Raw genomic sequence first — 72,089 nt, forward strand, 5'->3', positions numbered from 1 at the left:
GCCGAGAGGGTGCGTCGATGTCCTCGTCACTGTCCTCTTGCACCTCAGTGCACATAACATATATGGCAAAGGCGGCATCCCTCTCAATGAGATCCATCGTGACGTGGTCCTGTGATGAGGTGGGCACTGCTCTAGCGCGGAGATGTTGCCCCACATGCACCAGGGCTCGACTTATCACCTTTGCATGGCTGGATCCGACACACAAACTATACAAAAAATCCATGGGAACCCACCTGAGAGTGGAGTCGGGAATAGAGCAAGTGAGAGGGTTCACTGCATCACAAAATGATGCTAGTATACTAGAGTCAGGGTCTACAGCGGAAAGCGAGCTCTCTAGACTCAAGGTCACGCAAAACCTAGGGTATATCTGGTCCCCTATGTGCGCGTAGCATGTGGAACTGATCCATGCGGCGAAGGCGGGAGTGGTAGCCATGGCACACAAAGAGAGAAGGAATGAGAGCACAAGTGTAGGGAAGTGGAGAATGAAAGCGAAAATGAGTTTGGAGTTATAGCTTTTATGTGTCTAGGGTTTTAAATAAAGGTTCTTTATAAAGTTATTAATTCTAAAGTTTCAAATTAAAACTCTTACCTTAGTTTCTTTATTTCAGTACTTTAAAGTCACTGTTAAAATTACTCATACAGACAAACGCTTCGTTCTACATTATTATATCCTCGAATATGTTTGGGTCGCTGAGTATATTCAAGTCTAACGAGAGAAAATATATAATTTTTTAAAGAAAATAAATCTAAAAGGCCTTGAAATTCCCTTTGGATCCAATTTAATATTAAAATGTAATAAACGAGCAGCAGAGATGCGCTACAATATATCATTGTGCAAAGACAATATTCTCTAGATTATAGACCTCTAACCTGCAATTTAATTATGATTTTTAACTGCACGATTGAGTAATTACAGTATGTATTATTGCACGCTTGGATCACAGTAAACTAAAATTTAAAGTACTCAGAAGTTCAAAAAAGGTATGTATTCGCTCTTTATAAAGTTTTTTTACAAGGATTCCACTATCTCAAGGATATGTGGAGAAGCACATTGTTTACATGTCATGGATTGCTCACTACGAGTCCTGACTTTTCTATTATCTAACTTGAAATAGAAGTTGTAGAGGGGCTCACGAGACATTAATTGGATTTCTTGTCTCAGAAAATAAATGGGCCAATGACTCTCTGCACTGACTACGAAAGGATTATGACCACTCCACAAGATTACCACATCTACGAGCGCTGTATGTGTGTCATCTCGGATATCTTGATCCAAGCTGATCCACTCCCCTCGCAAAAGTCGCCATCTTCTATATCGAAAGCGAACGCACAGAGTTTGTCTAGCAATGAAATACCTGTAATAAAAACAAAAATAATGGTAAGTGATCAATGCGACTAACATAACAATTCATCTAAGCGAGACCTATGTCAATTAAATCAAGGTATGCAAAGTAGTAAAAAAGTTTTACCTGAATGTAATATCAGATTGGTTGACCCTGCACTCAATCATCTCATCAAAATGTGTTCTTTTGACTTCCCAAGACTCACCCAATAGCTGACTCATCCATTCCTCGGATGGACACTTGCATTGATAAGTAATCTTTGTTTTCTTCAAAACATCACATGAACCAAACAAATGTGCAAACAATGAGAATGGAATAAACCAATTAAGATGCACATCTTTGGAGCCTGTGGTGGGTTTTATAGCACTATTGATGTCAGATTTTATCTTCGACTTGCAAGCTCCTGACAACTCCAAGCTACCAATGAACCATTCACCACTTGACAATGGCGGCAATGGGACATGCTGCAATCTCTGGCTTTCTACCACATACAATGAATTATAAAAAAAGATATTTTGAGTGGCAAGTTGACTTGTAGAGGTATTATCATAGATCAAAGAACCTATCTCTTCATGCCAAACATGTATCTTGCCGCTTAAACATTCCACATTCTGCCATTCATGCAAAGTCGATGGATATAGAGCTGTCAATCAAACAAGACTGAATTAGAATACTGCAAAGACTTTTAAAAACAACTCTGATACAAAAGAATAATCAATGATAAAATTTAACAACTTACTGTTTTGTTTATAATTTGCAATGTTGTTCTCGTCGTGTACAGAGATTTGTTTATGCGTATAAACATGTTGAATCAACACTTCTGTTACTGCACTTGTGCCATTAAACACTTTTCTGAACTCTAGAATTCTACCTTTCCAATGTTTGCTAGGGTTTGCAACATCCTTGCGCTTGACCTTGAAACTCCCTCGAGTACTTGGGTGCATCAAAATCCAATCCAACTTATAATACTTATCACAAATCCAATTACCGCCATTATCTTTCCTATTGAAGACCTCCACTGCAAGTATGCTACTGATATTTTTCCTCCGTGAAGACATCTGTAACAACCAAATACAAAAGTTACCTATTAACATGTGTATAATTTGCAAATGTTATCTCCAAATGAAATTAAATTTAAATGGATCAATTTAAAAAAGAAACATTGTACCTGTAATTTCTTTCACAAATATCCCTAGATATGTTGAACAATAAGTTGACTTATAGCAAGATCATTGTTCCTTCACTGACAGATTCCTGTAGTACAAAAACAAAAGAAATATTGGGTCAACACATACATATAACTTATATAGGCTTTGTCCAAATGCGTTGAAATTTAACCATGGAACAGTAGTAAAAAATGGCAATATACCTGTGGCTTTCTCTGCAAAAAATCCCAAAGATATTGTAGAAGTTGAGTTCTTAATAAATCATTGTTCTTCACCCTCGGAGATTCTTGGAGTAAAAAAACAAAGAAAAGCTCAGTATGCATGTAACTTGTATACATTTTGTCTAAACGAGATAAAATTTAACAGTGGAGCAACAAAAAAACAAGACAATATACCTGTAACTTTGTTTACAGAGAAACCCTAAGATGTTGAAGAAGAAGTTGAGTGTTCAAAATCCCAAAGATGTTGTAGAAGTTGAGTTCTTAATAAATCATTGTTCTTCACCCTCGGAGATTCTTGGAGTAAAAAAACAAAGGAAAGCTCAGTATGCATGTAACTTGTATACATTTTGTCTAAACGAGATAAAATTTAACAGTGGAGCAACAAAAAAACAAGACAATATACCTGTAACTTTGTTTACAGAGAAACCCTAAGATGTTGAAGAAGAAGTTGAGTGTTCAAAATCCCAAAGATGTTGTAGAAGTTGAGTTCTTAATAAATCATTGTTCTTCACCCTCGGAGATTCTTGGAGTAAAAAAACAAAGGAAATCTCAGTATGCATGTAACTTGTATACATTTTGTCTAAACGAGATAAAATTTAACAGTGGAGCAACAAAAAAACAAGACAATATACCTGTAACTTTGTTTACAGAGAAACCCTAAGATGTTGAAGAAGAAGTTGAGTATTCAAAATGTCACTATTATTGACTGTAAGAGACTCCTAGAGCATCAAAACAAAAGAAATTACATGTCAGAGAATACACATAACTTGCACAGGTTTTCTCCAAACGAGATAAAACTTTACCATAGAACATCTATGGAAGAGAAAAATATACCTGTAGAGTTTTGTGAAGAGAATCTTAGGGCTTTGGTAAAACAAGCTCTGCTCTCATGAAACACATGAATCTCTCTCTGTGCTTGTGCAAAGCAAATGAAATTTTACAGGGTTACAGACATGGCAAGAAACAGTGAGGCTGTAAAATTTCGTCAGGAAAGAAGAAGCGGGGAAAGAGATATGACAAATTTGAGTTCCGCCTAAAAAAGAGGGGGAAACTGAAAAGGGGAGAAAAGAAAAGTCAAACATAAAAAATAAGAAAATGAAAATTCGAGGCACAAACTTCCAAGAAGTGACAGCTTTGTACTCCCCTTTTCCCTTATTTTATTACTGAGGGAAGATTTGGTCCAAGATATGGCTAGAAGATTCATGTTACATGAATCTGGAATCCCAGCTCTCTCATTGGTTAGACCTATATTTGTTTATTCACTCCTTAAGGGGCAAAAAAGAGAGTCCATATTTCTCCTAATGCTTGGAGGAGTGCCATGACTCTGCATGTGGAGGGTACTTTGTAGGATGGTTGACGGTGCAGAAAGCGTTACGAGCTAGATATTGGTGGCTGTCCATCTTCCAAGATTCTTTTGAGTATGTAAAGAAATGTGATACTTGTCAAAGGCATGACAGTAGAGAAAATAGGAAACGCCCACTTACGCCTATCGTGGCTATCCTTCCATTTGAGAAGTGGGGCATTGATTTTGTGGGTCCTATTACCCCGTCGTCTACTACCTAGAAGAGGTATATTATAGTGGCCCCACTGATTATTTTACAAAATGGTCAGAAGCGCGGGCGACGAGGCAAGACAATGCAAAAGATGCAGCAAGTTTCCTGTTAGAGCAGATTATCTACCGCTTTGGTCCACCGAGGGAATTAGTGTCGGACCGTGGAACCCATTTTCTGAACAAAGTGATCAAAAGCTTGACAGAGGCTTGGCAAATCAAGCACAATAAAATGACTCCTTATAATCCGCAAGCAAATGGGCAAGTTGAAAGTACTAATAAATACCTTGTGGGGATCTTGTCCAAGATAGTCTCCGAGAAGAAACGAGACTGGGACAAGAAGCTGTATGTGGCAGTATGGGCGTATAATACCATGGTCAAGCGAGCTACCAGTCATACTCCATTCAAATTGGTTTATGGGCAAGAGTGTGTGTTACCCCTTGAAATTGAATTGCCGACCATACGGTTTGCAATTAACCATTCTTTGGGAGATAAGGATTCCCTTTTTGAATGTTTCACGACCATAGCCCACCTGGATGAGCTAAAGTTGCAGAGCTTATTACACCAGGAGGTAGCCAAGTGTCGGATGAAGCAATTGCATGACCTTAGAGAGAAGAAATATACCTTTTAAAAAGGACCATTAGTCCTCTATTACGATGCGCATAGGGAGCTGTTTCCAGGGAAGCTGGAACCTAAATGGGATGGCCCCTACAAGATTGTCAGGTTAGGGAAAAATAGGTCTACAGCCCTATTAGCTGATCTACAAGGAGTAGAGTTTAAAAATAAGGTTAATCTTAATAAGATTAAACCTTATTATTTCTAAGTATGCTAATATAGAGAAATGCATTGCAGGTCCATGCTGGGAATGATTTGAGACATGCGGAAGAGCTTTAAAGTTGGTTGATGGGTCGGTTAATCCCATATTTGGAGCACCCATATCTGGAGCAAAGATACCATCAGGGGAAACTCATCTGGTGGAGCAAAGGATATAAAGTGGTTGAGCAAGAAGATGAAACTTTTGTGTGGAAGATCAAAGTCTTCTGCCATCACTGCTTACGACTGTTGACGAGTATCCCTGTAGAGTTTAATGAAGGTGGGATGGAGCCATCAATTCATCCTCTCAACATGCTAAATTTTGACTATCATAACTACGAGTAGAGGAGTTCGTGATGGCAGGCTGTGTAAACCCATTGTGGATGTATACATTATATTTTGACGGAGCGTCCAAGGGCCCTAATAAAAAAGGAAGTGTTGGACTAGTAATTTGAGATCCCCGACGTAGAGTTACAATGAAGTTAGCTGCTTATCTCGGGGTAGGATTCACTAACAATATGGCGGAGTACAAAGCCTTGATTATGGGACTGCATATTGCCAAACAAGGTGGTATTTGTTGGTTGTTAGTAAAAGGGGATTCCCAGTTGATCCTGAATCAGCTAGATGGGATGTACACAGTGCGGAATCCCATTCTTTGTATGTATCATCGAACTGCGATGACCTTACTTGAAGAGTTTGAGAGAGTGTCTCTTCAGTTGATTCCACGTTACTGGAATCAGTTTGCAGATTCATTGGCCAATCTTGCTTATGAGGAAGACCTCTTCTTTAATTGTGGTCCTAGTTTGGATATTGTGATCAATGATGAAGCATGACCCGGTCGCTTGTGGGGAATGTTATCAGAACATGCCATATATGGCAGACGATGGTTGATATGGGTGATGCAAAGAGTTGCAAAGACCAATCTACTGTTATTATCCTGGACCCATAGGTTAATTAGACAACATGTTATGCGTATGCCTCTTGATATATATGCAGGAGGGATGGGTCATAACCTTATGCATTTAGTTTAGGGCTACGAGCCTATTTTTCCTCCTTGGAAGGGAGCATATTATTGTATATCTGGATTCTTCCAGGGAAGGATGTGTAGGTGTTATTCTGTTTTATCTCATTAGGCCAAGAGGACCATTTTTGTGAGGTGTTATTACTTTATTTCATTAGGCCAAGATGGCCGATCAAGTTTTGTAGTGAAGTGCTTTATTTCATTAGGCCAAGAGGGCCCATTGTCTGTTTAGTGCAGGTGCGGTTAATGGGTTTTTGTTTGAGTTTTGTGCTAGACAAGTTTGAAGAAGAGCTTGGAAGGAGCCTTTTGTTGCGTGGAAGCTTCTTGTGGCCCTATCCAGGTGATATCCTTCCTTTATGAGTACTGTGGTTTTTGTGCTATATGTGTTTGTGTACTTGTCAAGGGGGGATTTTCGTTTCTTGTTGGGGACTAGCATCCAAGGTATGAAGTCTCGAGGTTTCGGTTTAGTATGTTTGAGGGAGGTCTGAGTAGTCATTGCCTCCTGTAAAGACATTGTCAAGCATCAAAATACATGTTTTAGAAGGGAGTCCTAGTGACCCTGTTCTGCTAGCCTGCTAGGCAGCCATTCTAGGATTTCTTGTTAGTTGTGAGGCCATTAGGGAAGCCTGCAGAAGAAAAATGATAATGATAAGAAGAAGGAAAACCTTGAATATCTTAAAGAAACTAAAAATATACAAAGGTGTGTGAAAAGGGGTTCTAACTCCTATTTTAAAAAAAAAAACAGAAAAGAAAAGGAAAATTTGTATGAGTAGTTGATCATTGCCTTGCGAAGGCCTGGTAGGTTCCTGGGAACGAGTCAGACCCCGGGCCGATGCCTTGTCTTCCTAGGGGTGGCATCTTGCTAGAAAGAAGAAATTAAGGAAGGTTGGAGTGAAAATAAAAGTGAGCATCAGAAAAGGATTAAGTGTCACCTTGCGAGGGCTTGGTAGGTTCTTGGGTACCGGGACAGGACCTGAGGCCGATGCCCTGTTCTCCTTGGGTCACTATGCTCAGCTCCCTCCTTTTTACATGCCCGAGTATGGAAAAATAAAAACCCTAAAAGAAGAAATGTGCTATAAGAAAATACTTTTTGAATCAAGCTATAGGAGTCCTCGCCTAGTAGGAGCTCCTAGTTGTGTTGTCCTTAGTTAGGTAGGTAGTTCAGACCACCACTTAGGGCAACCTCTTTGACAGTTCTTTTTAGGTTGGCCATGTTGAAGCAGTTGGTTAATGACTAGCTTCGGATCTTTTATCAGATTATGCTAGGCCTACTCCTTCTGGATGTCATGCCTTGGTTCTGTCAGGGGGTAGGGTGAGCATTGTGCTGTGTTTAATATGTATCTATTTTGTATCAGCTTGATGCTTCCTTTGGTTGTTTTGTGCAGATCTAGTGTGGGATTCGACGGGCTGAGTTGCCCTATCCCGTGGTTGCCAATGAGACGGAATTTTGATGCCGAGAAATGTTTAAAAATAGCTAAAAATTACGAATATCAAGGGAAAAATATTCAATGTCGAAGGTGGCGGCTCCGATTTTAAGCGGCAAAGTGCTTTAAAGGCGCCCGAGCGACACTTGTTGATTTTTCATAAATTTTCAGACTGTCGTGCAGGTTGACAAGAGTTACCGGCCAATGCGGGATGCTGAGCCGGAAGCTCAGGATTTTTCATAGCTCAATTCGAAGTCCGGACGGGGAAATGGCCACAAAGTGGGGAAGATTTGAAGAGGTGGACATGAGTTGGGCCAAATGGTAAGTGATCTTTGGGGGCTAGGGGGCATTTTATGCAAAACTTTTAGTTAGCATGAAATCGTGGCATCAAAGGAGAAAAAAACGTGATGAAGGAAGGCGACAGGCTGTGCCCGAAATTCACGCCATGTGGGATGATGAGGGTGATGGTTGGCTGCAAGCAACCCACCCAATTGAGCATGGGGCTTGTCTACCTTCTCCTTGCTGACTCTATCGCCGCCTCTCGCCCGTCAAATGGTGGTCTCTATGAAGATCTCTGATTTCAATCTTTCTCTCTCCTCCCTCTCTCTCTCTTCTAAGGGCAGATTCATGTGGTGAAGAAGAAGAAGAAGAAGAATGGATGGCGGATGCTTGTTCAATGAAGACCGGATTGCTCTGTGGTTCAAAAGGAATGATGATTGCTGATTGTGGACTGTCATGAGCATTAATGGCTACTGGAAATCAGTCCCGAGACATGGCAAATAAAAACCCACAATCCGCAAAGAACGGTAATTTCATTTTTACAAAGGAAATTGATGTTTTATGCAATTTGCTTCATGAGTATTTGTTCCCATGGGATGATTATGCATTATGTTGTTGTTTGCTATGAGTTTGATTAGTTTATGCTCAGAAAATCAGAAAATCATAAGTGTTGTGACTGAAATTAATGGTATAAAACTCGTAAAACACGCGAAATATGAAAAAATTAGGTGTTTTTGAGATATAAACGAAAAATATAATAAGACACACCAACTAAATTTGTGTTTTTTCTGCAAATGAACCTAACGGACACAGCCCACAACTAATTTTGAATTTTAAGTCATTTAATATTGCAAAAAATACAAGAAAAATAGAGAAAAATGGGGAAAAATAGGGGAAAAATAGATTTCGAGTGCCGAAAATGAAGGAAAAATAAGAACCATGTTTGTGGATGTATGGGGGGTCTAAAGTATGAGGTCTAGCCTCAATTCAGCCCTACCTTTATGTTTTAGTGAGTTTTTATTACTTTTCATACAATAAAAACATGGAAATGAACCCTAAATCAATCAATAATGCACAACCTAAACGAGTGAGGGGGTAGAGTGTATAAAAGGTGTTTAAATGCTGAATGAAATGATGAAGAGCTCGGCATACCATTTAGGTTGGTCGATGATTAAAAATTAAGGACCTAGTAGCACGAGGGTTTCTCGGTGCTAGGTTTATGCAACGCCGCATACGAGCGATAGTCAAATTCATTGAAAGAATGCTTTTGCACTAAGCACAATGCTGATTTTTCTTTGTTTGAGCACGTGGGCATTCACTACTTGCATAAATCATAAAGAAACTTAAAGGTATCAGACAATACCTCCTGGATGCATAGTACTTGTATTCTCTAGATCGTGACCAACGTTAAGTGAGACAGGATATCCCAAGCTGTAGGCTAGGCGTTGGGTCTAGGGGAAAGTAAAGTGAGGAAAATGGTACATTCCTAGATATGAATAATTGGTACCTTGAGTGGAAATATGTGCGATATTGTGTTATATATGTTTAGCGACGCATCGAGGGGCCAATCCCCAAGATGTAGGAGAGTCGCAGTGAGGTAGCGGCAGTCAGCCATGGGAGGACCTCCTATGTTTGTACTTCGTGCTATTTGCCAATGTGATAGGGACTCCCTCTGAGGAGTGTTGATTGGGTTGGAGTTGGACTACGAGACGTGATACAAACGCAAGATGTTTAGGAAGGCAATGTATGATGTATGTGTCATCCACGCTCCTGGCCGCGAGGCCATGGGGTTGTTGCGCATGATAGAGGTCTAGCTAGTGCATGAGCTAGTGCCGGCCCGTTTTAGGTCCCATCAATTGGCTACATGTGCAAAGTGAGGAATCCATATCAAATAGAACACACATGCACCCAAGAACATACGCACCTCTCTGATACATTCATGCATACATCTTGCATTCTATCAATCCCATCTATTTTTGCTGGTGATGGCCTTTGCCCATAAGGCCCACACATATAGCCAACAATCAAAACCTCTTTAACTCCAAAGACAGACTTTTGTCCAGAAAGAGTTAAATGCACCTCTTCATTCTTTTCATCCACTGCACACCCTTTGATTGGAACATCATCTAAGAAGGGCATAGTTAATTGTGGTATAAAATCCCTGAGTACCCTATTCATAGCATTTGTCATGTGTACCACTGAGTTTGTTGCACCCTGTGGGAGAGTACACATCTGTACTAACCCCAAATGAGTCTTCACGGTTGTGATATCCATGGCCATACTGTCAGTAATATTCAGCCCATAAAAGATGCTTGAAATGCCATCATTTTCAGCTAACAATCCCAACGCTCTTAGATTCTTAGTATCCCTTTTCATAGATATGCATTCAGCCCTACACATAGCTTCCATAGGCTTAAACCAACATGAACTATTTGCTATAAACTGAGAATTACCAAGAGTAAATACATGCTTTATTTTATCAAGAGGCAAATACACCCACTGAATAGCACTACTGTAGCCCCGCATTATAGTAGTGCTTAATGAAAAATCAGGTCTTGAATTCCCTTGCATTTGGAACCAAAGGAGACTCTCGAAGCATATCCCAATTTCTAGGATGATTAACACAAATAGTAAGAAATTGGACTGCTTTTCTCCCATCCTTGCTTCTGACTCTTGCATAAGCAGAACCATCATCAAGAACCTTTGTTTCCATACACACACCTGTAATATAGGGTTGTCCCAAAATCACTGCATATGAGGAATTATCTCGCACAAAGAAGTGTTGCTCTTCTTATACATCACCAATCGTCACTTTTACATTAGGATATGCAGCATAGAGCTCCCTTGAAGAATTATTTGTAGCCCTCATTCGCCAACCATGATCAGTGTCTACAGACCATGCACCATTTTCATATAATCCCTGCTCAATGACATTTATCTCAGACCCATGGTCAAGTAAAGAAACACAAGGAGTTTCACGTTCCCCTATTTTCAATACTGTTTCAGTGGTAGCTCTAGCCCAATGATTTCTTGTGTAGTGACTGCAAGGAATAAATCCTAGAGTATTTTCTCCATATTGTTGCATTTGCCTTACTCCACCATGCATATTGCTGCAAGACAATGCATTTTCAGCCACTTTCTTCTCTTTTCCACATGTTGTCCATTGATTAGTAGCATCCTGCATAGACAATCATGTACAAACAAACTGACACTTCCTTTTAATTATGTCAATGATCTCATCATGCAATTCTCGCTTGGCAATGCCAAGCACCTCTCCCAAGGTAAATTCCACTCGACTGTTTAAGATCCGTTCTTCAAGAACCTTCTTAAGATCTGTGGCTTTCTCAATATCAGATTGCAACTTATATCCTGGCTGCTTGCTCTTCTTTTTGCCCTCTTGTTTGTTATCCTATTTCTCTTCCATAACATGCTTAAGACTGATCTCTTCCATAACATGCTCGGGAGGTGGCTAATTTGCAGCTTTAGACTGATCCACACTTCTTCTTGTCATTGTTTTAGATGTCCCTGCAATATCTTCATCTCTTTTTCATTTTTCTTCCTCAAGTACATCTGTGTTTTGTACCTTTGCTAAATATGCATACACTGAATATGCATCTATCAGTGATTCCCAACCAGTTATCCCACGAATGTCTTGCCCTACATGAGACATTTCACTATCGGTGACCTTTTTCTTTTCAGCTACATGTAAAGCATGTGTCCATATTTCAGCCTTTGGACCTTGGCCATGCATTCTATCCAACTGTAGACCAAAAGTAGAAGCATGCACCACCGCATAAGCATTTGGACAGCCAAGTCTTCCAACAACTTCTGCATACCTCCCTTTCCAAAATTCAAAGCAAGAGAAAATCCCATTTCTTGTGCATGGATCTTGCCATCTTTCCAAAAGATAAGCTATCATGCCAAGGCCTCCTGATAGGCAACACAATCCTTTCTCTCGTGTTGCAAACTGTCACACCACATACATCTTTTTCTAGGCTTAGGGGCTGATGTCTGTCCCCTTTCCTCTTGTCCTTTTTCATCCAATTTTGCAACCTTCAATTGAAGATCTCACATGCCTTTGACCAATTCATCTAAGACATCTTCCCTAATAGAGGGAACAATATAGGTACAACCATAGGGTTAGCCACAGAAGTAGGTAGCTTACTGGATACATCAACTGTCTTGCCCGTAACAATGGGTAAGCTAGAAACATGAAATCTTTCTCTTCTATGCTTCTTCACAAGTGTAGTAACAGCTTCCTTGACATGTCTCCACTCTGTTTTCAAACCTGTCTCTGTAGTCTGATCCTCCAGCAAATCATCAAGCTTCTCTTGAAGCTCAGGATCAGTTGCTTGTAGAAACAATTCAATTTTTTGACTTGCAAGAGCTTGTTGTTCTGCAAGATCCAAGTGCTCAAATCGACTTTTAAAATCTCTTAACAATTCCGTAGCCACAAGACCCTTATTGGGTTGTAAAACCCACTCTTGAAAAGTCTTGCGCGTAATCAAATTGGTGTCCTCAATGTAAAATTCTTCCCTGAGTGTCTTCTTGAAGGCTACCTAATTTGCATCCTGCAAGTATAATTCAGTAATTTGTGCTTTCAGTTCATGAACAGTAACACGTACAAAATACCGGCTTCATGCAGATTGAGCCATCCCAAAGAATTCCATCTTCTGAGCATAGATACATACATATGTAGATATATTCCTACCATTGAATAACTTCACCTTATGCTCAACTGCTTGCAAAGCATTCATCACAACACTTTTTGTTTGAGATGAAGCTTGCATCACCTATTGTTGTTGTACGTGCATAAGCATATTCATATTTTGCACCAACTATTGCAAAACATCACTGGAGAATGTATTCGAAGATTCTCCCATCTTGTCTTTCCTTCTTTTAACGACCTTTCACGTCGGGTTCACCAATGTTGGAGGGGTTTTTGTTGAAAGGTCGAATCCACCGGGGATCAGAAGTAGAAGAAAGTAGAGATAGGAGATGGAAGAGAAGATAGAGAATACCTAAATGGTAAACACTACAAAGACAAATCACAATGAATTGAATCAATATGTATTGAAAGAACCTAGAATCTTGCACTACTTAGAAGCAATCTCCAGGCATTAGATCTCCTGGAGCTTCTTCGAACAAAACGTGCATAAAAATTATAGCTCCTTCTCTATTGTTCGAAACCCAAATCTGATGGCTCTGTTGGCTTTCGAAAGGGGGGTAAAACCCTAGGACACTTGCTCACGGATCTCCTAGATCATTCCTTCTTCTTCTTTCAGTTCAATCTTAGTTTTCAGCTTGTTTACAGCGATCGCGACGTGCGTGATTTCGTCAATCTGTCCCTCTTGTGAAAATCCCCGAATTGGCTGAAAAAGCAACTAGCTTTTTGCATGTCATCCTAATCTAGAAACTTTTTTTCTAACTTTTTCGGATTTTTACAATAAATAATATCAAAAATAGGCTAAAATTATCCAAAAATCTAGTATTTTTTAATAATCCATGCAACTCACACTAGTACTAATGGCTCAGATGACATTGACTCTCTAGATGAATAAAGAAGTAAGATGATGATCCATTTCATACTTTTTCACACGGTATCCTCATAACATCACGACAATGTTGGGAACATTGCTTTCATCATACACTCATGCACTTTGAGATATTGAAGGCACAACATACCACCATCGAGATTGCCAGGGATTTGGATAGAAGATTACATGATTCATATATAAGTGTATTGTAAAGAGTGAATCAATATTTGTGACTATTTTGTATTGTGGAAAAATTAACAAAAATGGTTACGCACTTGTTCATAATGACTTGGCAAGACAAACATGTAGTGCAGATTGTTTGATATTTTCTCAAAACTATCTCCAAAAATTCAAATGGATTTCTAAACTGTTGCTCCAGGTACTTCCAATACCACATTAAATCGTTGTACATCGAATATGATAATCACTACAAGATACAGGCCTCATACCTGACATTCAAAGCAGTGAAAATGTTCACAAAAAATTTGCCCCCATCGTCGCTAAATACGTCGATATTAGCGATGCCATAGAACCGTCGCTATTGGCATCGCCATCCCAAATAGCGACGGTTTGCGATGCAAACTGCAATGCTAATAGTGACGCGTGCAGTAAATTTGTGACACTAATAGTGACAGTTATAGAGAAAAAAAAATTGTGGCAGGGCAGACACTAATAGTGACGCGTGCAATAAATTTGTAACACTAATGGCAATGGTTACAGAGAAAACAAATTGTGGTAGCAGCAAGCTGCCTTGCCACATGTAGCACTACATGTTGTATTTAGGCCATACAAAAGGGTTATAGTAAGGTGTACAATGGTCGTCAAAAGAAAGGCAAAGTGTACTTGAATCCACAAGATTGATACATAAAATAAATACAAGATCGCTTAGTGAAAGCGCTCATGAAATCATGGCAAGATACAAAGGATGATAATAACATAGTGCATAGAAAATGGATATATAAATCACAAGACCAAAAAAGAAGAGGATGTGCACTCCACGGATCCAAGCACAAGCTATAGATTCTCGCCGTCTAAAAGTTCCTCCCACCACAAAGGAGCATCAAATAGACTCTACAAAAAAAGAAATAACTACACATCATCCCACCATACAATAATGCATTTTAATTAAAATTAGTAATTATGGACAAGAAAGATGAGTGACTTACTAAGCTACCATGTGCATACAATCTATCGATCAATGCAATGAGACTATGTCTCTCTGCATATCGAGTCTCTAGGCTGGTGGGATCGCAGTTTGTAATGGAGTGCTGCAAAGGAAAAAAAATACAACAGTTAGAAACACGATTGTCACTACAAGCAATATTGCAAAAAAATAAGTGATAATAACAAAGGAAAAACTTACAAAGTCCTTTAGATAAGTCATGTCGTCGCTACTCCCAATATGATGGACCAGTCCTTCCTCTCGTGTTGCTATTTCCAATGTCCTAGAGAATCTGTAGCCTCATCCCTGAATCGGCACCAGTCATCTACGTCTAGCCACTTGAGCTTTGAGGGCCCAGTCTTAAGTTCCTTGCGTGCATCCCCCATCGTCTATACACGCATGCACTCCATCATCCAACATGTGAAAAACCTATTTGATACGGTGGTATCGGAAACTCCTCATGCAAGGATGCTACTATGTTGTCATTGCTCCCCTCCGATATGTTCTTCCAATGATCCAAGACATTGTGCTGAAAAACTTGTTGGCACAACTCTCTCGTATGAGCGATCACCCTCCTCCCCTCATCATACATGATGATGGCTCTTGTCCTATCATCTACAAGGTATCCATACCCCTCTAGGGTATATCTAAGATATGTGCTCTGCCACCTGCGACCATGCTCATGGGCATATCCAAGAGACCCTATACATTTGGTATATCCACATGGGTGGTATCTCTCGGAGTAGCATCCACGGCTAGGACTGACTGGAGTAGACATTCCCACAGGTGACGCAACTCCAGCAGAATGACAAGACAGAGACACTACATCGGTATCCCCACAACAACCATATGAGCCATCCTCTCTCAAAGCTGCACGAGAGCGAGGAGTAGCACATGTATCTCAAGCCAACCATGGGCTCATCGCATCCACGTCTCCACAGCATCTCCCAAAACCACTCCCTTCATCTAGCCCAAGTTTTGAGCATCGACCTCCTCTACTAGAAACTGAAGCATCAAAATGTGCCAAAGTAGATCTAATGGAATGACCTAATGGTGTCTGAGATAGCTCATGGTCCACCATATCTCTGAATCGAGCCATCTAATGTGGAGACATACGTGTGAAGATCTCATGTAGCTCCTCGTCGCTCATCCCTCGACTCATTGTGCTATTCAAATATCCACAAAGATCACCTGCACAGAAAAAATTTGATATTAGCATAATCAATATAAAGATTCAAGCAAAGTGGAGTAATATAACTCTTTTTTAAAAAAACTTACTTAAAATGCATATTCTAGATTACCCTTATAAGCGATTCATCAACGAATTGAGTAGGTGGATGCTCCAAGTATGACGTAGCCTATGGTCCCATGTCAATCTCGTGTCACAACTCCGCATACACTAGAAGGTTGATAGAAAGGTCACCACACAAAAGGATGAGTCCACCTCGTTCTCAAAGAATTCTTGGCAACCTGTCTTTCCATCACTATTACCTAATTCTACCTCCTCTATATACTTCAAGCTTTGGGCGGCCTCCACCTCTTGCAATATCGACCCCTCTATCTGTATATCGTCTTCATCTATGCTGGGAATATTATCTTCATCATATACTCTTACACTTTGAGGAACTAAAGGTACAACATACCATCATTGAGGTTATTGAGGGTTTGGATAGAAAATTACCTATTCAAAATCATATACAAGAGAGATTTAACATTTGTGATATATACCATGTCGTAATAAAATTTAAAAAAATGAGTTCATGCACCTATTCATGCACCTGTTCACAATGGGCCGGAAATACAAACATAATGCGCAATTTTGTCCATTTTTTTCCAAAATCTATTTCGAGAAATCCAGATGGATCTCATCAAACATTTGCCTCGGCTCCTTCTAGTACCACTTTGAACATGTAGAGGGAGCTCATGCTCAACTGCCAAGACCCACGGACCGATTATTGTTTCAAATGTTTCAAGCAAGCTCTAATGGCTATCTGATGCCAGGAGGCATATTCCACGGAATCCACCGTGGAATATGTAATCACTTAAGCTTAAGTCACTCAATTCTCTGCAAGTCACACAGGGCAGACAAGTCGGCAAACTCCAGGTCCTGCGCTGCAAAAGTCAAGTTCAACAAGTCAAGTGACATTATTTTACGAATGCCATGGAGACACCAGCATAATCCAAATATAGATTATTCCACGCACACAATGAATATTAATTTTCAAGGAAAATCTATTACATTATATGGTATGCATGCATCTCATATTTTTCCACTGCTTTCACATACTCAAGCAAAACGTGCACTACGCAAGAATACTAAATCATATCTCATTTGGGTGAATGAATTGCACGCAAAGGAAAATCATATGCACCCTAGGCATAAGGAATTTCTTGCATATTTTAAGGACTGTTTTGCAGAAGACCTACCACCAGGTTTACCACCATCACGTCCAGAAGACCATAAGATTGATCTAATACCTGGCACACAACCACCTTGCAAAGCACCATATAGGCACAATCAAATAGAGCAAAAAGAAATCCAGAGTCAAGTTGAAGAATTACTAAATAGAGGCTTAATTCGACCTAGCAATTCCCCATTCGGTGCACCTGTACTCTTAGTCAAGAAAAAGAATAATACCTATCGTATGTGTATTGACTACCAAGCATTAAATAAGATCACTGTAAAGAATAGGTATCCTATACCTAGAGTTGATGACCTTATGGATAAACTGCCTGGTGCGCAGATCGGTCGCAGATAGCTCACGTAGTGAATCCCTGAAGGTCCCCAAGAACAATGAACTCTACCTTTTTGCACAAAAAACAATGTAAAAGCTTGAATGACAAGAGACAAGAGACAAATTGGGTTCAATCTCCCCCATGCCTTGTGTGAGCGCTTCACAAAGCATGTATTTATCGTATATTTTAATCTTCATGCTCAATAATAGCCCAATTTACAAAAATATGACAAGCTTTTAGCTTTTGAGTTTGCTTTCTACAAAAATAGGAAATAAAGCTAATGGACGGTGCCCATAGAGTCTGGCACGCCCAATCTCAATGTCCAAATAGAAATAACATATCCAAGCGCATAGGCGCATACAAAATAATAATCAATAATCAATGTCTCAATAGACATAACAAAATATAGGTGTGGCGCCTATCAAAATATAGTCCAAAGGTCGAATACTCCCTAGACTCCAATGCTTTCCTCCGCCACTGCTGCTATCTCTACACATCAACTGAAGCATTCACAATCGTTAGTAAAATAATACAATTAAACCGACAAAAGTGAATACCTAGCAGTCTTCAGCTACATAAATAAATCAACTGGTTAGAAATAAATCCTAACCTTAATTTATTACGAGTGCGCACTCTAAACTCATAAACGTTTATTAATTTAATATGCATTTTGCGGAATCACCCGCTATGGAATCACCCATGTACACACTAAATTAATGAAACGCCCGAAAAGGACAGGCGTCCCCATCAACTTCTCGCACAAAGAATCCTCTTTGTGTATGAGCCCCGGTCATCTAAGTTTACGGAATCCACCGTAAAACCTCACGGAATCCACCGTGGAATATGCCTCCTGGCATCACTCTCTCTCACCTAGTCAATGTGTCATCGATCCTACGAGTGTAGTGAGCTTACATTGATGTCGATATGAGTTGCCTCGTCTCTCGTATATACCAGTAGCTCCATGATCCTAGATGCTAGCTCAAGCATCCTCAAGCCTCCTCCATCTCTAAGCTCCATCCATGATAGCCGCGCGCATGAGAAAAGAGAAGAGAAGATAAGAGAAGAAGAGAAGAGGAGATGGTGAAGAGCTTCACCCTCTTGATCCCTCACTCCCACACACTCACTCTCTCACACTCTCACACTCCCTCTCTCAGCACATATAAGCAAGGAGAAGAGAAGAAGAGAAGAAGAAGAGAACTCTTGTTAGCCACACACCAAACAATGAGCTTCCATTGACTTTTTGAACCTTATATACAAGCCCTAAAATCCCATGGGCACCCATCCCTTTTTTACATGACCGGCCATTGTGGCAAGGTCCTTTCTCTATTTCCTCTTCTAGCCTTATGCCTCTAGTCTACATCCGTCTAATATTTACAATTGGCACATGAGGGAGCCTGATGCTCTTTTACATGAGTTTTTGGAGTTTTTTGAGGCAACACAATATTAGTGAGTTTGGGAATCTCCCAAATCCCATTTTTTGAATATTAAAAAGGTGACACTAGGATAACATACCCATAAGTTTCTCAAAACCATATGATGTGACCTATCATTGAAAAGAACTTGAAAAATGGAATCTAATGAGCTATAGAGCGCTCGATTTGGAGTTATAGTGTTCAAGTTATGACAAATCCAAAGATTTGACCACATGTCCCAAACTTATGGGAAATTCCCATATTCCCCAATATGGTGTTAGGCGCCTTTAATTTTAAATTACGCTTTTGGCCCCAGCTTAGCTTTAGAGGCTGCCTACGTGTCTTTTCTCTTTTTCCATGCTTTTTTCACTTTTTCATTCATTTTTTCACCTTCTTGACTTGGGGTTAACATTACTCCCCTCCGAGACGGGTGCTAGTCCCATGGCACTTTTGGTTGTTGTTGGGGTTTAATAGGCAATTGACAAAGTAGTCATGTGAGGGTAGGGCCACATGTAAACTTAGATGCTTGTGGAAGCTTGGTAATGGTGTTTGTTGGAGAATCCAAATGGATAGCAAGTGGATGACGAGGGCCTCCGAAGTCACTGGTTTGTCACCTTTGTGATGCTTGAAAGGAAAAGGTGCGGTGCTCTATCTAAGGGGGATGTCTACCTTATTGTGTAGTGCATTGTGCTCGTGCTGGTGGAATGGGGAGTTGGGTCTAACCATAGGCTAGCCTGGGTGATGTCCGACACTTGAAGACCCCATTCGTGCAAAGGGAGGTGCGATGCAAGTAGCTTAGGGTGACAGGTCTAACCATAGGTGAGTGTTACCTCCCTACGTATATCCTGCCCTTGATGGGCCCTAAGTATGAAGTGGGGGAGCAAAAATGGCTAGGGGGTTGGGACCCGAGCTAGCCGACCGAAGCCATTGGGCACGCCTAACTTAAGGATCCCTTGGTGTAGTGATCGTGCTTTACTGTGGTGCTAAGTGCTTCTACAAGTGAGTTGTTTTGTCCATTCCATGTGTAGTGTTCTTCTTACTTTTCCTTTCATGCTTTTCTTTTTTTTCTTTCTTTATTTTTTTTAAAAATAATAGTATTATACTAGTAGAATAACAGCCAGTGCCTAATTCTCATTGTCTAAATTAGACGGAGAAGGGGGTCGGATGGATTTGCTCGAAAATTGATAGCTTTGCATGTATCCTTTCAAATTCATGCGTTCATGGAGGGAGGTGGTGGAGAGGAAAGAATGATTGCATCTAGTGAATTGGCTGTCGTTCATGTCTTCCAGAAGAGCTAGGAAAAAAGAGGGGAGGAGGCTATCCCTCATCATCAGATGCGCCATGGCACAGCTGTCGATGGCGTTAGGGTCAAAGAAGAGGGGAGGCAGGCCACGTTCTTGTGGAGTCAGTCCTCCTTAAGTAATAATTTAAGTAACCTAAGATAATTACATGTAGTTATGAAAGATGGATCGGGGCATGAAGAGAAATCCATGAGGAAATGCATCATGGAGTCATCCAAGCTTTCCGAGTTGAAGAGGAGGGCATGTTTGAAGGAGACAACGTTAGAGTTGTAGATGATAGGAAAATCATAATGCCCATGGTAGGTGGCATCAAAATCCACACCTACCCTAAGAGGGTACGCCATGAATGTGGGGTTGTTCCTCTAGTAGGGCAGGGTGTTGCAAAAAGCCATCCAGGCGAGCATGTTGATGTTGCACACCCGCCTCCTCCATAGGGGTTGGCAATTATATTCCTATACGGTATGTGGTACTTCAAACACTTTGTTTTACCAAAACTCAGCTTCTTCATTTTCCCAAAGAGTGGGGGTCTTCTCCATTTCCTCCAGCCACTTTTGTCCTAGTCGTCTACCAGTCGCGATCACCTCCTCCATCACCTTGAGTGGTAAGACCCTTCGCAGGCTGTTGGGCATGAGGAAGATGAAGGTGAATGGGTCTTTTTCTATTTCCTGCTACTCCCAAACTACTAGCTCTGCGTGGAATCCAGCGGGAATGTCATCAGGGCACAGTGGAAGGGGTGCGGACAGCTGTACGACTAGCTTGGCCCTTAGTTGCTTCATGGTTTCTTCGACTAACTTTCTCTGTCTTTCCCTTTCCCTGAGCATGGCTTGTCTCTCCGCAGATGGATCAACCTGTTCTTGCATTGGGATTGCGACGAAGGGGGTTGTGGGATCACCTCTTCTCTGAATCTCCCCATATCAAATTCAAGCTCAGCCTCCTCCCCCTATCGGTCTCCATGTCCTCGATGTTGATAATTTTTGCCTCCAATTCCCCATGTTGCATCAGGAGGAGGTTATACTCTCTCAGCATTTGCACCAATTCCTGATTTTCATCCTCCAGCCGCCGCCGCTACTTATAGCTCTCCTCCATGTCCTCCTTGGCCTTCAATTCCTATTTGAGATCAGAGATCTCTCTTTGCTGCATGGCTATTATGCAGGTCTTTTCGAGCTAGAATGTAGCTATCGACTCCTTTTTTGCCACCAACTCAGCCACAGCTATCTTCTTTTCCTCCTTAGCTTTCTCCAATTGGGAGAGCAGCTCGGCGACGTACTCATCATAATTGGCTAGTGGTGTCATTGTTGTGTGGATTGGAGTGGTTGAGGCCTCCACTTTTTGATGTTTCTGGTCCTGTCTCGACTCAGCATCTATGGTTGGTCTCTTTTTCCCCGTGGCTGTGGTCTCCGTGCTCTTTCCCTAGGCCATTTCTTTATTAATAAAATACTGCATCCATGCCACGAAGTTGGAGACATCTACGTTGGTGGGGATGCTAGGGGTGAGGGTGGTTGGTTCGGTGGGAGGAACCATGAGGGTAGGGATAGGGTGGATAAGGGCCTTGCCTTTGCCTTCAAGGACAGTGGGAGGTGTGATTTCTAGTACTTGCGTGCTAGAACCAGGGCCTTCTTCCCTCAGCGGGCTCAAGGCTCCTAGATCATCGGCCCTGCTCTGTTGCTCGATTGACCGGCGTGTAGCTTTGTCCAAGTCCTCCTCCTTTCTTCTCAGTTCCTCTTCTTTTTCAGCAGCTCTTCTTTGCCTTTCTTATTCAGTTTTCCTGCACTCTTTCTCCAATTTCTCTTTTTCTTCCTTTTCTTTCCTTTCTCTCTCCTTGGCCTCCTGTTTCGACACCTTTTTAGCCTTGTTGACTTCTTCCTTTGCCTTTTCTTCTTCCTATTTCTTCTTCTTCTCCCTCTCCTTGGCCTCCTTGAGGGATTTTCTTTTTGCCATCTCCAAATCCTCTTTCTCCTTCTTGCAGCCTTCATCCTACTTCTTTTTCTTTTGTGCTGTCTTCTTCTTGGGTTTCTTAGCCTGCTTTTGCCTGATTTTTCTTCTTGTTCTTTCCCTTCCTTATCATTCTCCGTCCTATCACTGGACCTCTCTTGGTCCTAGTGAGGGGGTGACCTGTCAGGCATTTCTCCTTCTCCTTCTTCTGCACCTTGTGTCTCCTTCACTGCCTCCTCGATGTGGCAGTCAAAATGCTTCCATAGCCAATGAATGAGGCCTTGGACGAGGCCGTCTTTCTTTTCTATGGCCTTAAAAGCTGGGAACTCCCCACCTATTGGTGTACTTCCTAAAGCTAGTGCTTTAGCCGCTTGGTCAATGGTTTTGCGTACATATCCGTTCCAGTCGACTTCATCCAAGGTGTGAGATGCTACATTCTCTAGCACAGGCATGCTAATTCGATGCATTAAGGAGTTGTAGTGCTGGGGCTGGAGAAGAGCACGTGCACTAGCTTCGTTTGTAGTCTGACCTCCGCATCAAGAATGTCCTAGATGCTGATATCGTCATCAGTTAGAACATCCTCCCTTTTCATTTTCAGCATGGCATATACATCCCTCTTATGATTTTTCTCTATCTTCGGCTCTAATCCCAATTCCTTCTCCACCAAGGCTGGGTTTAAGTGAATCTACACCTGTTTAGCATTTTCTCCCCTTCCCACCATCATAGTGTTGCACTCCTGGTCAGGGTCGTATGTCCTGAGAAACTCCACACACTTTGTGTGGTCAGGCTCTTGCGCAAATTTCTCAATGTACTTGGTGAGGTTGCACTACTCAATGACTCTCTTAGCTGCTTCCTCCTTGGCCACCACACCTTCTATGTTATGAATGGTTCAGAACTTGAGTTAGTTGTAGGCGCGGTTTTCAAGGGTGATGTCGTATTGCGTTCTTTCCTTCTCCATGAACGGAAGTCGGTGGACGCGGTCTTGCTGCGACATCTTTTGTTCCTATCATGATCCCAAGTTTCCATTAGTGCTTTCAAAATAATAATTTGCTGGAAAAGTCATAATTTGCTAGAAAATAAAGACTCTATATGTTTATTGAATCAAAGCATTAAAATCCAATCCAATGTAGAATCTTCCCTTCAGACTTTAACTTTTTTCCATTTATTTCAAAGTTCTCATGCCATTTTTCCTACCTCACTCGTTATTTATGTGTTTATGCGTTTTTCTTGATTTTCCTTGGTTTTAATTTGATTCACCTCAGCCCCCTCCCCTTCCAGCTTGAGAAGAATCCTTCCTAGGATTGAAGGTTAGGAGGTCAAGGGCATTCTACAATGGGTTCGGCATAGGAACCAAGTGTAGAAATCTAGGTTGTACTCTAATTGAGCTTCGCGGTCTAGATCTAAAGGTCGAATGCCCACATGTGTGATGTAAGTGAGAACATATGTTAGAAAGTCATTGGAAGTGACATGGCTAGAAATATGTAACTCTTTCTCAGTCAATAGGCAATCGAGGTAAGGGTGTACTTTGATGTGCTCTTCCATGGGTCGGCAACGAAGAGTGGTTAACACTCTATACGAGGTTGGTGTGGCGTAAGTGGGGTCGTACTCCACTGTTTTGATTGCGTAGTGCTGCGCATCATTTGTCATGACTTGGCACCCTTCAACTTCCCATTACAACCTAAGAGTGTACCAGTGCCTCAAGAACGGGGATTCAGTATCAGCAAGTTTTGATAATTTTGCAATTTCTTGGTCAGTGATGGTAGAAGTGGTTCACTAATCATATGATGTGATGAGGCTCTATTTGAGGGCTTGCTCTTTGGAGATCTCATTGTTGAGCAATTCAGCAGTGGAGTTAGCTGCTTTTGCAAAGGCAAGTTCAAACGTCTCCCAAGAACAAGGCATCGTACAAACTTCGGTTGCAAAGGGTTCGGGCAACAGGCCTTAGTCCAAGCGATCATAGCTTAGAGATAGTTCTCTAAAAGTGGCATCTAGTCATCTAATGCAATCAACCACGTCATCCCCCGTATCTTCAGCTAGATTTGAGGCCAGTGTCAAAAATGATTTTCGTTCATAGGAGGGTTTAAGACATGCTGGTGGTTGGGGTTTGATAGCACTAGAGGCTTTGACAATGAATAGTTGTGGTTGCGGGTGTTCTTGAGATTGCGGTTGGACCTCTTGGATTAGGGCTGGGGAAGTAGCAGTGATGTCCGATGGACTGCTGCCTTGAGAATGGATTAGGGTAGTCAGATTGGCTCTAACAGTTGATGAGTCATGTGACGATGTCTATCGTTTGGGCCGATAGGCTTGTTTCGACTCTCTTGGGCATGTGCATGGATGAGCTTGATGGATGTGGGTCTCGAAAGCGATGCGGCTTATGGTTTTGAGGTTCTACGGGACTTGGGGTGATCAAGCTTGAGGGCGACGTACGAGTGGTGCCTTTGGCCATGTGGGCTTTAGGGATCCATATCCAGCATTTTCCTCATAGTAGCCTTACACATGCAAGAGGGCTTTAGGGACCCATCTTTGCTTGATCATGCGTTGATTTTTGTGACTACACCTTGGTTTCCTAGGTTTAGAGTTTTGGGTCTTATGAGGATGTGTGCATCGACTCCTAGGCGGTAGTTGAAGCTGTTTAGGCTTCCATTGAAACCTAGGCTATTGGGCCTTAGCTTTTGCTGCTATGAGTAGTGGTTCTTGAGAATTGGTGGGTGGTGGCTGAGCACTACCCCCTCCTTAGATTTGGCTACTAATACTTCTACGGGTGGCCTTGCGGATTGTGATGAGGTCGCACAGCCCTTGCTGAAAGTTGTAACAATGCAAACGTTGCCTATGGCGAGGTGGATGCGCTACAACTCATAATCAACATTGCAATGAGTTTACTTTTTGAAGATTTGCCCTAGTAATGGCTCCTGCCTGTGTCTTTGGCATTTGGCAACATGTAGAAGATCATTGGTGCAGACTTAGACTCGATAGAAACGAGGCTCTACACTTACCGAGAAGTGCATATGAGCGGCCCCCATATGGGCTTAATTTGGCATTAGTGAGCTGTAATGGTGGTTTGCCAAGTTGGGTCCAATGATCGTGAGTTAAGACATTGAAGTATGCTCCCTCGTCGATCAAGGCATTGAAGGCGCATGTTCGCTTAGTAGTGACCGTGATGTGCAAGTATGTGGACCCTATGGCTTCCTCATCCTCATCATCGATTTCAGTAATTGTGACTACTTGTTGACAGGCGGTTCCAACATTGGTGGCTCATGCAAAGGATGCATGAGAGGGTAGTACTTCTTGACATGACTGCCATTGAAGAAGCCTATTCCCTCGCCATTTAGAGTCTTGAGCTCAATGTTGCCCGTTCAGCTGATTGCATGAACTTTTAAAGGTCCAAGACCTCTAAACTTCATTTTTTGCTTATGCCCCTTAACTGAGTATAGGAGCACTAAGTTGCCCTATTCAAAGTCATGCTGCTTGACGTGCTTGTCAAACTAGCTCTTGCATCATGCCTTCTCACATATGAGCACATGAGTGGCTATAAGGCAAGTCTCTGAGAGGCGGTCGAGTTCAACTAGGCATTGCATCCATGCGTCCTTTCCTTCCCATCGTTCTTGAAGTGCTATTCTTAGGCTAGGCACGAATAATTCTATAGGGAGAATTGCTTCGGTTCTGTAGGTCAACCTAAAGGGGGTCTGGCCGACAGCCGTTTTATAAGCTGTGCGGTAAGCCCACAAGGCTGCCATCAACTTGTTATCCTAGTCGCTGCGCGAGGCAGAGACTACCTTGGTCAGGACATTGACAAGAATCTTATTCGTGGATTCTGCTTGGCTGTTTGCTTGAGGGTAGTATAGAGAGGATTTCCGATGGATAATTAGGAAGGTGGATAGGAGATGCGCTATCACTTCATTGATAAAGTGTGTGCCCTGTTCATTAACTAGTTGAATAGCGCAGCCGAATTATGAGATTACCTACCCACACAAGAACTTGGAAATCATTTAAGCTCACCTCTTCGTATTTCGTTAGGTAGTTTGTGGCCACAATGATGTATTTGGCCTGCAAATACTATGCAACAGGGCTGATGGGTCCTATGAAGTCGATTCCCCATTTTTTGAAGGCTTGTCATGCAATGATTGGGGTCAACTCCATTTGATCCTTGCTAATCGAGACCTTTGTTTGCTGACACTCATCACAATGCTTAAAAAATCATGTTGCATCACGAAAGAGCGTTGGCCACCATAGTTGAGACTATAGCACCTTGCGGGCCGTCGTGTCTCCATTAAAGTGTCCACCAGTAATTTCGTTGTGTGCCTCTAAGAGTACTTCATGCATCTCATGGTCGCACACGCATCTACGCAGCAGTCCATCTTTCCCTAGGTGATATAGATGGCTGCTCTCAACTGGTAGGGTTGGATCTTGAGAATGAGTCATCTAAGTCTTTCCTTCTCTATCGGTCGCTCAGGTAGTTCGTGCTCAAGTACTTGGACTATGTCATCTGCCCAATATGGCATTAGATCGACCTTGAATAAATCTCTCTCACTGGAAAGGTTAAAGAGATGGGTGTCTGGCAATTCATCGGCAATGCCTTCTCCAGCGGCTTCTCCTGTGGGGATGCGTGACATATGGTCAACCATGTAGTGCTATTTTCCCTTCCGTACAACCAATGAGAAGTCAAACTCAAAAAGAATAAGGAGCCACCGAGCTATGCATCCTGTAGCACAAGGTTTATTCACTAGATATAACAAGGCTTGATGGTCCACGAAAAAGGTAAAGGGTGTAGCAATAGATAATGCCAGAACTTCTTCACAGCAAACACCATGGCCAAGCCCTCTCTTTCTATTGTCGAGTAGTTCATTTCCATCTCAGTGAGTTGTCTGCTAGCAAAGCTCACTGGATAGTCTAGGTTGTGTTCACCAGATTGGCACAACACTGCCCCCACAGCAAATTTAGAAGCATCAATATGCACATGGAAGGTAATGGTCCAATCTGGGGCTCATAGAATTGATGTTCTGGTTAGAGCCTTCTTCAACTCTTCATATGCTCATTGGCATGCTTTAGTCCATTCAAAGACAATCAACAGCTTGTATAAAGGTCTGGCCATCAACGCGTAATTTAGCACAAACTATCGATAGTATCTCGTATGGCCTAAGAAGCATTGGACTCCCTCATAGTTGATTGGGGGTGGAAGGTCAACAATAACCCTAACTTTCGAGAAGTCAGTGTCAATGCTGTTCTTCGACACCACGTGGCCTAGGATGCATCCATGCTTCACCCAAAACTGGCATTTAAAGGGGTTCAAGGAAAGATGATATAGGCGACACCACTCAAAGACTGCTTGGAGTTTGTCTAAGTGTTCCATCCAGGTCGAGTGAACGCAAAGGTCATCAACAAAGACTTCCAACTCTTTGCAAAGCATGTCTTTAAATATGGTGCACATGAGGCGTTGGAAAGTGGCAGGGTCATTAGTCAATCCAAAAGGCATGACTATGTAAGCAAAGACACCCCACTCAGTGGTGAAGGTAGTCTTATGCTTGTCGACAGGATGCACTTGCACCTGATTGTATCCTAAGAATCCATCTAGAAAACTGTAGGCCTTCTTGCCTACCACTCTTTTAAGCATGTGCTCGGTGTATGGCAATGGGTAATTGTCCCTCTTAGTAGCAGTCTTCACCTTCTTGTAATTGACGCACACTCTGATTTTTTTGTTTTTATTCATCACGATGACTATGGGTGATACCCAGTCCGTATGCTCAATTTTGTAAATGAATCCCGCTCTCATCAGCTTATCGATCTCTTCCTTGACAGCATGAGCATGTTTTGGATTCATAGGGTATTGTCGATGCTTCTCCAGCGTTGCGTCTGGTGTCATGGTTATATTATGAGTCACCACACTCGGATCTACCCCTTTGAGATCTTCCAAGGACCAAGCGAATATGTCTACGTACTCTCGCAAGAGAGCAAAAAGATTTGTTTCTTCTTCCTCAGTCAAGTCATCAGCAATGAAGGTTGGTCGGGGTGTCTCCCCTTCCTGGGCTAGGTTCACCTCCTTGACCTTGGCTGATCCCTTGATTGGTTCGCTCATTTGCCCTTGTTGTTTGGCACCCAACAGGATCACTATCCTATCTCCTTTCTTGAATTTCATAAATCTTTTAGGGAGGTCCCACAGTTTTCATTATTCATCTATTCGTGTGTCCCATGATTCTTTCGCCCTTTCCTGCTTCAATCATCTACGCCTCAAGTGGATGGGTAGGTCCCCCTTGGTGCATCGGGTCTTGGGTGGCCTAGGTATTTATGGGTCGCTATCCGAACTTACCTCTAGCTTAGAGTCAAACTCCCCACCTTCGCTAGAAGAGGTGGTCTCCCTTGGTGGTCGCAGTTCAGATGGTAATTCTGTCCTAAGCACTGGTGTCGTTCTCGGTTGGGCTAGGCATGCTTGTATATGGCTCCTACGTGTTCTAACCAGGCATGATCACAATCCATGCACATGACTCCTCGCTCTATCCTGAAGACACTCTTTTTTCGTGGCTTGGAGTATGCCCGTATTTGTTCTATTTCATGTCCCTCAGTGTCGTATTCTACGGTATCTATCTCACCCTCACTTTCGTTCTCACTGAAGGATTGGTACTCTTCGTACTCGTCATTAGAGTCCTCTGTGTCAAATTTATCGTCGTCTCCTAGGGATTGGTATATCTCTTGTCATTAATCAAGGACGAGAGCCTAGTTGTACATGAGGTTTAAGTCATGCACCCTGGTTCATTACCACTTGGATTCATCTAAGAGATCCTGGAGTGGTTTGAAGTTTGCTAAGGGATTGTTAGCTAGCTTGTCCATTAAGTATTCCATAATCTCCTAGAGTTCTCTTTTGTTGTTTGACACTTGGAAGGTGACGGGCTTAGGTCTCCCACAAAGGGTTCCTGCCATCATGCAAACTGGTACGGAGAGCATGCTATTAGACTTGCCCATCATCTTGATGGCTTGCTCATATGCCTCATGATCCAAGAACGGCAAGTCGATTGTAGCAAGGACATGCATCCAATCTCACTCATGCTCTGGGCATGGGATTTACTTGGTCAAGGGCCCATAAGACTTTTTGACTTGAGTGTTACACTTGAGCATTGCGGAGATGGCATCCAAGTCGACTAGTGAGGTCTTCCAAGTGTCCATCTCTACCCTCACAACTTTCATTCTGTTGCCTAGGAAGATCAAGCTGTTACCCCAATCTTCAATAACTCTGGCATTGCACATCCAGGGTCAGCCTAATAGGATATCGTAGTCCACTCCCTTCATGACTATAAAGTCGACAGAGAACTGGACACTTGCGATTTTCACTGGCCAGTTTTTAAGTGCCTCGAATTGCTTCACTCTCATGCCATTTGCTAATGTAATATTAAACCGAGTGGTCTCGACAGGTGGGTTTCCTGAATTCTGAAGTACTACGTGGCTCGGCACACTAACCCCAGCTCTCATGTCTACGATCCCCTTTCTCGTCGTGTAGCCTAAGGCTAGGACCAGTAATACTGCATGCATCTTGGTGCCTTCCCAAAAAACATTAATGTTCAAGGATTTTGGCACAGAGTGCAGCGTTAGACTCGATATTTGTGTTTCTGCATCATGGTCGTGCAAATCATCAGCTTGTTCTCATGACCCCTCAACCGATTGCTTCAGATCTTGCCATAGGGTGGGATGTTGCTTAAGCAGGTCTCCCAGGTTTAATATCACAGGGGTGGTCACTAGCATGGTAAGGAGGTCGTTGGCTGCTCGTCTCTCTCCTAAATCTGATTGTCCTAGCCTATGGCGTGACTGATTTGCGGGCCTACAGCATCAAGGCTTGGCCTAAGCAGTGCTGCTTGTGGTGCATTCGCATCTCCTGACTTTGGTCGAGGGTGTGAAACTGACATGCTTATGCTAGGGAGATCATCGATCTCGTCCTCTAGGATGGGCTTAGCGTCCCTTAAGTGCTCTTGGGCCTCTGACACCCGGTCCTTCACTTTCTCTATGGCCTCTAATTGGCACTTCAGATGCGGGTATTTCCCTACCTTGGCACTTCCCTTTTTGTCCATCGTAGGGGATGAAGTTTTCGCCTCTGCATCTGTGACCTTCTTTTCAATAGGCAAAGTTGTAGCACTCTCAGTTTTCAGTGCAATCTTAGCTTTTGACCTCTTCTTTCTCTGCCTACAGCTCTTCTTCCCTATCAAGGCTGCAACGAGGTTGCTAGGTCCTGGCAGTGATATGCTGGCCTACTTCGTTTGGGCATGGGTCATGACCCACAATGGGATAGGTGTGGCCTCTCCATCAAGGTTCTTGACACCAAACAGCCCCAATGGGACAGATGGTACGTTGGCTAAACTTGAAGAAGGTTTTCACTTTGAGCAATTGACGAAGAGATGGGTGATTCCACACTCAATGCACCTTAGGTCAGCTTTGTCTCTATTCTGGTGATCCCTCTTAGGACAATGTGATGAGACATGACCTGGGTGATCACAAGTCCAATAGATGATTGGATCGTGCATGTGCTCTCCTAGGCCTCTACCTCATCCTCTCCCTAACGCCATCACCGGTACTAGTCAATAGTCCATAAGGACTGCATTTCCCTCATCGTCGTGAGAGATGTTGTCGAAAGGTTTTCGAAAGCAAAGTTGCAACCACAGAGGACCTTGACTAATTTTAGGATAGAATATCAATCAAACAAATGAATGAAGTTGAATCTCTTTTGCAACCCTTTGTGTGATGCTTTCATTTCAAGACGATCTGTGCATTTCGCAACCCAAGGTATCCTTGAACAGCCTCATTAGGAAGTGATCTGATATGCTTGAATATGTCAGCATTTGCAAAGTACAACTTTGTTACAGGATCTTTGTATGGGCTTCAAATCCTGAGACATCACAGTATCTCTTGGCTGGATACAAGGATGGAGGAGCTTCAATATTGAATATTCATATAGTTTGGTTCTTCAGTAGGATAAAGATAGTAGTTCTCAGTTTAAAGCATTTGCTTTAGATGCTTCCAATACCTTCCTCTAACCTGGCCTTTCGGATACTTTTCTAGAAACTGTATTCTCTTGAAGTCAAAACTAGTATGAGGGTGTATTCCAGCATCTTCTAGTTCTTGAGTTGTTACTACTCCATTTGAAGAAAGAACATCCTTTGCAGGAGATCACTTTGAGTACATTTCTGGGGTTTCTGTGTTGCTCCTGCATTTCACACCCACAGACTTCATGCTTCTTTGTCTTGATGAAACATCGTATCTTTGCAATTCAAGGCATGCACGTTGAGGAAAGTTTAAGGTTCAAGGCATGGGATCCTATGAACTCAATCATGTGCGTCAAGAAGTACCCGACTGAAGAATCTTGATGGGGCATTGGTTGAACAGTCGGTTCAATGGTAGCAAACTTCATGTAGTTACAGGCCTCGTGACACAATACGCAAGAGAATCGACGAAGAAGGTCACTGAAAGAGAGAATAGATCAGTGGTGCTAATTCAATAATTGGGTTCCCTCTGCCAAATCCCTGACTGATCCTCTCCTCTTCCTCTCTTCCATTTTTCCAGAGCAGACGCGATTTTTGTGAACGAGTGCAGAAAAATTCCGCTGATTTTTCTTGTTGCTCCCCCACGATTGTGAAAGGCTTCGCCTGTCGAAAAATCTCTAACGGCGTTCCAATTTGTGGCCATAAATAACTCTTGAATCAGCTAATTAGCCTCCCAATTCCGAAATTCCCTGCACCCCCTTCATGATTCTCTTCCCATCTCACATAAAAAAGTCGACATATATCTCTGTCTCCTTTGCTTTTTCTCCTCTGAAATCCCTTTTTTTCCCCACCGTTGCTTGCATCCTCCCCTTTTACCTCTTGTTCGGCAGGTTCCTGCTTTTATGCCTCCATACAGCAGTAAAAGGGCAAACTCTTTCTGAATACGTGCATAGCACTCTGGATTCAAATTCCATTGATGTAACAGTGCACGTCTGTAAGCAGACATTGCCCCATGGTAAAGACCTGCTTGTTTCCAAAGCTCTGGCAGTAACTCCACAGATTACAGACTCATGCAATGCCTTTAAAGCCTATGTCTATAAGCCAGTCCTCTGAGTGTTTAAAGAAGCAATCCTTGCTTGCTTGCCCATGGCAACTCCTAATATGTGATACACAACACATTTTCCAAAATGAAACTCTTCTCTCATATTTGCCAATGTTCTTTTTGCAAGTTTGATCCCATCACCAGCAAAATCTACCTCTTCAGTAGAAAGTTTGGCTGCTAGTAACAGTGCAGAGATGTCATTGAGCTTCTCTAACTGATGCAATGACTTTTCCAATAGATTCAATGCTACCTTTCTTTCACCTGCCCCACTGAGTGATCTTCTCAAACATAAGTACTTTATCAACGACAAGATCCAGCTCATTTTCGGCTGTCTGATGTACTTTTTGCATTTTATCATCTTCAGCATCCTTTTCAGTTTTTATGGTTTGCAGATTGCAATCATACCCTGCAGAGATGATGTACTCCCATTTTTGAATCTGGTTAAGATCCATAGCTGCAGATTCGACAGCTTGCACTCACATTCCTTTTGCATTCGCCTAATCTTCAGTTAGAAGTTCAGAGTCATCGGTTATCTGAAAAGCAGTGCTGCTCACAACTCTTCAGACTACTTCCATAGTGAACCGTGCGAATGGTGTACACATAACTTAAGGTCACCAATCAAGTGTCAGCATTATACAGTAGAAGACTATTTCAACCTGGGAGAAGCATTATACCAAAATGCAGTATGACTTGACTACCATGACATATGCTTAGAGAAACTCTGATGTTTCCAAATGCCCGTATGAGCATACCTATTACATAACCCCAAAATTTTTCTGATGCGATTTTTTGTTTCCTCTTCCTTTGCCTTGGAGGTTATAGCACAACCCTGATTGCAGCATCAAAAATAGCCTTCACATTCTGTTGTGTTTTTGAACTGCATTTAATATAGACAGCAGCTTCTATCTGCTTCTGAAGTTCCTCTCCAAGAGCAGTGCTAATAGGGACAGCACCAGGATGGTCCATAAAGAATTGTTTGTCATCTCTTAGATCAAGTTTGGTTCTGCAACCTGTTATAATCTTCTTGGCCTGTTGTATCCTAGAGTCCAAGGTTGACGGTAAATTCATCAACAATAACATTGGCACTGAAATTGTCAAACAAGAAGGCAGGTCTTGCCTACAGCCCCATCTCCCACAGTCACACACTTAATGAATCTGGGATTGTTCATCATGATGGGTGGACAGAAATGTGAAAGCTTTGATGATGGAAGGGAGCAGCTGGTGTTGTCATTCACATGTCTCTATTGCTGTTGTGCATGCCCAGCTCTCGAAGTGAGAGAACCTGGTATGATGGGTACTGGTCAGCATACACAGGGAGAGAGCCCTACTTGCTTCAAGCTGTAAGAAATCAATGGTTCCTCTTGCTTCAAACCCCTCTTCACTATATTACCCATGTAAAATAAAAGAGCAAACATAACGACTAAGTATGTACAAAGTATCAAATCACACACACAACTTTTGGGTGGTTTTCACACCTCGAATGCACAGCAATACGATATCCACCCCCTCTAATCCTGCACATCCTCCGGATGGGCCAACTACCCATAATCGTTATCATCAAGATCCACAAACAGATCAATCTCTTCATTATGCATTTCTGGTATATCAAGAAGATTATCTGTCATATCATCTATCTCTTCCATTGGAGTTTCTTCTCGTTGCTCTTGTCTTGCAAATTCTTCCAATGCATAATCTTCATCATCTCTTTTCTTGAAAATCTTGATTCTTTTTCCAACAATAGGCACTCTAAGCACTGTCCCATCCAATTCTGTTAACTCATATGTTGCATTATCAAAAACATGTCTGACTATGTACGGCCCAAACCATCTTTTCACCATCTTCCAAAGTGTAGTATGCTGATTTTCAAGGTTGCTATCAAAGACTAATACCCAATCTCCCTCTTCTATTGCTCTAGGCCGCAAGCGATGCCTACTGTCAAACCTGTCCTTATTTCTTAGTCTAGTAACCTTCAACCTGTCAATAGCTAGCTGAATATCCTCTAGTCTTCTCTCCAACTTCCGAATCCGAAGAGCTAAGAGCTCCTCTCTCGTCAAATCCTCCTGCCAAGGTAAAACTGACCAAGTCAAAGCACAAGTCTCAGTCCGCATAACTAGTTTCTGACCATACATCAACTCTGCAGGCATATATCCTGTGGTAACACTGTGAGTTGTACGATCAGCCCACAAAGCAAATGGTAGAAGTCTCAGCCATTCTCCAATCCATCCTCTACATACTTTGGCTAATGCTTTCACTATCGGAAGATGCCCTCTTTCACTCTTCCCATTTCCCTCTAGATTATATGTTGTAGTTAGAGCCAACTTGATTCTTACCTAAGAGAAAAACTCCCTAGCTTCATCTGCATCCAATTCACCGCGATCCGCAGTGATCTTACCCACACAGCCATACCTGCAGAAAATTTCTTCTAATAAGAACTTACACACTACACTAGTGGTCTTCATTCTCAAAGATCTGCCCTCAACACGATTGGTAAGATCCTCTCTAGCCAAAACAATGTATCTTATCTGCCATAGACCCATAGGCATAGTAACCAAATCAACTACCCACTTATAATGAATGCATAGCGGATAGGTCAGATGAAGCTCATCTTGATGACGCACTACCGAATACATCTGGCAGTCTCTGCAAGTCTCAACAAAGTGAGAAACATCTCTATACATGCCTTTCCACCAATATTTCTCCTTGATTTTCTCATAAGTAGCCCACACTCCTCTATGACCAGCCCAAGGACTCTCATGAAACTCCCTCATCACCTGTAACTGTGTCTCTCTATCGCAGACAACCCACAAAGGTAATCCACCTCTTTTCTTCGGATGCTTCCAAAGAAATCCGTCCTTGAGAAAATAACCATAGTCTTTCCTTCTGATCTTCTTGAACTCTTCATCTGTCCATTCATCTCTTTTGCTTAGTGTACTAAGGTACTTGCCAATCTGCAACCAATCTCCAACATAGAGTTCTTCTATGAAAGCCACAATATCATAGACATGGCAAACATGATCAACCATAATGGCTGAAATTTCTACATCATCCTCTTCTGCAAGTAGAGTTTCCTCATCATCATATCTGGCTCTAGACAACATATCTGCCACTGGATTATCCTTCCTTGCTATGTGTTTAAATTCTTGATTTAATGACTTGATGTATGCAATCCATCTCAGCATAGCTATATCCGGAGTAGAGCAACTCGTAATCATACCAATCAATGGCAAGCAATCTGTCTCTACCACAACTGAAGCTCCAATAAAGTACTCCTTGTCACATTTGAGAGCCGTAACAATCCCCAATAAGTCCCTCTTGATTTGCGGATATCTCCTCTATCTCTCATTTAGGACTTTCGCCCCAAACCAAATAGCATACCTATTTCCATCTGCATCATCTTGACCCACAGCCCAACCTATGCCAATTGAACTAGTGTCAACTGTCAATACAATAGGCTTTCCACAATTATAATCCACTTTCCTGAGAGTAGGAGCATTCTACAATAACTTCTTCAATTTCCGCATGGCTCTAGTGTGGTTTCATCCCAATAGAATTTATGCCCCTTTCGAAGCAACTGATATAAACAATCTGCTATGTGTGCAAAATGAGGTATCCAAATCATATAAAACACACAAGCTCCAATGAATCTCCGTACCTCTGAAGTGGTAGAACAATACTCTGCAATCTTGTCTATAGCATCCACCTTATCGGGTGAGGGTTTCCTGCCATAATACCCACACATATGTCCAACAATGACAACCTCATTCACTCCAAAAACACATTTTTTCCCTAATAGTGTCAAGTTCACTTCTTCTAACCTGGCCAAAATCTTCTCACATGTTGAAATATGATCAGCCACAAAGGATCTGCATCCCTGCTCATTTAGACTCTCATTCTTCTCTTCTTCTGCACACCCCTTAATGGGCACATCATCCAAGAAAGGCATAGTAAGCTGAGGTATATAATCACGAAGGACCTTATGCATGGCATTCATCATATGCGCAACAGAATTAGTAGCACCTTGAGGCAAGGTACGCATCCTGACAAGCCCAATGGGAGTTCTCATAGTGGTTATGTCCCTGCTTTCCAAAGCCAGCGAAAACTAATCATATCCTGAATACAAATCACCTAAAGAATAGATGGCACGTCCAGCAAATGCTTCTGCAAACTCATCCACAACTGGACCTATACCAACATTCCTGATAGTAACTCTGTTCACTGGCTGCGTGTCCTGTATAAATCGGAGAGTACCATTCTTCTTTGGAACCGTAAACCACCTGTTTGAGTATGGTGCAGATGAAGGCTCAAGAATTCCCATCCTGATTTTCTCATTCAATAAATCAATCAGCTTTGGCAGGTGTGCTTTAGGCACTGGAATAGGTCGGAGATTCCATGGAATATGAGGAATAGTAAAAATGACCATAGGAGCAACAATATCTGGGTTCACACATCCAATCTCATGCGGGAAAAAAGCAAATCCCCTTCCATGTCGCTCAAGCATCTCTTGAAAGCATTGCTTCTCTGTAGGTAACAAGAAATCACCATTTTCAATTTTCAGTTCAGCAAGAGTCTCTGCTGAAAATTTATGACCAATATGCTCCGGATTCCTCAAAATTGGCTGTTTGGCAGCCCTCTCTATTTGCTGATCACTGTCAGGTGGAAGCGGTACAGCTACCGGCTTCACCTTCTTATCCACAGTTTTGTATTTCGTGTCAACCCTGGCTTCCTTACTCAAATCTTGATGTAAATCAGTAATTCTGCACTCCAATGGTGGCTGAATATCCGTAGCCCTTTGCTCTATGGACTGTATAGAAACAACCCTAAACTTTGGATGCTGAAATATTTCAGCAGTAAACTCTGTTGGCTGAAAGTTTTCAGCCCTCTGTGTCTTTGAAAGCTGATCATAACCAGCTGGAAACTCTGTTTGCTGAATTTCTTCAGCACTCAACACTTTTTGCTGAGCTACCTCAGCCTCTGACTCAATCTATGACACAAAATCTGCAATTTCATGAAACATGTCCAGGCATTGCACTAATACATTACTGTGACAACTCTGCATATCAGTTTTCAGCATATCTTCCATCTCTTCCATCGTATCTGCACAAATCATACTGTCATACATCCCATCTATGTGCTCATCATCCTCTAAAATTCCTGCATTTTTCAAAATTTTCTCCTTCCTACATATGTACTGCCTGGCAGCTCTAGGCAACCTAGAAATCTTCTGATAGCTCATCGAATTGTTTGCTGAAATCCCAACAAAACCGGAGGAGAAAACACTACTGCCAGGAGGTGAGAACTCCAATCTCCTCTGCTCTGTACCACCATCGTCTCGCGAAACGGCAGTACCTAATGAAAACCCGAATCCCTCACAGTGGGCAAAGGTGCATCTCTGAGAGTATCTCTGTTTCTAACATGGTTCACACACACAGTCATAAAATGAACTGCTCTCATACCATATTTACTGCGAATCCGTGCATAAGTAGATCCATCATCCATTACCTTTATTTCCATGTGTATCTCTGTGATGAATGGCTATCCAAGAATTATAGGATAAGAGCATGAATCCTACACAAAGAAATGGAAATCCTCCTCTACATCTCCAATAGAAACCCTGACACTGGGATAGGCAGCATACAAATCACCTGCAGTGTTATTAGTGGCTCTCATACGCCACCCATGCTCTACATCCATAGGCCATCTGTTACTCTCATAAACTCCACGAACTATGAGATTAATCTCTGAACCATGATCCACCAATGCAACATAAGGCACCTGTTTCTCTCCAATCTTTACCATCATCTCTGTAGTTGCCCTAGCCCAATGACTCCGCGAAAAGTGACTACACGGTATCAAGACAGGCTCATCAGTTTCAGCATAATGCATAGGCTGAACCCTCTTCTCTACCTGCGGAAAAACATAAGCATTCTCAACCATAACCTCATCCTCATCCTCATCCAACTCCCCAATCAAAACTCCCTGTGTATCAATGGTAGGAAATGCATGTCTTTTCCTCTTCAAAACCTCCTAAAACTGATCTTGAAACTCTCTTTTCGAGATGCCCAAAACCTCAAAAATAGTGAAAGTCACCTCACTGCTAAGTATCTTGTCATTAAAGATTTTCTTCATGTCTGTAGATGTCTCAATATCGGACATCAATCTAAACCCTGGCTGCTTTCTCTCTCTAGGCTCTTGCCTCTTTTCTCTCTTTTGAGCATCTTCCATCTGTCAATCTAGCCCTGGACTCAAAGGCGGTCCTGCAGTAGGTGGAGTAACAAACTCACCCCCTCTAGTCTTTCTAGCTGCACTTGGATTTTCTTCATCCCTCTTACGCTTCTCCTCAACAAGTACATCTGCTCCTTGAGACTTAGCCAAATAAGCATAAATAGAGTACCTGTCAACAAGCGAATCCCAACCTGTCTCCGATCTGATGGTAGAGCCTGCACTAGTCAAAACAGTTTGCTGAATTTTTCCCTTGTTTGCAGTCTCCATAGCATAAGTCCATAGTTCTGACTGATTCTCAGATCCCTTCTCAATCTGGACTCCATATGTAGAAGCATCTCCTCTAGCTGTCACATAAGAAGTACGCGCAGCCATGTCATCCACTAACTTCTTCATTCCACCTTTACCAAAGTTGGTAGCAAGTGGAGCTCCTATTTCAGTCAACCAAATCTTACCATCTTGTCCCCAAAATACCAAATTCTTCCTCCTTGCATCCTGAAAAGATTCACGATCCCTGCAATGCTGATGGTCCGTACTATCGCACCAAATACATCTCCGATCTCTCCTAGGTGCACTAGGAGCACTCCTAGGTGTGCAGTAGGAGCACTAGAAGAAGTACTAGGCGCAGTCGAAGCAAACTGCTCTTTCAATTTTCCCACCAACTCCGCTTTAACTGACTCCAGTGTCAAATCTGTTATGCCTTTAATTATGTCATCAAGAGAGGTAGGCAGCGATGGAGCGGATGGTTTTGGAGCAGAAGGTGTAGGCATCGGTCGTGGAATAGGAGGAATAGGTGGAGTGGAAATAGTAGGCACTGGCATAGGCCAAGAAACTGGCTGAGGAAGAGAAGAAATAACAGGGATAGAAGCAGGCATAGGAGCAGAAGACGGTATCAGTGTCATAGAACCATTCTGTAGGCGGGTCTTCCATATCCTCCTCTTGGTCAAAGTCGAGACTGCGTCCTGGGCATCCTGCCAATCTGTCTTAAGACCCATAGGCTTCGTGCGATCCTCAAGAAGTTCTCCCAATTCTTCCTGAAGAGCAGGATCTGCGGCTTGCAAGAAAAGCTCAACTTTTTCAACATCCAATGCTCTTTGTTCAATGGCATCAAGCTGACTATACCTCTCTTCAAATTCCCAAATCAACTCTGAAGCAGCTAGGTTTGGCATGTAGACCCACTCTCGGAATGACCGCAGAGTAGCCATACCAAAGTCCTCAAGGAAATATTCTTCTTTCAGAGCCTTCTTAAAATCTTGCCAATGTGTATTTTGAATAAAAAGATCAGTCACTTTTGCCCTCAAGGCGGGTGTGACAAGACGAAGGAAATACTTACTCATAAGTCCAGCTGGAACTCCAAAAAACCCCATCTTGATCTCATATGTCTTCAAATATGTTGAAACATTACGGCCATCAAAATAGCTTCTTCTCATTCTCAACTACTTCAATCGCCTTAGTCATGCTGCTTGCATTCTCCTCCTCCGAATAGAGTTGCCTTTGTTGAGACAACTGCTGTTGATGCAATTGTTGCAGCTGCTGCATATACAATTGTGACTGCTGATTTTGGAGCTGCATATACATGGACATATTCTGCAAAATCTACTTTAGATCATCTGTCGAAGTACTTGACGCAGCAGTCATTGATGGAGCTGAAGTAGAGGACGCAGCTGGAATTGTAGAAGAGGCTGAAATAGAGGCTGAAGTATCTCCCATCCTGAAATTTCTGCGGTGCTTTCACATCGGGTTCACCAAAGATGTCGAAGGGTTTTCGAAAGCAAAGTCGCAACCACGGAGGACCTTGACTAATTTCAGGATAGAAGATCAATCAAACAAATGAATGAAGTTGAATCTCTTTTGCAACCCTTTGTGTGATGCTTTCATTTCAAGACGATCTGTGCATTTCGCAACCCAAGGTATCCTTGAACAGCCTCATTAGGAAGTGATCTGATATGCTTGAATATGTCAGCATTTGCAAAGTGCAACTTTGTTACAGGATCTTTGTATGGGCTTCAAATCCTGAGACATCATAGTATCTCTTGGCTGGATACAAGGATGGAGGAGCTTCAATATTGAATATTCATATAGTTTGGTTCTTCAGCAGGATAAAGATAGTAGTTCTCAATTTAAAGCATTTGCTTTAGATGCTTCCAATACCTTCCTCTAACCTGGCCTTTCGGATACTTTTCCAGAAATTGTATTCTCTTGAAGTCAAAACTAGTATGAGGGTGTATTCCAGCATCTTCTAGTTCTTGAGCTATTACTACTGCATTTGAAGAAAGAACATCCTTTGTAGGAGATCACTTTGAGTACGTTTCTGGGGTTTTTGTGTTGCTCCTGCATTCCACACCCACAGACTTCATGCTTCTTTGTCTTGATGAAACATCGTATCTTTGCAATTCAAGGCATGGACGCTGAGGAAAGTTTAAGGTTCAAGGCATGGGATCCTATGAACTCAATCATGTGCGTCAGGAAGTACCCGACTGAAGAATCTTGACGGGGCATTGGTTGTGAACAGTCGGTTCAATGGTAGCAAACTTCATGTAGTTACAAGCCTCGTGACACAATACGCAAGAGAATCGACGAAGAAGGTCACTGAAAGAGAGAACAGATCAGTGGTGCTAATTCGATAATTGGGTTCCCTCTGGCAAATCCCTGACCGATCCTCTCCTCTTCCTCTCTTCCGTTTTTCCAAAGTAGACGCGATTTTTGCGAACGAGTGCAGAAAAATTCCGCTGATTTTTCTTGTTGCTTCCCCACGATTGTGAAAGGCTTCGCCTGTCGAAAAAACCTCTAACGGCATTCCAATTCGTGGCCATAAATAACTCTCGAATCAGCTAATTAGCCTCCCAATTCCGAAATTCCCTGCGCCCCCTTCATGATTCTCTTCCCATCTCACATAAAAAAGTCGACATATATCTCTGTCTCCTTTGCTTTTTCTCCTCTGAAATCCCTTTTTTTCCCCACCGTTGCTTGCGTCCTCCCCTTTTAGCTCTTGTTGGGCAGGTTCTTGCTTTTATGCCTCCATACAGCAGTAAAAGGACAAACTCTTTCTGAATACGTGCACAGCACTCTGGATTCAAATTCCATTGATGTAACAGTGCACGTCTGTAAGCAGACATTGCCCCATGGTAAAGACCTGCTTGTTTCCAAAGCTCTGGCAGTAACTCCACAGATTAAGACTCATGCAATGCCTTTAAAGCCTCTGTCTGTAAGCCAGTCTTCTGAGTGTTTAAAGAAGAAATCCTTGCTTGCTTGCCCATGGCAACTCCTAATATGTGATACACAACACATTTTCCAAAATGAAACTCTTCTCTCATATTTGCCAATGCTCTTTTTGCAAGTTTGATCCCATCACCAACAGAATCTACCTCTTCAGCTGAAAGTTTGGCAGCTAGTAACAGTGCAGAGATGTCATTGAGCTTCTCTAACTGATGCAATGACTTTTCCAATAGATTCAATGCTACCTTTCTTTCACCTGCCCCACTGAGTGATCTTCTCAAACATAAGTACTTTATCAACAACAAGATCCAGCTCATTTTCAGCTCTCTGATGTACTTTCTGCATTTTATCATCTTCAGCATCCCTTTCAGTTTTTATGGTTTGCAGATTGCAATCATACCCTGCAGAGATGATGTACTCCCATTTTTGAATCTGGTCAAGATCCATAGCTGCAGATTCGAAAGCTTGCACTCACATTCCTTTTGCATTCGCCTAATCTTCAGTTAGAAGTTTAGAGCCATCGGTTATTTGAAAAGCAGTGCTGCTCACAACTCTTCAGACTACTTCCATAGTGAACCATGCGAATGGTGTACACATAACTTAAGGTTACCAATCGAGTGTCAGCATCATACAGTAGAAGACTATTTCAGCCTGGGAGAAGCATTATACCAAATGCAGTATGACTTGACTACCATGACATATGTTTAGAGAAACTCTGATGTTTTCAAATGCCCGTATGAGCATACCTATTACATAACCCCAAAATTTTTCTGATGCGATTTTCTGTTTCCTCTTCCTTTGCCTTGGAGGTTGTAGCACAACCCTGATTGCAGCATCAAAAACAACCTTCACATTCTGTTGTGTTTTTGAACTGCATTCAATATAGACAGTAGCTTCTATCTGCTTCTGAAGTTCCTCTCCAAGAACAGTGAAAAAAGGGACAGCACCAAGATGGTCCATAAAGAATTGTTTGTCATCTCTTAGATCAAGTTTGGTTCTGCAACCTATTATAATCTTCTTGGCCTGCTATATCCCAAAGTCCAAGGTTGACGGTAAATTCATCGACAATAACATTGGCACTGAAATTGTCAAACAAGAAGGCAGGTCTTGCCTACTGCCCCATCTCCCACTGTCACACACTTAATGAATCTGGGATTGTTCATCATGATGGGTGGACAAAAATGTGAAAGCTTTGATGATGGAAGGGAGCAGCTGGTGTTGTCATTCACATGTCTCTATTGCTGTTGTGCATGCCCAGCTCTCGAAGTGAGAGAACCTGGTATGATGGGTACTGGTCAGCATACACAGGGAGAGAGCCATGCTTGCTTCAAGCTGTAAGAAATCAATGGTTCCTCTTGCTTCAAACCCCTCTTCACTATATTACCCACGTAAAATAAAAGAGCAAACATAACGACTAAGTATGTACAAAGTATCAAATCACACACACAACTTTTGGGTGGTTTTCACACCTCGAATGCGCAGCAATACGACAACGTAAGGGTATACGTAAGTCTCTTCTTCATTTGGCTCTTCTGCGTAGTGGACTGGAGCATCACTCAGTGGATGGGTCACGTAGGGACTAGGCGATCTAGGTATGCCTGTAGGGTTTATGTCCATCCTAGGAACAGCTGGCTTAATGTCGTTAGGCATAGGAAGGGCCAATGGGGCTCCCCTTTCAAAGAGTGGCTGCGGCATGTTTGCTAGGTAAGGCTGGCCATATGGTTGCAAGTACGGAAGTCTTCTCCGCAATTTGTAATGCGCGATGTCATGACCGAACCTGCCACAGTTAGCGCAAGGTCTCGACCTAGGGTCTTGACACTCGGCTGGCAAGTGGTTTTCGCCATAGTACACGCATTGGACGTGTGGCCGCATTGGTCGTCTTAACATGTCTTGTAGCTTGGTTATCTCCATCTTGACATCAGCCAAGTCTTGGTTTGTCTTGGTGGCTTTCCCCTTATCTTGGGATGATGGGATTGATCATTCACTAGAGACTAATGCTCTCTCTGAACTTTGCAAGTTGGTTTCTTCTAAGTTTGAGCTTCTTGAGCTCCGCTCTTTCAACTGATCGTCAACTCTAATGACTTCCTCAAAAACCCTAGCTAGCACGTCTCGCTACAAGCTTGAGTTGCCTACCATAGCCTTATACAGTTCCTCCTTTTGAATTCCGCTGATGAATACAGTTGAAACTGCTCTTTCAGTCCGTAGGGATTCTCTTGAAGACACTCCTCACGTGGGTTATGTAATCACAAATGTCCTCCTTCTCTTTCTGCTTGACATTCATCAATCGTACTAGCAGATTGTCGGAGTATCCCGGCTCAGCAAATCTCTTGATGAAGAGATTCTTGAGGCCATTGAAGTTGGATCGCTCTGCAGCATTTAAGCTTGTATACCAAGTCCTGCCCTTGTCACCTAAGCAGAGCCTGAATGCTTGAGAGCACTGAGTCAAGTTGCTGAGGCCATTGGCTTTGCAAACTTGCTCGAATTGCTCTACAAAGCTATATGGATCGTTGTGGGGTTGGTACTTGTTGAGCTGCTTTGCGACTATTGGGATTTTAGACTAGCTCTGAGAGCCTTGGGTTGCTCCTAATCCTGCCAGCAGTGATGTTGCCAATGCTGCAACACTTTGCTCTGCTACGCTATTGTCTAGCAGTCGCTTCATGAGAAGCTCGCTCAGCATTAAGTCTCCTTCTAGGGCTCTCTCGTGATCTGTTTAGTTTCTACCAGCTAAGTTCAACACCCACTGCACCTCACGCAACTCCATGCTTTGCCTTTGGCTGCTAGCCTACTGGTCTCTATTGTATTCGACTATGCTTTGCAATGCCTTGTGGGCTAGCTTTCTCTCTTCTTCTAAGTTTGTGATGATAGCATATGTTGTCCTGCCACGGTGCTCATATCGGGTGTGTGCATCGTAGCTACTAACCAGCTGCTGCTGAATAGCCATTGGGAAGATGCCTAAGTCGAGTTCCTCGTTAGACCTGGTCTGAGCTTTCTTCTGCCATAGTTGAGTTCTCGCGCTTCACCAAGCTATTGATCAGGTTGAGTAGTTTTGTCAAATCCACTTTGTTTGCATTGTTTGCTTGGTCCTACTTCGCGTGTTGATGTTTTGTCTACGTCTTTGGGTCCTCTCCTATTGGTGGGTTCCTTGAGTGGTTTATCTGAGTGAGTTCCTTGACTTATTAAATACAATCTTCAATTTATCTCCACTCAGTGTGTGTGTTCTTTCTAGTGACTTGTGCTCAATCAGGCTTTTAGTTTTCCTTAAGTGTACTTCAAGTGCAGAAATTCAAGGTAAGTGCAGCAAACAATCTCTAAGCGTCTTACGCACTCTCGCTTCATTTTGGGCTTGATAGGCTTTGTCGATCAATTCTCTGGCCATCTTGACAGGGTTTAGGGTATTTCTGTTACGTTGCCTTGCTCGTTTTTTGGTCCAATCAGGGTTTTATGGCTCAACGGGTTGCCTCTAGGTCTCTAGGTCTCACGACAGCCTACTCAAGCTGCTAAGTGGCTGCGCCTTATGATTTTTTCTATTCTGTGCGCCAGAATCAAGTTCTGAGCATCAGGAGGACTTGCGACAGTTTGTGCTGCTAAGCTCTAGCCAGGTTAGGTCAAATTTCTGAAAATTTGAGACAAATTCACACTCGACCCAATTGGTCCGAATTACAAGGGCCAAGTGGGTGATTCGGACGGGCCGAGACACATGGGCCGAGGGCTCAATCACACTGGTCCGAGGGCCAAACTTTTTGCGAGCCAAAGGCCGAGTCTTATTGTTTGGACGAGGTTGCTCAAACGGGCCAAGGGCCGAGGCGGAGGGTCGAATCGGGTATTGGGCCAAGGGCCGAGTTGGTCAATGAGGTCGAGTACCATCACTCAGATGGGCCGAGTAGACTTCGAGCCAAGGGCCGATTAGGGTTTCCAAGTTGAGTTGGCCGAATGGCAAGGACCAAGGGCTGATTCTGGGACTCGGCCCAAAAACTGCCACTCAGATGGGCCGAATGCGGCATGATGAATGCAGTGCAACGACGATTTAGACAATCACTCCAAGCACAAACTTCTACATGCTAACTAGGGTGCCAAGAGAAGTGATTGGTATACCTGAGGTGAGTGGTAGGCTCTCCGATGTGAGGAGATCGAATCGAATCTTTTTAGGGGCTCTCTCTTTCTTTCTCTCTCTCTCTCTCACTGCAATGGTTGCAAATGAGCTCTCCCTTGGCCTTTTGGCTCTTAAACCCCTTCTCGGGTAAGGTTTTGATACTCCCAATCACTCACTTGCCGACATTAAGCATCCCAAGCAAGCTTTTTGCAAATTTTTTCATGATTTATGCCCTGTTTTGCAATGGTAAACCCTACCCTTTCTCGAATTGATTTCCTAATCCTATCCTATGCTAAATGCAGCAAGAATCAAAAGCAACAAACTGAAATTATTTCTCCATGTTTTCAAATCATCAAATAAACTAACTAACCCAAAATACTTACTTGTTTTTGAAGATTAAAACTCCCAAACTTCCTACCTATCTCAAGCTCCATTTCGGGGATGAATCCCTTACTTCGATGATTGATATGAGGTGCGCAAGTGCTCAAGCTTAAATCCGTTGGTCTCGGCAAATGGAACCAAAAATGTAGAGGGAGCTCACGCTCAACCGCCAAGACCCATGGAACACTTATTGTTTCAAGCGTTTCAAGAGAGCTCTAATGGCTATCTCTCACCTAGCCGATGCGTCGTCGATCGTACGAGTGTAGTGAGCTTACCTTGATGCCAATATGAGTTGCCTTCTCTCTCGCACACATCGGTAGCTCCACGATCCTAGATGCTAGCTCAAGCATCCTTAAGCCTCCTCCATCTCCAAGATCCATCCACCATAGCCGTGCGCACGAGAAAAGAGAAGAGAAGAGAAGAGAAGAAGAGAAGAGGAGATGGTGAAGAGCTTCAGCCTCTTGATCCCTCACTCCCACACACTCACTCTCTCACACTCTCACACTCCCTCTCTCAAGAGCACACACAAGAAAGGAGAAGAGAAGAAGAGAATAAGAGAAGAATAAGAGAACTCTTGTTAGCCACACACCAAAGAATGAGCTTCCATTCACTTTTTGAACTTTATATACAAGCCCTAAAATCCCATGGGCACCCATCCCTTTTTTACATGACTGGCCATTGTGGCAAGGTCCTTTCTCTATTTCCTCTTCTAGCCTTATGCCTCTAGTCTACACCTGTCTAATATTTTACAATTGGCACAAGAGGGAGCTTGGAGCTCTTTTACATGAGTTTTTGGAGTTTTTTGAGATGCCTTTCATTTTAAATTACACTTTTGGCCCCAGCTTAGCTTTAGAGGCCACTTGCGTGTCTTTGCTCTGTTTTCATTCTTTTTTTTTTCATTCATTTTTTTGCCTTCTTGACCTTGGATTAACAGAACCCACTGCACATCGAATAGGATTATGAAGAAGCTATGGTAACACTCCATCTCTTCTATAACGGTGTTTGGATCTGTGGCTTTCCATCGGCTCTCTTGCTTGAACTTTGCCATGATACCACAATCCCTTGTGGAGCGCATTTTGTCAATATGCTCTAAGCATAAATGTTGTCCACGTGACCATGCCACACTGTATATTTTGTATTGTAAATTGAAGTGGTTAATTAGTTGTCACATATAAAATCTAGATATGACAGCTTATAAAACATGTAGTCACCTTTGGAATACATCCCCTCGAGAATTTCCACTTCTCAATAGAGACCTCCACCTCTTTGCAAGAGGCTGCAATCAAAGCTCCATGCAACTATCATATAGACATAAACCGTGGCATCTCCTCCATGCCCTTGGGATATCGAATCAATCGATGGCGACATCAAAATTTGAATCATGCTTCTTCTCAATCTTTCTTGGCTTGCTCATACCTAGCGAGCTATGTCTCCATGGAGCCATGGTGCAGCATACAAAAATGATTCACTTTCTCCTCCATTGTAGCATCCATCCTTTTTTCTACCCCATTTTTGACCACCATATCTCCAGTCAGTCTATCTTCATCCTTTAGCGACCATAGCATACTGTTATCTGAATCCACCATTGGTAGCCACTAGGAGATATGCACTAATACCTCAAACACCAACCAACCTTCAGCCATGCTACCTTATGGCCGAGCTTGTTGTTGCACAAAGCCTTTCAAGGTTTTCATGAAGCGTTCCAAGAAGAACATCCATCGCGTATGGTAAGGTCCTTCATCACGAGACTCAGGCAGGGTATTTGTAAGTGGTAATTTATGATACTTTAGCAACTTGAAAAGAAATCATAAAACACCTTGAAAAAGCACAATTTTTTTTTATAATGGTGCCAAAAAGAAATCAATGAAGCACATGTAAAAGGTACCTAAATAACTTGATCACACTCGCATCGCTCCACGCGTATTTTTCTTTCACACTTGGGAGTGCAAGCAGGGTCTTCAGGTGAGATACTCGGAACACATCATATAATGGTATAGATGCTTCCTCTCTAAGAAGATCAGATGTCTCGGCATCCATAGGCATCAATGCATCGATCATTGCCTCTAGATCTCAAGCTAGATAGTTCCAAGTGGTGTATTGGCTCAGGCACTCCATCCATCGGATGCCCACACAAACTCTTCTAACTGGCCGCAATAGGTGCACTCCTCCTTGGGATGAGACATCACCTCCTTGTAATAAATTTTATGGCCATATCCAATGTTTTTGTATATGATCTTCAATTAGTTTGGGAATACAATGCATGATTGATATACACTTTTGTTACCATTTACTTAAAGTCTGAGATCACTTGATCAATGATCCCTGATTGAAACTCACTGAAGCATCATATGTGTTCTATAGACAATTGATGTTTTCGTTTAATTGCCAACTTGCATTGAGAGCAAGGATACGGGACACACTAATTAAGATACGCCTCGTGATCTTGAATATCACGATCTTCATCATTTTCCATTTGGTCTATGTTTTGACAAACAATTTTTTTTTGTTCTCATTCTCTTTTTCTTTCTTAAATTATTTGAGAAGGGATTTCTTCTCTTCTAACTCAATAAAATTAACGTCAACTAACGTCTTGGTTTTCTCCCCCTTTCTTTTCACCTTTCTTTGCTCTCTTTATTTTATGTTCTCTCCCCTTTCTCTTTCATGTTTTATTTGTCTTTCATATTTATTCTCTCTTTCTCGTTCTCTCTTCCATTTCCTTTCTTCTTCTCCCTCTTTTATTTTCTATCTTTCTTTCTCTCTCTCTCTTTCTTTGTTGCCCCTCTCTTTGTTTCTCTCCACCCCCTTATGGGCATGCCTACAATATGTAAAGTCTAATATGCTATGCATGGGGGCAAGGGACTAGTTACCCTACATCAAAGTGTTCCCCATCCTGTGGTATTGCACTGGACCTCACCACTTTTTTCCTTTGTGTGTGACTCGATATGTAAAGCGTAGGAGGAGGTAGCGCAAAGCATGTCAAGAAAACCATCCATTCACCTCCAAGTCCAATCTCTCTTTCGCTTTACCAGGCCTAGAGACACATACCTTCTGCGCCTTCCCACAACATCGAATACACCAAAGGTGCACCTTTAACAAAACCTCTCTCTCTCTCTCTCTCTCTATTACTGCTACTGCTACTGCTACTACTACTGCTACTGCTACTGCTACTTCTACTGCTACTGCTACTACTACTGCCACCATCCCACCTTTCATATATTGCTTAAAAGTTTCAAAACACGAGAGTACAGTAGACACGGTAGCCATTTCTCTCTTCCTCTTCCTTTTTTCTTCTCCCTCTCTCTCTTTCTTTGTTGCCCCTCTCTTTGTTTCTCTCCACCCGCTCATGTTTTCTCACTCATTCTCCTCTCTCTCTCTCTCTCTCTCTCTCTCTCTCTTTCCCCATTTCTTTGTTATCTTTCATGTTTATTCTCTCTCTGTCTCTCTCTCTCTCTATCTCTCTGTCTCTCGTTCTCTTTTCCTTTTCCTTTCTTCTTCTCCCTCTCTTGTTTCCTATCGTTCTCCCTCAATGCACCACATTCTCCGCCCTCTCTCATTTCTTATCTCATTTTCTCTCTTTCTCCCTCAATGCATATCATTGTAAAAGAAAAAATAAATAAAGAACAAGAACAAACCCTGTCTTTGTTTTTCTCTACCCCCTCTTGTTTTCTCATTCATTCTCCTCTCTCCCTCCCTCTCTCTCTCTCTCTCTCTCTCTCTCTCTCTCTCTCTCTCTCTTTCTTTATTATGTTTCATGTTTATTCCCTCTCACTCTCGTTCTTTCTTCCTTTTTCTTTCTTCTTCTCCCTCTCTCCTCTCTTTCTCCCTCAATGCAAATCATTGTAAAGAAAAAAAAACAAAAAAAGAAGAAATTAAAGAACAAGAACAAACCCTCTCTTCATTTTTCTCTACCCCCTTGCATTGTTTCATTCATTCTCCTTTCTCCCTCCCTCCCTCTCTCTCTCTATTTCTCTCTTTCTTTATTATGTTTTATGTTTACTCTCTCTCTCTCTCTCTCTCTCTCTCTCTCTCTCTCTCTCTCTCTCTCTCTCTCGTTCTTTCTCCCTTTTTCTTTCTACTTCTCCCTCTCTCATTTCCTCTCTTTCTCCCTCAACGCATCTCATTCTCAACAAAAAGAAAAAAAAAAGAAAAGGATAAAGAACAAGAACAAACCAAGAGGGAGCAATGCACTCAATGCAAAGGTCCGAGGATGGATTCTTCGTCTCCTCTCACGATGGCGGCTCCTCTTCACCTTTTGTCCACTTCCTCCTCTTCTTTGCAAATGGCAGCCGCAGCGATGAGAAACTATTATTCTCTCTCTTTCTCTCTTTCTCTCCCTCTCCCTCCCAAACACCCGATCTATTTTGCTCTCTTTCGCTCTTTGCAGCAAAATTACGCACTTGGGTTTCAGCCCCTTTTTTTTATCTAAGTACTATCGCTATTTACATCACATTTGCAACACAAATAATGACACCGCTAAATTGTATCAGAACTGCCCATCTTTATTTGTGAATATCCTTGTAATGCATGGAGAAGCTATAGTAATCCATTGAGATAACACTTTGCAAGTTATGAAAATAATCCATCTCATCTATTACAATATTCAGATCTATGGCCCACCATTAGCTCTCTTACTCAAACTTTGCCACCATGGCACCACAATTCATTGTGAAGTGCATTTTATCGATGCATCCCACTTGAAAATATCGCTCGCATGACCACGCCGCATTGCACATTTTGTATTGTATACGAAAATGAATAGGTTAGTTGTTGCTGTTAGAAATCAAGCTCACCGTCAGTGTGTCTTTATCTATGACCGACATCTATGACAACTAGTGTGTGCAGTTGTCTACATGTGACTACATTAAGTAAGTCGGGTTAGTAGTCAGTTAGTGACTTGACTAGAGTTAGTCTGTCTAGTCTACATTTACACTAGGTCACCTTATCTTTGTAAGTGTGTGTGCTTTTCAGTTTAGTGAGTGGAACATGAAGGAATGAGCTAGAGAGCCTGAAGGCTCATGGATATGGTGTTTTCCCTCTCTCTCTCTCCTCTTTGAACATGGTATCAGAGCTTTGCCAGGTTGAGATCTCTGGAGCAGGAGGGAGTCAAGAAGACTTGAAGAAGCTGAAGAACAAGGTTTTTTGAAAATAAGAACAGGCTGCCATTACTCTGTCAAGGTATGCATTTGCTCATTTTGGACTCCATGCTTTATCACAATGGTTGTGGCCTTTCTGGGAGCCTTGGTGGGCATCTTTGAGCATATGTAAGTGGTCATTGAGCCTCATGATGAGGAGGACCAGCTGTCAACAAGGTCTGGAATTCTGTGTGAACTGCGCCTGCTAATCTGGGTGGACTGCAACCTGTCAATCTTCAGTGGGGCACCTGGACAAGACTCATAGGGCATGTATGCTCACTCTTGAAGATATCTGAAGTGTACAAGAGGTAAATGATTATGTGGGAGCTCTGTTATGAGCTAGAGTAACAGACACAGACTGTAATCAATTCTGATCTGCTGTAAACATGAATGGACAGCATACATTCAGTCATTATTGACATACATGAGCCTTGTACTACACTTAGAAGGCATCCTTGGAGCACAAGAATGTGTCAAAGCAGGTATACATTGGATCAAATATCTTGGAGCTGAGATTTCTTGCTCAGAATACTCAGATCTAAAAATCATTGACAGGCTAAAAACTATCATACACAGTCAATGACAAGCATTGTGTATTACTGAAGCAATACAGGTCATCTTGGGGGTTCCATCATCTATATGAACTGACCTATACATGCTAAATGTATGGAGGATTGAAGAAAGCAATGAGTATCATTGAAAACTGAATTCTGAAGCTGAAGCAAATGTAGTCACACTGTCTTGGTTAATTACAAACAGCTCATGAAGTTTATGCCATTGGTCAATGAAGACAGGTTGTCTATGCCTACTCAGATGCTCATGTATTGAACTTGCCACTACAAAGTAAATGTATGACATGGTCGGAAGACATTTTGGAGCTGCTTGGAGCTTGGAATGCTGAATTTTGGTTGACTGCAACCTGCAACTAAATTTATTGACACTTGTATGTGCTGGTTATGCACTGTTCTGTGCCTCTATGCTCATATCTTGACTGCCAAATGTACTAGCAGCTACCTGGGAGATTTTGGAACATGTATGATATGATTACCACTCAGTTTTGGACTTGAAATTGCTATTGGTTACTCACAATTTACAGTTTTTAGGCTGCATGTATGTACCCTGGCAGTGAGGTTACAGAAGCTTAAGCGGAAGCAAACACATAACTTATGTATTGACAGTTATATCTACAGTTGAGACCACTTGTTTGTGGGTTGTTTTGGGGTGTCTGTGGGCTGAAATACCCTATTTTTTTCTGCAATTTAGTGCAGAAAACTGTCATAAACTGTTACGGACTGAACTTGGTCAGTCATACTTATTGGTCTGCAGGGAGTCAAGCACTTGATAGACAGTCTATTGCATCATGGCTAATGCACATGGGACTGACAATATCACTCAGATAGTTGGAGAGAAGTTGGATAACAAGAACTTTGCATTATGGAAATTCAGAATGAAAAACTTTCTGGTTGGCAGAGGTTATTGGGATCTATGTACAGGAGATGAGGTTGCTCCTGAGTTGCCTGCACACAATCCAACAAATGAACAGAAAAGAGCCTACAAGCTATGGAATGAAAGAGCATGCAAGGTGCTGCATTGGTTTTCTTTATGTATATCTAATGCAATGGTAATTCAAATCACTGGACATGAGACTTCGAAGGATGCTTGGGACATACTGATGAAAAATTATGGAACCATGACACATGATAGGAAGATCTAGTTGAAACAGCAGTTCAACAACATGTCTAGGAATGGCAAGAGCATCCATGCGTATACCACGGAGATTAAGACCATAGCTGATCAACTTGCTACTATTGTCTCAAGTGTATCAGACGATGATATGATTACTGTTGCTTTGAATGGCTTAGGCAAAGAGTACAAAGCTTTTGACACTTCCATTTATGTCAGAGAATAGCCCCTAGCTAGGAAGAGCTAGTTGCCTTGTTGCTGCATGAGGAAGTCAAACTTGGTTTGAATACAGGTTCTAGTGCATCTCAGAGTAGAGACATTGTGTTATACTCTAGCAGGATGGCAAAGGATCTAGAGGTCATGGTTCATTTTGAGGTCGTGGTGACACTTGTAATACTTATAAACAGCAGCAGTAGCAGCAGAGTAATTGGCATGGTGCAAATACATAAGGCCAACATGGATCTGGTGGGTTTAGAGGTAAGGGGAGATCACCCCGAGGTAGAGGTGGTGGATCTGGTTCATGGTAGTCATCTGATCAGTCCAACAGGGACAAGGACTGCTATTATTGTGGCCGGTATGGGCGTATTGCAAAGGATTGTTACAAGAAGCAGGGAGATATGAAGGCAAAGGGCAGACATCATGGGCACTATGCATCTTCCAGTGGTGCTCATGATGAGCCAGTTGATAGACTCTTTGCCATGCAACATGTATCTAAAAATGCATCGAGACATGATAGAGATGACAGATGGTACATTGACTCTGGAGCGTCAAACCACATGACACCGCATGGAGAGTGGTTTGATGAGATGGTTGCAGGTACACATGGTCATGTATGTACTGGGGATGACACCCAACATGACATAAAGCATAAAGGGATTGTTCCTCTTATGATGTTTGATGGCAAGAAGAAAGGCTTGCATGATGTATTACATGTACCAACCATAACAAAGAATCTGTTGTCTGTGGGTCAAATGGTAGAACAGAATTTGCAAGTGAGGTTCAACAAAGATGGGTGTTTCATTGAGGAGTATGGAAATGGCTGCAAGTTAATTGCCAAGGGCAGAAGGGATGCCAGGATGTTTACATTGGATGCGACCATTCCACGACTCAAGGCAGCCATGTTTGCTCATGATGAGAGTGCCATTTGGGATGTAGAGATTTGGCACAAGCAGATTGGACATGTCAATGTACAAAAGCTGAAATCTATGAAGCAGAAAGAAGTAGTACTTGGATTACCTAAATTCAAGTATAATGATTTTGTTCATGTATGCCTTGCATGTCAGTTTGGGAAGCAGGCACGATTTCCTTTCATGAGACATGTAAAAAACAACACTAGGCCTTTACAGTTGGTGCACTCTAATGTCTGGGGTCCTTCACATAATGCTTCTTTTGGCAGTGCATGGTAGTATGTCTCATTTATTGATGATTTCAGCAGGTACACTTGGCTTTATATCTTGAAGCATAAGGATGATGTGTTTGATGCATTCAAAGACTTCAAGAAACATGCTGAAAATGAATTGGGCTGTTACATATCATGCTTGAGATCAGATGGAGGAGGTGAATATGCCTCAAACTACTTTGACAGGTATCTTGCTAAACATGGGATTAGAAGACAGCTCATATGCAGTTATACACCGCAGCAAAACAGTGTTGCAGAGAGGAAAAACAGGGTTTTGATGGAGTCAGCTAGAGCTATGCTGAATGAAAAATGTCTACCAAATGGTTATTGGGCTGAAGTAGTGGTGACTGCTGTCTATGTGCTGAATTGAACTCCTACAGCAGGGATTCATGATGTCACTCCGTATGAACGGTTGTATGGTCATAAACTTGATATTTCACACTTGAAGGTATTTGGCAGCATTGCATATGTGCATATACCAGATAAGAAGAGGAAGAAATTGGATCCTAAGGTAGTGAAAAGTGTGTTTATAGGATATGCACAGGAACGGAAAGCTTATAAGTATTATGTACCTTCTACGCATGAGACACTCATAAGCAGAGATGTGGTATTTGATGAGTTAGCATCCTGGTATGGGAATGCTATTGCACTGCCTACTGATGGCTCACCCAGTATGAGTCATGCTGAAAATGCTCCTATAGAGAGTACTTTCATGAGTGGTCAGACAGGTGATGTATCATCTACAGTGAGTCCTTGGACAGGACGATTACGGAGTCGCACTGCTGCATCCACTAACACAGATATGTCAGTGAGGGGGGAACAGATAAGGGAAAAGAAAAGGTTTTTGAAGATGTAACAGGTTCACTCACTGCAGGTTATGATTCATCTAGCAGTGACAGCTTAGACAGTGAATTGGGGATTCTGTCTGTTATGATGCCAGTGCTAGGCAGAGCCGTTATGTGCCGCCTCATGAGAGGCAAGCTCACAATGAGCCACAGATTAGGAACTCAGAGAGGGTCAGACGACCTATTGACAGGTATACTTACACTGGATATTCATCCCGTCATTATGCTTATATGACAAAAGTAACAGGTTTTAGAGAACCAAGTTTGATGAGGCAGTTGCAGATGAGAATTGGCGTGCTGCTGTGGATGAGGAATATTCAACTTTGGCTGAAAATGGTACATGGGATTCAGTACAGTTGCCTGAGGGAAAAAAACCTATTGGATGCAAGTGGGTGTATAAGGTAAAATGTAAATCAGATGGATCATTGGAAAGATATAAGGCCAGGCTGGTTGCAAAAGGGTATGTGCAACAGTATGGTCTTGATTATGAGGAGACTTTTAGCCCTGTAGCAAAGATGGCTACAATTAGAACTGTGATTGCTTTGGCAGCAGCTAGAGGCTAGAAACTATGGCAGATGGACGTAAAGAATGCATTTCTCAATGGAGAATTATAGGATGAGGTTTACATGGAACATCCTGAAGGCTATGTACATTCAGAATTTCCAGCACATGTATGTCGGCTGAAAAAGGCACTATATGGGCTGAAACACGCACCCAGAGCATGGAATGCTTGTATCAGCAGTTATTTACAACAAAATGTTTTCCGATTGGGAGATGCTGATCATAGCATGTTTGTGAAGAAGACAGATAGTGGCTATGTTTTCCTAGTTGTCTATGTTGATGACTTAATCATTACAGGAGATGATGAAAATGGGATTGCAAAAATAAAGACATGTTTACAAGCTGAGTTTAAGATCAAGGATCTTGGAGAGCTGAAATATTTTTTGGGGATTGGAGTTGTCTCTACACCTCAAGGCATATGGCTGTTACAGAAGCAGTATGCTCATGACATGTTACAGAAATATGGTATGGCTGATTGCAAGCCTATGGATACGCCTTTGGAGCAGAATGACAAGCTGCAGATTGATGTTGGGACAGAGATTGAGAATGTTACTATGTACAGACAGATGGTAGGCAACTTGATCTATCTCATGATCACTAGACCTGACTTGAGTTATGCTGTGGGGCTGATCAGCCAGTTCATGCAGCAGCCTCGCAAACCACACTTGGATGCAGTCAGAAGAATTCTGAGATATGTAAAGAGTACCACAGATCATGGGCTATTTTATGCATATGGGAAACCCCTTGACTTGATGGGGTATACTGATGTTGACTGGGCTGGTTGCACATATGACAGGAGGTCAACCAGCGGCTATGCATTTGGATTGGGTAGTAGCATGATCAGTTGGCAGAGTAAGAAACAGCCTACAGTTGCATTATCTAGTATGGAAGCAGAGTATCGTGGTGCGGCCTTAGCGGCCTATGAAGCTAAGTGATTACAGAAGTTGCTGAATGACTTGGGAGTACACTTGGACAGCAAAGTCAAGCTATACTGTGACAATTTGAGCAGTGTTATATTAGCAAGCAATCCTGTTTATCATGCAAGATCAAAACACATTGAGGTTTACTACCATTTCATCAGGGAAATGGTTTTAGCAGATCAGATTGACTTGGAGCATGTGAAGACTGAAGACCAGGTAGCAGACATCTTTACCAAATCACTTGGTAAAGATAAGTTCATTCACTTTAGATAGCTACTTGGAGTGATGCAAATGATTTGAGTTTTGTTTTTGAGCTTGAGGGGGAGTGTTAGAAATCCAGCTCAACATCAGTGTGTCTTTAACTAAGACCGACATCTATGATAGCTAGTGTGTGCAGCTGTCTACATGTGACTACATTAAATAAGTCGGGTTAGTAGTCAGTTAGTGACCTGACTAGAGTTAGTCTGTCTAGTCTACATTTACACTAGGTCACCTTATCTTTGTAAGTGTGTGTACTTTTCAGTTTAGTGAGTGGAACATGAAGGAATGAGCTAGAGAGCCGGAAGGCTCATGGATATGGTGTTTTCCCTATCTCTCTCTCCTCTTTGAATAGTTGCATATAAAATCTAGCTGTGCAACAAAGAAAGCACATAGTCACCTTTTGACTAAATCCCTTCGAGAAATGTCATTTATCCATTGAGACCTCTACCCCTTCATGCAAAGCTATGGTCAAAGCTTCATGCAACCAGTGCATAGACATAAACCATGACACCTCCTCCATGCCTTGAAGAACCAATCGTGGCATGTGTTGTGAAAAAATTTTGGTTGCGCTCCTTCTCACTCTCTTCTAGTAGCCTGCTCGTACTTACCAAGCCACTTCTCCATGGATGCATGATACAACATATATAAAAATTGCACTTTTTCCTCCATGGCACCATCCATCCTTTTTTCTATCCCATTTTCAATCACTACATCTTCGGTTAGTCTATCATCGTCCTTTAGCGTCTATAGCACACGGTTGTCTGAATCCATCATCATCAGAAGCCACTCCAAAATATATACCAATGCCTTTGACAATAGCCAACCTTTAGCCATGCTACCTTCTGGTCGAGCTCATTGTCGCAAAAAACCCTTCAAGGTTTTCATGAAGTCCTCTAAGAAGAACATCCATCCTATATGGATGAGTCCTATAATCTCCACTTCATCCATGAGATGTATCAGGAGGTAAGTCGGTATTGTGAGCATACTTATGGGCAGGTACTTCTCAAAGAGACAAACCATCTCCACCACTCCTTGCCTTGTGGATTCAATAGAGGATGTCTTGATCTCCTTCTATGAGATCCGTTGCACTAAATTTGATAATTTTTAAATCACCAAGTGTATTTCTAGAGTGAGATATCCTACAATCGTGATTTATAGTATGAACTGTCAAGAATTTAAAAAATTACGAACATCAAATCGACACAAAATAGGAAAATACTAAGGTTACTTGTTATCAAGGACGGGACAAACTTGGCATATCTTTTCCCAATCATGGGATTTCAGTCCTGATAGTTGGTCAACTTTAGAAAAAGCAAACCTAAGGAAATGCATCATACCCAACCATCAGGGTATGAGTAGACTGCATAATTTGCTTCACCATACACTCTTCTTTAGTGAACAAGACCTAAGGTGATGAGATGTATAGAGAGAAGATATGTAGAGACATAAGAGGGAGAGAAGAGACACACCATGTATACTCCCAAAGACTATTTTATATTGATCACAATCTACATATATATATATGAGACCTAGTCTAGATAGGATTAGCTATATAAAGCTCCAACACCCCCACTCAAATACTTTTCACAAATCCTTTTTCATTTTCACCATAATTCATTTCATATATTTTCTTGATCTTATTCACACTGATATTTGTGGATCTTTTCCTCCATCAAAATCTCATTATTGGTATTTGATGACTTTTATTTTTTACTTCTCAAGATGTACTACTTTTTTTCTCTTGTGACACAAATCAGAAGCTTTATTGTCTTTTAAAAAATATAAAAAATCTACAGAAATTCATACTGGTTGTTGCATCAAGAAACTTCACAATGATAATGGTGCAGAATACATTTCAAATTATTTTCATGATTATTGTAATCATGAATATATAGTTCCCTACTCTCCTCAACAAAATGGTATTACTGAATGTAAAAACAGGACTATCCTTAATGCCATGCGATGTATGCTTATTCATTCTGGCTTATCTCAATGTTTCTAGGTTGAAGCAATCTTAATGGCAATATTTGTGAAAAATCATCTTTCTACAACTACTCCTCTATTAAAATACAGATTACTACTTGGAAGAGTGAAACTTCTTCTTTTTTATATTTTCGAACCTTTGGATGTATTGCTTATATTCATGTACCCAAAGAGACTTGCAAGGTCCCCAAAAACAAAGTTAGGGGAGGGCATGTTCTTAGTTATGGCATAGTGATGGCGTAAGCAAACTCAATGTCCCCTAGTGGGAGAGCAAAAGGATCTTCTCTAGCTATTGCTGCACAAACAACCTCCTAGCTCCACAAAGGACATGCATTAGGAGAGTCTCTAGCATATTTGGTTGGATAGATGTAATATTTCCGCTCAAAAATATTATTGAACTTGACCCCTGCACGCCCGCGTAAAAGCTGTGCAAAGTCATCTCCCGTGTCGACTAATGATGGTGGCCAAGTGGTTAGCCCGCACACGTAATAATGAGTCCATCCACAGTGTGCAAATGAGGCCGGGGACTAAAACCACAAAGCCGCGTGAGAACTCCCTTCTAAGAAAAAAGGGGAAATTGAAAATGGTGAGAATTTAGGCAAATTTTTTTAAATTAATTATCCCTTACCCTAGCTGATGCATGGTTGGAGGAGAGGGAATGTGGGGAGGAATGACCTAAGGTGGAGTGGTGTGTGGGTTGCATGAGGGAGGAGTACTTGCTTGGTAATTATCTTACAAATTAGCCCATTCACAAATCATTACACTGTGGGTAGTAGGGAGTAGAATGCTTGCGCTTGATTTTTAGCCTTTCCATTAGCTCCCCTACTAGATTGGCCCTAAAATCAGGACCTCGGTCAGAGATAATTTCTAAAGATGTGCCAAACTTATAACAAATGTTTTCAAACATAAATTTTCCCACTTCTTGGGCTGTGATCCTACTAGTTGCTGAAGCTTCTGCCCACCTCGTCATGTAGTCCACACCGATTATGATATACTCCTTGCCTGACTAATTTCATGGGAGTGGCCTTATTGCATCAATCCCCCATTTCTCAAATGGGCCATAAGTAGCTATGGGATTTTGTTCCTTATGCACTAGCTTCCTTGGTTCGGCCTTTTGGCAATCATCCAGGTGCAGCACCAATGTTGTACATCTCGATGTTGCAGACTAGGCCACACAAAACTGGATTGGAGAATCTTCATGCTAGTTATTTCTTGAGAAAAATATCTGCCACAAACCCCCTCATGGAAGCTCTTAATCACATCCATAATCTCCTTTGTTGTTGCCACCCTTCTAAGCACTGCATCCTTTCCTTTGCAATACAACACATCATTTATCAAGCGATATTTAATGGCCTTAGTAGCCAGCCACCTTTTCTCACTCTTATTCATATGTGTAGGTGCCTCCATGCTCAAGAAAATAAAGCACATCTTGTAGTTGAAACTTACCCTGAAACAAGGGAAGCTTTACTGCAATGATGCCCACCATTACCTCTTTCAATTTTTCAGCTGCTAGAGCATCTGCGTCGTCATTTGTGCACCTTGGTACAAAATAGATTTGGGCTTTCTGTAGCTTTCTCATGAGAGTTTTAGCTTCTCTCATTTTCACTGCCAAGTTATCATTTTTACAAGCCCAGATTCCTTTCATTTCCTTAACAATTAGCATAGAATCCCCAAAAACATTAAGTCGAGTGACACCATGTGAGAGACACCACCTCAAACCTAAAAGCAAGGCTTGATATTCTGCCTCATTGTTAGAATGGACATCCTCCAAGCTCATACCTTCTACATAAAGTTTGTCACCTTCGGGATTGAACACCATTATTCCTGTTGCTGCTCTATCTTTAATATGCTTGTAGGCCCCATTGAAGTAGAGGGCATGGGTATTCTCCACCCGTGGCAGGTCCTCAAGAGGAGGTGTCTCCTCTTTTACCTTTTCCTTCTCTTTTTCCTCCTTTTGATGGCATCTATGGGTCAACAAATCAGCTAGGCAGGCTTGAGTAGAGTCCTCCACCTTGAAGGTGTGACAAACTCTTGGAGTTCTATCACCCACTTAGCGACTCTGGCTGAAACATCCATGTGCTGTAAGGCATAGGGAAAATGCTCTTATGTCGTGATCACTATGAATTGCCTAGGGAGAAGATAAGGATGAAACTTTCTTACAGCAAACATTAAAGACAAAACCATCACCTCCACCATCTTGTATCCTGGTTTTGATGCTGTCATTACTCTGCTAGAAAAGTAAATGGACCTCATTAGGCCAGTTTTAGCATCCTTTTGTATTAGTGTTGTCCCTAGAGCATCTTCCCCAAAACTCGGGTTGACAAAAAACTCTTGATCCCATCAAGGATGTAAAATTATGGGAAGGGTACTAAGAGCCTTCTTCACCTTGTGAAAGCATCCTTCGCTTTCGTCACTCCATAAGAGCTCCTTAGAGTAGGTCAACTATTGCAGTGGAAATACTAATTGGGAGAGGAGATGAATGAAGCGCCCCATATATCGCACCTTCTGAATGAAAGAGGTTAGTTGCTTCACAGAAGATGGTCATGGCACCACCAATAGGGCCTTAACTTTGTTTGGATCTGCTTCAATGCCCCTCTCACTTATGACATGCCCTAACAAAGTTACACTATTTTCACCAATACGACACTTCTCATGGTTTAGCTACCCCCCCATTTGTGCGAGGCGATTGAAAGCTTCATCCACCTTTCCTAGATGTAGAGCCTTAGAGCTATAAATACAAAAATCATCGATAAAGACCTTGATGGACTTCCCAAAATATGGCTGGAAGACATCATTCATGAATTGCTGGAAGGTAGCTGGGACATTTGTTAATCCAAATGGCATTACTTTATAATCAAAACACCCCCAAGGCGTGATGAAGGTAGTCTTCTGTTGATCCTCCTCAGCTATTCAAATCTGGAAATAACCTAAATACCCATCACAAACAGTGTATCTCTCATGCCCAACCACCTCGTTGAGTATTTCATCCTGAAAGGGAAGAGGAAAGTGATCTCTCTTTATTGCAGCATTTAGCAGCTTTGTAATCCACACAAATCCTCCATTTTTCATTCTTCTTGGGTGTTACCACTACAGGTGAAACCCACTCTGAGTCCCCTATTGGATAGATGAAGCTTGCCTTCAAAAGTCATTGCACCTCAGTGAGTAGAGCGTTTTGTTAAACCACTCCCAACCGTTGTAGTCGCTGCACCACTGGCCTTGCTCCCTCTTTTAGATTAATGTGATGTTGTACTGCCGTCACACTTGTGATGTGTTCACAATCAAAAATAAAAAGTGCAGAGTGTTTTATCACCACTTCCATGTAGGCTGCCTTCTCCTCAACTGATAGATCTTTAGCCAACATTTTTTCTAACCCCTCCTTCTAGAGCTTTGGAATGTGCTGTGGAATTTCACTACTAAAAGGCCCTTTTAATGTAATCCACATCACTTCTAGAGAGCTTTCTTTCTCCTCATTAGAAGACTCCCCCATTGTCATAGATAACCAATCCTCGCTGGAACTCCATTCATCAGCAGTGGTCTCTAGCATAAGATCCTCTTGTCGGCCCTCCTTCATGTTGTAGATAGTGCTTTTCCATTTTTTTTGCAGTCCCTTCTGCGGCCTTAGCTCTAAAGCCTCTATCTCCCAATCTTTCCTGGCTTTCATTCCCATTAGCCATGGTCGCCCGAGAATGAGTGGATAGCCATCCCCCTTCACTGGCATCACATACATGTCAAGCTCCAATTGCACTCTAGACACTTTTACCTTGACTTTCTTTATAACTCCCAAACAATTTACTACTACATTGTTAGCCATTTTGGCCCCAAATTTAGTAGTTTCATTTACCTCTAATCCCAAACTATGCATCAAATTTTATGTCATGACACAAATCTCTGCACCTCCATCCACATATGTCTTTGATACTCTCTTTCCATTGATTTCGGATTCCACTAGATGCACAATATCTTTCATCTTTCTAGCTTGGATTGAATTCACATATCTATTCTTCATGGGTCTAATGCTTACTATCTTTGATCATTGTCGTCGCACTGTTGGAGGTAGATGTAGTGATTTGTGGCCATGAAATTTTTGGCCCTTGATCTCTCACATCAACAAGAAAATCATAAGCTCTAGTACCTTTACCCAGGGGAAAATCATCTGGCTCAATGTGTCAGTGTGAGCAAGCCCTCCTTTTTTTACTACCGCATATCTTTGCAGCCTTTGAAGACTCTGCCTCCTCTTCCATATTTTCAACCTCCTTTGGTGGTGTAGGCTCCATTCTCTCAATTCTACAAGCTTTGTTCACTGGCATTTCTTCAACCTCTACTACTTTGGCCTTCTCTTTGACATCACTATTATCCAAACTGATCATCTTGACATCACGATTCTCTGGGAACTAGACAGGCAAGGGCGGCACCTCTACAAGTGGTCAAGGAGGCCCTGAATTTGGTGGAACAAGTCTCTCGCTAGGTGGTGTCACTTAGTGTCCCCTCCTTCTTGGTTGGAACCCATTTCCTAGCAAGTGCATCGGATGAGGGAAAAAGTGCATACCAAGGCAAGTCTCCCCACAATTATAGCAAATATACTCTCTTTCTTGTCTCCTTGGACCTCGATTGCCTTCATTTGTGAGGGGAGGGGGCCGTACTCCTTGCACCAAATTCAGCGAAAGGCTTTCAAGTTGATTAGTAATCCATTGTAGGAGCTCTTACTATGGTATCTCTAGTTTGGGTGGGGCCTTTGCTATTTCTCTAGGCCTTGGCATGGTTGGTAAAACCTGCATGGGCTCAACTCCCCCCTTCAACTAGGCTTTATACTTCAATTTTCTATCTTTCTCCCTAACATAAGTGACTGATTCTTCATAGGATGTGGGAAACTTTCCTTTGACATTCTCCCTTAGTAGAGGTGGGAGTCCAACTAGAAAACAATCTTTCTTAAGGCAACCAGGTACTCTCTCTCCCTCGGCTAAGGAGGCTGTCCATTTATCACACAATTTTATAAACATGCCTTCATATACTCCTTGGTACTCCCCTGGTAAGGTTTGGTAAAGATCTAGGAGCTGTCTCCAAATATCTTCAGGAGGCTCTGTACCTTGGTACTCATGCATGAATGCAGTCTTGAGATCCTCCCAATTATCCCTTGTAGCCTCCAAGAGAGCTTGATACCACACTCGAGCATCACCCTTTAGAACTAAAGAGAAGGCCCGTAATTTGGTTACTTCATCCTTGACCTGTGACTAGGAAGGCCATTTCTAAGTCATCTAGAAAGTCTAGATCTTTATCCTCTTTGTGCCCAAAAAAACTTGGATAAGCCAGGATATGAAGATGTTGACCTAGCTCAATACAAAATAAAGATAAACACGTGTAGGCCCAAGTCATATCTTATTAAGGGTAGAATAAATGGATTCACAAATGTATTAATCTCAGCAAGACGACAAGGGCCCAATAAGCCCCTTATGATATTTTGAAACCTGAGTTTTGTGCTAACTATTATATGCATGGTTTGCCTAGCAAGTGGATGGATAGGTCCATATAAATCCCTATGGTTCATGGGATACACTTAGAGTAGAATAAATATGTGCACATTAAAGGAGATGTTATAATCCAAAATAGAGAGTATTATGGGATCAGGGGACAACAAGACCTCTCTTAACCTCTCAGCTCCAAAATAAAAGACCAATCTTTACTGAAAATGTATATTTCTACTAATGCACACATTGAACCAATTGAAAGTTATAGAAAGTAGAAATAGTCATTTATGCATTAACTATAAATTTCTACTACAAACTTTCATGAAGCGTGTCGTTGAAGCTCTGGCCTCTTAGATCCCACCATTCCAGAGATGCGAAGGATTTGCTCACCACTGATTAGTGTAGCTTTGGTGTGACCATCATCAGCCTTGTAAAGTTCATAGGCTTCGATAGCTACTTTCTCAATTACTTTAAGTCTTCTTGCTAGTAGTAGTTGAAGCGCACACCATATGTAGCCTCTCACCAACACCACACACCATTGATATGTAACTCCCCCTCCAAAAACTTTCTAATCCTTGAATTTGAAAGCGCATTTACCACTTGAAGACGAGGCTCCTTAGGGAGTGTCTTTACACTAGACACCAAGCACTCAACACAATGCCTTGAGCAAGATTTCTCTTGAAGAAAAGAAGGGTGTGTGTAATTAACTTGCTTTATCCACATATGTGTTTTTTGCCGATAAAGATTCTTCTTCTCTCGAGCTTCTTTTGGAGACCATAGTGATACTCTTGAGCAATGAATTCCTTGAATAGGGTTTGATGAAGATTCCTCCTCAATGATTCCTTGACAAACACTCGTTGAAGAAGAGGACAACTCCTTAGATGTTTCTTCCTTCATAGAAATTGTAGAGCATAGCTTAAGAACTCCTCAGTGAGGGCACAAAAAATGAGGGCTAGATTGATGAATGCATTGCCCCTTACCCATCCAACCTTCAATCCTCACTAAGAGAACTAAAGAGGGTCACCACCTAGCCAAAGGGAGGATGGGCTAGGACATCCCTTTTCTAAAAAAGAATCAAAAGAACCAAGACACAACTTCACAAGAGAGAATATATGTACTAGACACCATATTAGAATATGAGAGAGAGAGAGATGAAAGGGGAGGGAGACAAGAGGAGAAGAGGTACAGGAAGCTTGCCATTATGTATTCATGAAATGAGAAGATGAGAAGAGAGGGAGACAAGAGGAGAAGAGGTAGAGGAAGATTTCCATTATGCTACATAATAAAAGAACTCACTCATAGCTTACCTCAAAGAGATGGACTAGCATGAGGGTATTCTAGAGTGCTCTCATGTGCTTGTCATTCTCCTCCTTTGTCATTAACATTGTCATTGTCCCTCTTTATATCTCTATGGGCTCCTTATATAGCATCCATGAGAGATTATATTAAGCTAATCTTCTTAATTAACATAATCCTGGATGATGTATGGCATCTTTGAAAATATGGAGAATAGTGGATGGGACAAGTCCCCACCTTGGTCATCATGCAATAAGCCAAGGGTGGTGGTAGAGAAAATAGAGAAAGAGAGCTAGATTACAAGAGCTGGGTGCCCAAAGCACATTATTATAATATATTTACAAGAAGGATAGAATGGAAAGTTGGTGTGGTGAAAGAGAGAAGAAAATTGCATGTAGCTAGCAGTCTATGCCTTCGTAACTTCAAATCGGTGAAGAATCTGAAAAAAGTTTATTCAGCAACTTTGTAGACCCAGGTCAAAACCGATCGGGTGGCATGGAAATCTTCTTGAAATTCACATTTCCTTGGGAGTTATTGAGATTATAAAAAAAAGCTTCCAAAAGCTGCTTTGACTTTAGTCCCCCATATATATATAAATACATATAAGCATGTGACAAAACGGGTCCATGCTTGTAAGCTTTTGTGTAAGATCCAAATAATACCATGATGTGAATAATGACTTGTGTACTAGGGTGAGGTATCCTCTAATGATGGTGATAGATTCTAAATCTTAGTGATGTAGGTGGAAACCATGTGTAGTTGGAGGCTAGTCCTTTGAAAAATCTATGCACTCACTCAACTCTTGGGTGTAATCCATTTCCATCTTCACTAAGATAACTATCCCTTTTACCCTTTACATTGACATCCCTTCTAAGAACTTGTTCCCCCCATTTTCTAGAGTTATCATAATCGAGAAGAAATGTAGTATACCTAGTGCTTAAAGAGTAAACCCAAAGTGATATGATAAGGCTCTTGATAGGGATTTTGGCCAAAATTTGTGGTAGAAATCCAGTTTGTAAAAAACCTAGATCAACGCTCAGGCACTCCATTCTGCTGTGGTGTATAGTTGCATGTAAGTTTCCTACGTATGCCATTTTCAGCCAGAAATTTGTCAAACTCTTTTGACACATACTCCCCACCGCTATCTGATCTCAAGCAAGAGATATAGCAGTCAAATTCCTTCTCAATCTGCTTTTTAAACTACTAAAAAATAACAAACATCTCATCCTTTGTCTACAAAATATACACCCAAGTATAGCGACTGTAATCATCAATGTATGTCACATAGTACCTCGATCCTCCCATAGATGCATTATGGACTAGCCCCCAGACATCAGAGTGCACTAATTGCAATGGACATGTACTTTGCCCTACATGCCTGACAAATGGAAACCTTGACTGCTTACCAAACTGGCAAGCATCGCATACATGACCGATGTCTATGTATTGGAACTTAGGTAAACCTGTAACAATTATTTTTTAATGCATACTTTGTAGCCTCTGCAAATTCACATGCCCCACTCTTTTATGCCAAATTTCCAAATCTCTGATAGTGCCAAAACCATGGGCAAACATAGCTGAATTCAGCTATGGCAAAGTGGCATCAAGAGTAAACATTCTGTCATTCATGTGATTGCGAACAATCAACTTGCATCCATTTCCAAACTCTTCAATAAAGCATCCATGCTTATTGAACCTAACCTGCAAGTTCTTCTCATCATCTGACCAACAGACAATAATTTTTTCGTTATCAATGAAACATGCAGTACATCATGCAAATTTTTCTTTCTGCCATCATGAACTACAAGAGGCATTTGTATTTATGCTCAATGCTATGCTGTGTGTCATCACCTGTGCATACATAGCCATGTCTTTTAGCTACCTTGTCAGTGAAACAATCACCATGGGGGGTCATGTGGTTCAATGCCCCTAAATCAATGTACCATACTACATCATCAGTGGATTTTTGAACAGTCCTATCTTTCACATACTGCATGGCAAAGAATCTATCTCCTAAAGCATCATCTGCCTGACTAGATATAGCAAAATGTCCATGCTATTTTCCCTTCTGATTGCCTTGCTTCTTCCAGCAGTCCTTGGCAATATGACTATACTTCCCACAGTAATGACAATCCTTATCCTTTTTCAGATTGTCAGATGGACGTTGTTGCTACTGCCAAGAGTCTCTACCTCTAGGGCTAGATCTCCCCCTACCTCTAAAGTCTCCACCACCTCTTGCATTCGATACCTACTAGTTGTTATTGCCATAGCATGCATTTTGTTGGCCTCCTCTGCCAGAACCATAGCCTCTACCATGGCTACCACGGCTGCGTTGATTGGAATAAAAGATTGCATCCTTGCTTTTGGAACTACTTGACCCTATAGCCAAGCCAAGTTTAACCTCCTAATGGTTAAGCAATGCAACCAGCTCATTGAAATCAGGCATTTCAGCCCGCACAGACACAAAAGTATCAAAAGACTTATACTCAGGATCCAAGCCATTCAAAGACACAACAACCATGTCTTCATCTTCAACCTGTGATCCAACAAATGCTAGGATCTACTCTTTCTCTCCATGTTGTTGAATTTCTGCTTTAACTGGATCTTCTTGGCACTTGTAGTCGTGCCATAGTACTTGACCAGGATGTCCCAAGCATCCTTCGGAGAGCTGCAATTCATTATCTGCATTACCATGGCATTTGATATGCATAGAGATAGCTAGTGCAACACCCTGCGAGCTCTTTCTGTCCAAGCTCGGTATAGTCATCTTTGAGCAGTTGTAGGTCTCTCTGGGAGCTCAAGTTCAACTTCTACTCCAGTCATCAACTCCCAATATCCTTTTTTGATTAAGAAGTTCTCCATGCGAAACTTCCATATGGCATAATTATGGCTGTCCAATTTCTCCCCCACAATTTGGGTAATATTGTCTATTTTGTCAGCATTTGCCATGTTGTAAACAATGCTTGACTACCTGCAAGTCAACAAGTCTAATTGACTAACTGTAGACTTTGATTATTTATGAAAGTTTTCTACACCACACCCACTATTAAAAACAGAGTATTTCAGCCCATCAGCATCTCAAAACCATCCAAAACATATGACATAACCCGTAGGTACATCAATCAGTACATAGACCATGTAGTTGCTTTAAGTCTGTATCATGTAACCTTACTGCCAAGATACATACATAAAATCTAAAATTTGCAAGCTCAAAAAAAGAAAAAAAAGGTGTATGCATGTCATACATGTCCCAAAAGATCACAGACATCTGCTAATACATGTAAGGTTCCATACATGATCATTCGAGCACATACTAGTGCATATACATTCAGTAACAGTGTCAAATATCTTGATTGCAGGTTGCAGTCTGAAAATATTCAGCAAAGCAAGGCTTATCTAGCTCCAAAATTTCCTCAAAGTACTTCATACATGTGCTATCAGATGTAGGGGTCAATACATGATCATATAAACAACCATAGACACTTTGTCTTTAACAAACAATGTCATAAAATGCATTCCATGTTTGTAATCAGCCAAGATAACATCATTGTATTTGTTTCTAGCTTCAAATATTAGCATACAATCCCTTTCTTAGTCCACAAGACATTTACCAAGAAAATGCCAAAGCATATATTTCATAGGAGTCCATCAAGGTCATGTTGTGCTTCAACATAAACCAATGAATGCTTCCAATAGTTTATGATAGTTTTTCAGCCTGTCATACATTCTCAAATATGTATATTATAGCACATAAATCTCTATTCAAAGTGAGAATATGAAGCCCTTGAATCAGACCAAAGTCATCTCACAACATAAGCACAACATCCTCAAGTGTCTAGCACCAATCATATCCATTTGGGCATCAGATGAGCATAGCCAAGGAGCTTGAATCATCAAGACAAGGGGCTGCCCTATTTTACACACTTGTCTTGATGATTCAAGATCCTTGGCTATGATCATCTGATGCCCAAATGGATATGATTAGAATGGATATGATTAGTGCTGGACACTTGAGGATGTGGTGGTCAATCTCAATACCAAGTGTCAACAATTGATATCAAGGATCATTTCCACTATATCCAAGAGTGTCTCAAGGAAGGATAAGCTGCCAGTGAGCTGGAGTAGAAGCTCGAGAGGGATAATACAAGTAGAAGTAGATCTAGATGGTTGGCATGAATTTTCACTTGCTGTTATTGGGATTGGGCAGCAGTAGCTAATAGATCATAAGCCTCAATCAAGGCTCTATATGGGCTTGGATAAGTCTAGAACAAGTCTAGAGCAAGCATCCATTGCAAGAGAAGGTTGCCAATCTCCATTGTAAACTGAGGTGAAGCTGCCCTATGAACTGAGTTGAAATCTCACTATCCTAAGCTTAACACAAGCTCAAAGAAGCCTTGCAAGGCATTTACAAAACATGCTTTGATACCATGTTAAAGTGAGAAAGACAGAGACAGAGAATTGGAGCAACTGTGAGGAGCCGTATGCTCACCCACTATTTCTTTTTGTTCAATTATCCATATATATCAAATGATTACAACACACTAAGGTCTATAAGACCATTCACACCAATTATTGAATAAGTCTAAAGTCACCGACTTATTTAATATCCCACACTTGCTAATACAATTGGACATAGGTAAGACTCTATCGACAGTCACACACTACCATACGAGCTTGAAATCTCAACACCTGAGTTCGATATAATAATTTGAGGGCACACTACAGACTACACCCTTGATATATAAGGGGAGACAGTGGACCTTTTAGACCTTCCTCCAATCTTGGATCCTGAGATGGAGGCAATGATAATCAATGCATTACTGCCCATGGATGCTAAGTCATTTGGTATACTAAGAAAGAAAGCATCCATTTCATTATATGATGGTTACAAAGTATATTGCTTAAAGATGCTTCTTGCACTCCTAAGTGTATAGGAAAAGTATATGTGGAGTGATACGAGTGTGATTGAGTTGTTTACGTACATTCTACGCTCCATTGATCTTGAATCCATCATAAAAAATACTTTTGTGCTCTTCAAGGGTACTTTTTTTTTCAAGTTGCTAAAATATCACATATTACCACTTGAAAATATGATGCATGAGTCTCGTGATGATAAATGATTGGTGTTATGAAATCCTGGCATGGACTAGAATAGTATCCATACATGTGTCAATAATTATGTACTTTTTCGAGGAGACTACAAGACTATGGAGACATATCCAAAGCGTGGTGCTAACAAATATCGACAAGACTTCCATTGGCAAACCATCCCTTAGAAGATTCTTAAACACTTTTCACTTATACTACATATATATCACATGTATTATACATTAAGCATGGAGAGCTTGACAATGTGGCATGTGAAAAATAGATCCACAGATGGAGTCCAATGAGTATCAATATATTCACTTGCATGGAGCCACATTGACTCCACCTTTCAAGGCTTTGTACGAGAACTAAGGAATCTTTGGTTTGGTCTTGCTATGGATGGCATGAATCCATTTGGTCTCCACTCAACTTCTTATAGTGTGTGAATTGTAGTCCTTGTAAACTACAACATCTTGCCATGACTTTCTACAAAGAAAGAATACCTTATTCTTAGCTTGCTCATTCTTGGGTGCTACAAAGTTAAGAACATGGACATCGACATCCATCCATTAGTTGATGAGCTCAAGGTTTTATGGGAGGAGGGGGTCATTGTGGAAGACATGAGCAAGCACGATGATTGCTAGTCTGCTAATACACAAGCCATTCTCATATGGACCATGCATGATTTTCCGGGATCCGAGGAGTACTCAAGTAACTAGACATCTTATTCACATTGTTGATATCTAACATGGCTCTTTCAAATTTGTATTGACTAGATAGGGATATTGTGATAGGTCTCGTTACCCTAGGTTATCATGCATATCCATTGTGTGGGCCACAGTTAGACTCTCGAAGGTCACGTACTATAAAGAAGACGATATATCAGGAACACACCACTTTCTTACCAAAGGGTTGTGAAGCGAGAAAAGGCTTTCTTGGATGACATCCAAGATGAATGAATGCCCAAATCTAGTACGAGTTGGAAATGGTCCATAAGGAGTCACATCCAAGTAAAATGTGATGGTTCTTAGTTTTTTACGAGTTTCCATATTGGACCCACTTATAGATCAACCATTTATTTGATCCCATGTATATTTTCATGAATGTGGAAAACTTATTATGGGACATTCAAGAAAGAGAAACACTATAGGGACACGAATGCATTTGAAGGAGGTAGGTAAGATGGAGGTGCTTTAGCCATAGCCAAGCTCTGACGGTCACTTGCACTACCTCATGCTCCTTTGGTCCTATCCACTAAAGAAGAGGGCATGGTGGAGAAAATTATCAGGTCTATTCCTACCTCAACGGGTATGGTACATTCCCTCAAGTATGCTTTTTCTAAATATGACCAACTATCATGCCTGAAATCCCAGGATTAGCATAAGATATGCCAAGTTTGTCCTAACCTTGATGGAAAGTAACCTTAGTATTTTGTTGTATGCCACTTCTAGAACATGAGAACTTTAGCCCTAGATTAAATGATAGTAAAAACCATGCAATAGCCAAGGTATTTTAGCTCAATAACATACCAATCCAAACATTCTAAGTAGTATCACATAATGTCAATATCATTGACTACATAAACCTTATGCGTATATGAA

General features: G+C 41.8%; 1 pseudogene; it reads right to left on the minus strand.

The window, feature by feature from the left end:
* Positions 1–32,707: 32,707 nt before the first annotated feature.
* LOC148024501 (rac-like GTP-binding protein ARAC11 pseudogene) lies at positions 32,708–33,121 on the minus strand (annotated as a pseudogene).
* Between the last annotated feature and the right edge of the window lie 38,968 nt (positions 33,122–72,089).

Source organism: Lygodium microphyllum, chromosome 15, assembly GCF_053477565.2.
Source record: "Lygodium microphyllum isolate KBCC chromosome 15, Lygodium_microphyllum_v1.1.10, whole genome shotgun sequence".
Lineage (NCBI taxonomy): Eukaryota > Viridiplantae > Streptophyta > Polypodiopsida > Schizaeales > Lygodiaceae > Lygodium > Lygodium microphyllum.